General features: G+C 42.5%; 1 protein-coding gene across 1 annotated transcript in view; it reads right to left on the bottom strand.

Annotated features, from left to right (window-relative positions):
* Nucleotides 1–71987: 71987 nt before the first annotated feature.
* The window catches only part of LOC138671673 (general transcription factor II-I repeat domain-containing protein 2-like), a 1515-nt gene continuing 1413 nt past the window's right edge, over nt 71988–72089 (bottom strand). The window contains exon 1 of the mRNA XM_069759839.1: nt 71988–72089. This exon is cut by the window's right edge and continues 1413 nt beyond it. Coding sequence (XP_069615940.1) covers nt 71988–72089 — 102 coding nt within the window.

Raw genomic sequence — 72089 nt, 5'->3', positions numbered from 1 at the left:
TTGTAAAACCGCAGTGAAATGCGCAGAAAAACCGCGGTAAATCCACGATAAATCGGCAGCGGTTTAGCACTGTGGATTTTTCAAATCCGCTGCGGAAAAATCCGCATAGGACCAGAATATGTGTGCACATACCGAAACCCTAACCCTAACCCTACCCCTAACCCTACCCCTAACCCTACCCCTAACCCTACCCCTAACCCTAACCCTACCCCCAACCCTAACCCTACCCCTAACCCTAGTTCTTACCCCAACCTTAGTGAAAAAAAAAAAAATTCTTTATTTTTTTATTGTCCCTATCTATGGGGGTGACAAAGGGGGGGGTCATTTACTATTTTTTTTATTTTGATCACTGAGATAGGTTATATCTCAGTGATCAAAATTCACTCTGGAACGAATCTGCCGGCCGGCAGATTCGGCGGGCGCACTGCACATGTGCCCGCCATTTTGGAAGATGGCGGCGCCCAGGAAAGAAGACGGACGGACCTCGGGCGGCCAGGTAAGTATAAGGGGGGGGAGATCAGGGCACGGGGGGGGGGGCGTCGGAGCACGGGGGGGTGGATCGGAGCATGGGGGAGGGTGGATCGGAACACGGGAGGGAGGATTGGAGCACGGGGGAGGATTGGAGCACGGGGTGAGGGATCGCTGTGCGGGGGGGGTGGATCGGAGCACGGGGGGGGTCGCTGTGTGCGGGGGGGGATCGGAGTGCGGGGGGGTTTGATTGGAGCGCGGGGGGTGTGATTGGTGCACGGGGGAAGCGGACAGGAGGACGGGGGAGCGGAGCACAGGACGGAGGGGAGCGGACCACAGATCGGGGGGCTGGGGGGGCGATCGGAGGGGTGGGGTGGGTGCACATAAGTGTTTCCAGCCATGGCCGATGATATTGCAGCATCGGCCATGGCTGGATTGTAATATTTCACCAGTTTTTTAGGTGAAATATTACAAATCGCTCTGATTGGCAGTTTCACTTTCAACAGCCAATCAGAGCGATCGTAGCCACGAGGGGGTGAAGCCACCCCCCCTGGGCTAAACTACCACTCCCCCTGTCCCTGCAGATCGGGTGAAATGGGAGTTAACCCTTTCACCCGGCCTGCAGGGACGCGATCCTTCCATGACGCATATGCTGCGTCATGGGTCGGAATGGCACCGACTTTCATGACGCAGCGTATGCGTCAAAGGTCGGGAAGGGGTTAAGATGGTATTAGATGAGGCTTTTCTGTTGAAGCCAAACCTGCTTGGCACATACCTACAAAGGGGACTGAATGCCCGGCGGAGGGTTTTTAATTGTCAGCTGAGCCGTTCACATAGATTTGTGGAATGCACATTCGGAATCATGAGTGGTCAGTGGAGGGTCTTGCACACAGCCATTCAATTGGAAGTAAAAACAGTAGGTGCACTGATAAAGGCATGCTGTGTACGTCACAACTTTGCATGTGAGAACGCTCAGGCTATGTGCACACGTTCAGGTTTTTTCGCGGTAAAAATGCTATAAAAACTCATTAAAAACGCATACATTATGCATCCTATCATTTAGAATGCATTCTGCATGTTTTGTGCACACGCAAAAAAAAAACACATCGCGGTAATAAAAGCAGCATGTTCATTAATTTTGCGGATTTTCTGCATTTTTCCCGCTATTCTATGCATTTGTGAAAAAACGCACCAAAAACACATCAAAAACGCATGAATAAACGTGAAAAAAACGCGTGCGGATTTCTGGCAGAAATGTCCGGTTTTTGTCAGGAAAATTTCTGCAAGAAATCCTGACATGTGCACATACCCTGAAAAGCAGATGGATGAGTCACAGTTACCTTTGTTCAACACATCGATCAACTGGGTTTTAGGACGTCCTTCCAATTCTTGTCTGTGTGCGAGAAACTTTTGCAGACTATTTTATGAGTCCAGAAGGCGTCGTGTCATGGCAATACTCGTGTCCTGGATATGCAGCCTCCAACAGCGGACATCCTCCAACTAGAATCAATGAGTACTGCATGAGATCTTTTGTCTCTTTGTATTAAACATGTATAATGCCGTGTTATTTTTGTTTAAATATTAAAGAATCACATGTTACTACCTTACCTTATCGAGGTATGTGGCATTTAGTAAAGTTATTTAAAAAATGTATAAAGAAAATAATTTATTGTTTCTGTAATGTTCAACATGTACTCTTCCCAGACCAATTTTGTTGGTTTTAAATGTAGAAGCACAACACAATTCTAAAACGTAATATTTATTTAGTATATTACTTTGTTTAAACAAAAATAAAAAAAATAAACAATTCTAAACATTTGTTACAGATATGTAATTAACCCCTTAAAGGGACTCTGTCACCTGAATTTGGCGGGACTGGTTTTGGGTCATATGGGCGGAGTTTTTGGGTGTTTGATTCACCCTTTCCTTACCCGCTGGCTGCATGCTGGCTGCAATATTGGATTGAAGTTCATTCTCTGTCCTCCATAGTACACGCCTGCGTAAAGCAAACTTGCCTTGTGCAGGCGTGTACTATGGAGGACAGAGAATGAACTTCAATCCAATATTGCAGCCAGCATGCAGCCAGCGGGTAAGGAAAGGGTGAATCAAACACCCGAAAACTCCGCCCATATGACCAAAAACCAGTCCCGCCAAATTCAGATGACAGGTTCCCTTTAATCCCATATGACGTACTATCCTGTCCAGGTGAAGCCAACGAAGCTACCGCCTCACCAACACCGGAGCTACTGCCTCACCAACACCGGAGCTACCGCCTCACCAACACCGGAGCTCCTGCAACACTCAACCTACTGTCTCCTTCCCCATAATCCTGTAGAATGTAAGCCCGCAAGGGCAGGGTCCTCGCCCCTCTGTATCAGTCCGTCATTGTTAGTTTGTTTACTGTATGTGATATTTGTAACTTGTATGTAACCCCTTCTCATGTACAGCACCATGGAATCAATGGTGCTATATAAATAAATAATAATAATAATAAGAATAATAATTCCCAGTGACGGGATAGTACGTCATATGAGCGCGGCCAATCGCGGCCGGGTGTCAGCTGACTTTCGCAGCTGACATCCGGCACTATGTGCCAGGAGCGGTCACGGACCACTCCCGGCACATTAACCCCCGGCACACCGCGATCAAACATGATCGCGATGTGCCGGCGGTACAGGGAAGCATCGCGCAGGGAGGGGGCTCCCTGCGGGCTTCCCTGAGACGATCGGTACAAGGTGATGTGCTCACCTTGTACCGAACGTCTTCTCCCTGCAGGCCCCGGATCCAAAATGGCCGCGGGGCTGCATCCGGGTCCTGCAGGGAGTACTTCCGGGTCGCCTGCAGGTGCTGGTAAGCCTGCAGCGATGTCAGTGCTGTGCAAACTGTAAGATCGGCGATCTGTGATGTCCCCCCCTGGAACAAAGTAAAAAAGTAAAAAAAAAAATTTCCACATGTGTAAAAAAAAAAAAAAAAAATTACTAAATAAATAAATTTAAAAAAATATATTATTCCCATAAATACATTTCTTTATCTAAAAAAACAAACAAAAAAAAACAATAAAAGTACACATATTTAGTATCGCCGCGTCCGTAACGGCCCGACCTATAAAACTGGCCCACTAGTTAACCCCTTCAGTGAACACCATAAGAAAAAAAACAACGAGCCAAAAAACAACACTTTATTATCATAACCATGATACCGCTGAAAACGTCATCTTGTCCCACAAAAAACGAGCCGCCATACAGCAACATCAGCAAAAAACTAAAAAAGTTATAGTCCTGAGAATAAAGCGATGCCAAAATAATTATTTTTTCTATAAAATAGCTTTTATCGTATAAAAAGCGCCAAAACATAAAAAAATGATATAAATGAGGTATCGCTGTAATCGTACTGACCCAACGAATAAAACTGCTTCATCCACTTTACCAAACGCGGAACGGTATAAACGCCTCCCCCAAAAGAAATTCATGAATAGCTGGTTTTTGGTCATTATGCCTCACAAAAATCGGAATAAAAAGTGATCAAAAACTGTCACGTGTCCAAAAATGTTACCAATAAAAACGTCAACTCGTCCCGCAAACAACAAGACCTAACATGACTCTGTGGACCAAAATATGGAAAAATTATAGGTCTCAAAATGTGGAGACGCAAAACCTTTTTTGCTATAAAAAAAGCGTATTTTAGTGTGTGACGGCTGCCAATTATAAAAATCCGATATAAAAAATGCTATAAAAGTAAATCAAACCCCCCTTCATCACCCCCTTAGTTAGGGAAAAATAATAAAATTTAAAAAATGTATTTATTTCCATTTTCCCATCAGGGCTAGGGTTAGGGCTATGGTTAGGGTTGGGGCTAGGGTTAGGGCTAGGGTTAGGGCTAGGGTTAGGGCTAGGGTTGGGGCTAGGGTTGGGGCTAGGGTTGGGGTTAGGGTTGGAGCTAAAGTTAGGGTTAGGGTTGGGGCTAAAGTTAGGGTTAGGGTTGGGGCTAAAGTTAGGGTTAGGGTTTGGATTATATTTACGGTTGGGATTAGGGTTGGGATTAGAATTAGGGGTGTGTCAGGGTTAGGGGTGTGGTTAGGGTTACCGTTGGGATTAGGGTTAGGGGTGTGTTAGGGTTTCAGGTAGAATTGGGGAGTTTCCACTGTTCAGGCACATCAGGGGCTCTCCAAACACGACATGGTGTCCGATCTCAATTCCAGCCAATTCTGCGTTGAAAAAGTAAAACAGTGCTCCTTCCCTTCCGAGCTCTCCGGTGCGCCAAAACAGGGGTTTACCCCAACATATGGGGTATCAGCGTACTCAGGACAAATTGGACAACAACTTTTGGAGTCCAAGTTCTCTTGTTATCCTTGGGAACATAAAAATGTGGGGGGCTAAAAATCTTTTTTGTGGGAAAAATAAGATTTTTTTTATTTTCGCGGCTCTGCGTTGTAAACTGCAGTGAAACACTTGGGGGTTCAAAGTTCTCACAACACATCTAGATAAGTTCCTTGGGAGGTCTAGTTTTTAATATGGGGTCACTTGTGGGGGGTTTGTACTGTTTGGGTACATCAGGGGCTCTGCAAATGCAACGTGACGCCTGCAGACCAATCCATCTAAGTCTGTATTCCAAATGGCGCTCCTTCCCTTCCGAGCTCTGCCATGCGCCCAAACAGTGCTTCCCCCCCACATATTGGGTATCAGCGTACTCAGGACAAATTGGACAACAACTTTTTGGGTCCAATTTATCCTGTTACCCTTGTGAAAATACATAACTGGGGGCTAAAAAATCATTTTTGTGAAAAAAAAAAAGAATTTTTATTTTCACGGCTCTGCGTTATAAACTGTAGTGAAACACTTGGGGGCTCAAAGCTCTCAAAACACATCTAGATAAGTTCCTTAGGGGGTCTACTTTCCAAAATGGTGTCACTTTTGGGTGGTTTCAATGTTTAGGCACATCAGGGGCTCTCCAAACGCAACATGGCGTCCCATCTCAATTCCAGTCAATTTTGCATTGAAAAGTCAAATGGCGCTCCTTCCCTTCCGAGATCTGCCATGCGCCCAAACAATGGTTTACACCCACATATGGGGTATCAGCGTACTCAGGACAAATTGCACAACAACTTTTGTGGTCTAATTTCTTCTCTTACCCTTGGGAAAATAAAAAATTGGGGGCAAAAAGATCATTTTTGTGAAAAAATATGATTTTTTATTTTTACGGCTCTGCATTATAAACTTCTATGAAGCACTTGGTGGTTCAAAGTGTTCACCACACATCTAGATAAGTTCCTTAAGGGGTCTACTTTCCAAAATGGTGTCACTTGTGGGGGGTTTCAATGTTTAGGCACATCAGGGGCTCTCCAAACGCAACATGGCATCCCATCTCAATTCCAGTCAATTTTGCATTGAAAAGTCAAATGGCGCTCCTTTCCTTCCGAGCTCTGCCATGCGCCCAAACAGTGGTTTATCCCCACATATGGGGTATCAACGTACTCAGGACCTATTGTACAACAACTTTTGGGGTCCATTTTCTCCTGTTACCCTTGGTAAAATAAAACAAATTGGAGCTGAAATAAATTTTGTGTGAAAAAAAGTTAAATGTTCATTTTTATTTAAACATTCCAAAAATTTCTGTAAAACACCTGAAGGGTTAATAAACTTCTTGAATGTGGTTTTGAGCACCTTGAGGTGTGCAGTTTTTAGAATGGTGTCACACTTGGGTATTTTCTATCATATAAATCCCTCAAAATGACTTCAAATGGGATGTGGTCCCTAAAAAAAAAATGGTGTTGCAAAAATGAGAAATTGCTGGTCAACTTTTAACCCTTATAACTCCCTAACAAAAAAAAATGTTGGTTCCGAAATTGTGCTGATGTAAAGTAGACATGTGGGAAATGTTACTTATTAAGTATTTTGTGTGACATATCTCTGTGATTTAAGGGTATAAAAATTCAAATTTGGAAAATTGCAAAATTTTCAAAATTTTTGCCAAATTTCCATTTTTTTCACAAATAAACGCAAGTTATATCAAATAAATTTTACCACTAACATGAAGTACAATATGTCACGAGAAAACAATGTCAGAATCGCCAAGATCCGTTAAAGCGTTCCAGAGTTATAACCTCATAAAGGGACAGTGGTCAGAATTGTAAAAATTGGCCCGGTCATTAACGTGCAAACCACCCTCGGGGCTTAAGGGGTCAAAAATATGATATTTTGGGGGGTGGGGACAGTACATCCGATTCAACAACAGAAGTGGATTTGCTGGCAGTTTGGCTGGGGTACAAGGTTTGATGAATGTTTGGTAGGTTGGAACCAAAAGCTGTTGCATTAATTTGTGACATAAAGGAATGACGTGCTGGAAAAGTGGAAGGGGAATGCTGGTGAAAAGGTTGTGCACTGGGGTTGTACAATTGAGTCTGTTGGCCTTGTTGCAAAAGTGGAATGGAATTGGGCCGGAAGACTTTACATTATGTACCCCAGCAATTATTTGTGCAACATTTGAAATTGGGTTTTTGCGACTCGTACAGTTCCAGTAGTGCAAACATTACAGATATATAAGACGACTGTCTATCACGATGAATCTGCCAGAGGCAATTTGACATACTGAAGCCCACAAAGACCGTCTGAGCATGTCAAGGGCCTTCCTTGAAAAGTTCTGATTTGGAGACTGAATTTCTTTTCTTTCCTGGGCAAGGAGAGAGGCTCTGCGATTGGGATGAGCTGAAGCTCACACTATGCTCTCTCGCTGACAGCGGTGTCCTAACTTCCTCTTCTGGCTCCACGTCGCTTAAAATAGTAGGGAGAGCAGTGCTTTCCAGTTTCGGCAACGGTACAGTTTCATCAGTCTCTATTTCCGCAATGTTTCCTCCTAAAATAAAGTAAGCAAAAATTCATTAGTACAAAATGGCTATATATTTGCATTTTTTTAGCATAGACAAATGTCTGCTGTCACACATTGCTCCTGAACAAGATCCTGCTGCTTACGTTCACGTCACGTCTAACAACACCTTATGTTCCACTGTGCTGCGTTGATGTAGCGTGACTGCTAATGACATGCAGATTAGAAAATGACTGTTGGCTGGCCAATTTCTTAAGCAGACTGTCAATCATCATGAAGTCAGCTGTGTTGACCCTCTATTAAAATGACCATCAGTAGAGATAGCGGACAAAATTGGAGAGAATTCTTGCACACGTAGTCCTCTGCTTGTCAGAAGAAATTGTAGTTCATTATAGTGGGGGCTTTTTTTAGTCGCTGACGAACCACTTTTGTTTTCATTAGCAATGAATTTTACAAGTCTGTCTCTGATCGCCAACGTTTGTGCACATCCCGATCTACAATATAAAATAAGATATTGTATAAGAAATAAAGTAAAGAAATGCATTTTCTGTGAGAGGCACTGCTATTGGGACCTGTTGTGCCAGGCAACATTCTTCGCTCGCACAGAGGTGTGACATATGCTCCTAATGAAAATGAATCAACATGGCGTTGTCAGTTACACAGCGTAGACAATTCAGAGTATAAAATAAGCCGTCATTCGTTCGACATGACATTACACAGACAGCTTAATTGCCGGTAGGATCGGACTGTGATTCCTCTGTGCAAGTGATGCACGACCTTGCTAGGATAAGGTTTTATCTGAGCACCCTAGGGTACTAACCGAGTGACTTTGGCGTGCTTGAATAGTATGTTCGAGTAACCGCGCCTCTATGTTTCACGGCTGTTAGACAGCTGGAACACATGTAAGGATTGTCTGTTTGTTAGCCAATGCCTGCAGGTGTTGCGGCTGTAACAGCCGTGACACGTGCAGACGTGGCGACGCAAACATGTTTGTTGAGCACGCTGAAGACACTCGGTTAGTAGTCGAGCATGCCCAGATAACACCTTATGAGAGCACATTCACTTCACTAGTATTTAACAACGACCTGGTAATTTAAGTTTTTATAAAATCACTATATGTTCATGTAATGTAAAAAAAAAATACTTACCAATCTCCCACTGAAGCTTAGCATCGGCTTCATCCCAGCAGGGGTACAATGTACGGCATACCACTTGCCATGCATCTGCTTTTTTGGGATGATCATTGTAGCTTGGGCAAGCCACATCCCAAATTGTCATTCTTTCCACCTTGCCATCTTAAAAAAGGGGTTAGGTCACAAATGGAAGATGAAATAACTAGTGATGAGTGAATATACTCGTTACTCGAGATTTCTCGAGCATGCTCGGGGGTCCTCCGAGTATTTTTTAGTGCTCAGAGATTTAGTTTTCATTGCCGCAGCTGAATGATTTACATCTGCTAGCCAGCATAAGTACATGTGGGGGTTGTCTGGTTGCTAGGGAATCCCCACATGTAATCAAACTGGCTAAGAGATGTAAATCATTCAGCTGTGGTGAGGAAAACGAAATCTCCGAGCACTAAAAAATACTCGGACACCTGAGCGTGCTCGGGAAATCTCGAGTAACGAGTATATTCGCTCACCACTAGAAATAAACCATAATATTTTTCTTTTTGAAAACCTTAATTCACGGAAATACTTGCCATTGGTTTGCATGTCACCAATGATGCAAACATACACAACACAGGAACATGTACATAACATTACATGAACATCACAAAGTGTACAATTGCAAACAAGCGGGGGAGGGTGAAGTGGACATAAAGTGTTTAATTTAATTAGCTATGCAAGCAGGGGGAACAAAGTAAGGATTGTTTTAGAAAAAAAAAATGTATATAGCACAAGTTAAAAAAAAAATCTTATCTCCATGATTAGTTGTGGAACATTAATGCTCATCCTCCGATACCAAGACATGTTTTTCATAAAAATATGCTGCAGCCAAAGCTTCAAAGGGTATGTGTCCATGTTCAGAATTGCATCAGGATTTGGTCAGGATTTTACGCAGGTAAAATCTGCACCAAATCTGCACCTGAGGTCACTGGTAGGTCACCTGCATTTTTCATGCGTTGTTTGACGCGTCACCGCATTGTAAGGACATGCTGCGTTCTGAAAAGACGCGCCGCATGTCCGTTTACGTGGGTCTGCCGCCTGTGTCTTTAAACGCATAGTAGAGACGGGATTTCATGAAATCCCCTCCACTATGCTGTAACATCTGGACAATGCGTGTTTGACGCTGCAGCTCTACGCAGTGTCAAACACGCAGCGTTTCCTGAATGTGGAAACATACCGTAAGGCACCTCAGTACACCTCACTACCAAACAATACCTCATAATCACTAACCACACCCAAACCTCTCTGAAAATGTACTTTGGCTGTGACGTTACATCCTGCTGTCCTTGACTTTTCTCCCCCGCAAAAAAAATCAGCAAGACATGATACCTGTGTTTTTTCCGCTTTTTTTTCACCACCCATTCAAGTCAATGGGTGAAAAACACTGAAAACATGTTGAAAGAAGTGACCCAGATGTTGGCGCACATAGCAAGTGACTAATTCTACTACATAGAGGTGATTGGGTTGTGGCAGCTTCTAGTCTCTCATGGAGACTATTGAAGCATGCCAAAAGTAAAAAAAATGTTTTTAAAAATACTAAAAAAAATATAAAAGTTCAAATCAGCCCCCTTTCGCCCCATTAAAAATAAAACAATAAAAAAATCAAACATACACTTATTTGGTATCACCGTGTTCAGAATCGCCCGATCCATCAATAAAAAAAAAGGATTAGGCCTCTTTTCCACTTGCAAGAAAAACGGACGAGTGCAATCCGATAAAAAATCGGATTGCACTCGGACCAATGTTATTCAATAGGTGACATTCTATTTGCGATTTTTTTCTCAGCCGAAAACGGACTGAGAAAAAAATCGCAGCATGCTGCGTATTGCTGCGATTCTCGGACGAGACTCACCAATGCAAGTCAATAAGTGTGAGAAAAAAAGCGCACAGCACTCGCACCATGCGAGTGCTGTCCGATTTTTACGCACCGGTGTCCTTTGAAAAGCCGACAATTCAGCGCAGTGTACAGTAAAATCACACTGACAGGTTAGATTAGAGTAGATATATACACATAGAATAGGTATATATACATATGTACAGTATATATGTCGGGGAGACACCTATATATATATATTTATATTTAATGCAGCGCTAGATAGCTTAAAAGCCGATAATTCAATTGCCGGCTTTTGCTATCTCCTTCACAAACCCGACATGATATGAGGCATGGTTTACATACAGTAAACCACCTCATATCCCCTTTTTTTTTTGCATATTCCACACTACTAATGTTAGTAGTGTGTATGTGCAAAATTTGGGCGCTCTAGCTAATAAATTTAAAGGTTGAATCGCGGAAAAAATTGGCGTGGGCTCCCGCGCAATTTTCTCCGCCAGAATGGTAAAGCCAGTGACTGAGGGCAGATATTAATAGCCTGGAGAGGGTCCATGTTATTGCCCCCCCCCCTGGCTAAAAAGATCTGCCCCCAGCCACCCCAGAAAAGGCACATCTGGAAGATGCGCTTATTCTGGCACTTGGCCACTCTCTTCCCATTCCCGTGTAGCGGTGGGATATGGGGTAATGAAGGGTTAATGTCACCTTGCTATTGCAAGGTGATATTAAGCCATGTTAATAATGGAGAGGCATCAATTATGACACCTATCCATTATTAATCCAATTGTATGAAATGGTTAAAAAACACACACATTATTGCAAAGTATTTTAATTAAATAAATACACAGGTTGTTGTAATATTTTATTATCCTGGTAATCCACCTGAAGACCCTCGTTCTGTAAAAAAGGTAAAATAAAAAAACAACAATATCCCATACCTTCCGATGATCAGTCTCGTCCCACGATGTAAATCCATCTGAAGGGGTTAACTAATTTTATAAGCAGAAGCCTGCTAATGCAGCTGTGCTCCTGCCTGTAAAACCCAGTGGAATTAATGGAATGTAGGTCACTGACCTGCAGTTACCTTCAGTCGCGGTGATGCGCCCTCTGCTGGATGTCCTCATATGAACTCGAGCCTGGGAACTTTTCAGAATATTTTTGAGTTCATATGAGAACATCCAGCAGAGGGCGCATCACCGCGACTGAAGGTAACTACAGGTCATTGACCTACATTCCATTCATTCTCTGGGGTTTTACAGGCAGGAGCAGAGCTTCATTAGCAGGCTTCTGCTTGTAAAATTAGTTAACCCCTTCAGATGGATTTACATTGTGGGACGAGACTGATCATCGGAAGGTATGGGATATTGTTGTTTTTTTATTTTACCTTTTTTACAGAACGAGGGTCTTCAGGTGGATTACCAGTATAATAAAATATTACAACAACCTGTGTATTTATTTAATTAAAATACTTTGCAATAATGTGTGTGTGTGTTTTTTAACCATTTCATACAATTGGATTAATAATGGATAGGTGTCATAATTGACGCCTTTCCATTATTAACCTGGCTTAATGTCACCTTACAATAGCAAGGTGACATTAACCCTTCATTATCCCATATCCCACTGCTACATGGGAATGGGAAGAGAGTGGCCAAGTGCCAGAATAGGCACGTCTTCCATATGTGCCTTTTCTGGGGTGGCTGGGGGCAGATGTTTTTAGCCAGGGAGGGCCAATAACCATGGACCCTCTCCAGGCTATTAATATCTGCCCTCAGTCACTGGCTTTACCATTCTGGCGGAGAAAATTGCGCAGGAGTTCACGCCAATTTTTTCCGCAATTTAACCCTTAAATTTAATTGCTAGAGCGCGCAAATTTTGCACATACACACTACTAACATGAGTAGTGTGGAATATGCAAAAAAAGAGGATATGAGATGGTTTACTGTATGTAAACCATGTCTCATATCATGTCGGGTTTGGAAAGGAGATAGCAAAAGCCGGCAATTGAATTACCGGCTTTTAAGCTATCTAGAGCTGCATTAAATATAAATATATATATAGGTGTCTCCCTGACATATATATATATATATATATATATATATATATATATATATATATATATGTATATATACCTATTCTATGTGTATATATCTACTCTAATCTAACCTGTCAGTGTGATTTTAGTGTACACTGCGCTGAATTACCGTCTTTTCAAAGTACACCCGTGCGTAAAAATCGGACAGCAATACGGATGTCATACGGATGTTGCGATAAAAAAATCGCATGACACTCGCATGACAATCGGATACGTTACATCCGTTTTTTCGGTCCGTAATTCGGACCGTTTTTTTCTCGCAAGTGGAAAAGAGGCCTTAACCTGATTGCTAAACGGTGTAGCGAGAAAAAAAATCAAAATGCCAGAATTACATTTTTTTGGTCGCCTCAACATTGCATTAATCTGCAACAAAATGGTATCATTAAAAACATCAGCTTGGCATGCAAAAAATAAGCCCTCACCCAACCTGAGGTCATGAAAAATTTAGACGCTACCGGTATCGGAAAATGACATAATTTTTTTTTTTTTAACAAATTTTGGAATTTTTTTTCACCACTTAGATAAAAAAGAACCTAGACATGTTTGGTGTCTATGAACTCATAATGACCTGGAGAATCATAGTGGCAGGTCAGCTTTAGCATTTAGTGAACCTAGTAAAAAAAAAAATAAAAAAATAAGTGTGGGATTGCAAATTCTTTGCTATTTCACCACGCTTGGAATTTTTTTTCCGTTTTCTAGTACATAATATGGTAAAATTAGTCATGTCATTCAAAAGTACAACTTGTCCCGCAAAAAACAAGCCCTCACATGGCCATATTGACAGAAGAATAAAAAGTTATGGCTCTGGGAAGAAGGGGAGCAAAAAATGAAAATGCAAAAGCAAAAATACCTCAGGGATTTAAGGGGTTAAAATACTCAAATCTCAAAAAATTAAGGAAACTCTTAAGCACAGTATCACAGTATGGGTGTATGTGGCCAAAGCTCTGCCCACTGTGATGGGCAATTGCCAGGGGCGCCGCTATCATGGGGCAAGTTGAGCCCTTTGCTTCAGGTGGCAGTCGTCACTGAAAGACAGGGGGTGGCAGAACGGCAGACAGAACACCTGGTGCCAACTCTTCATAATCCCTGACATTTGCTGTCACTAGTGTGGTGTGCGCGCTCCTGCTCACAACCCATGGTGTGCAATATCAGCCAGTCATCCCAGCACCTGCAGAGCAGCACACCACATATTGGCTGCTGTGTGCAAACAGGACCTGTGATGAGGTCACAGGAGGGGAGGAGTCAGGGGGTCACATGATTGGGACCTCCATGGATTGCAGGACTCTGCTGTGCTGGTTGCCATGGTAAATGTGCGTATGAGGTGTATGGAGCGGAGCCGTGTGTATGAGGTGTATGGAGCGGAGCCATGTGTGTATGAAGTGTATGGAGCGGAGCTGTGTGTGTATGAGGTGTATGGAGCGGAGCCGTGTATGTATGAGGCGTATGGAGTGGAGCCGTGTGTGCATAAGGGGTATGGAGCGGAGCCGTGTATGTATGAGGTGTATGGAGCAGAGCTGAATGTGTACGAGGTGTATGGAGCGGAGCCGTGTGTGTATGAGGTGTATGGAGGGGAGCCATGTGTGTATGAGGTGTATGGAGCGGAGCCGTGTGTGTATGATGTGTATGGAGCAGAGCCGTGTGTGTATGAGGTGTATGGAGCGGAGCCGTGTGTGTATGAGGTGTATGGAGCGGTGCCGTGTATGAGGTGTATGGAGCGGAGCTGAATGTGTACGAAGTGTGCGGAGCCGTGTGTGTATGAGGTGTATGGAGCGGAGCCATGTGTGTATGAGGTGCATGGAGTGGAGCCGTGTGTGTATGAGGTGTATGGAGCGGAGCCGTGTGTGTATGAGGTGTATGGAGTGGAGCCGTGTATGTATGAGGTGTATGGAGTGGAGCCATGTGTGTACGAGGTGTATGGAGAGGAGCCGTGTATGTATGAGGTGTATGGAGTGGAGCTGAATGTGTACGAGGTGTACGGAGCAGAGCCGTGTGTGTATGAGGTGTATGGAGCGGATCCGTGTGTGTATGAGGTGTATGGAGCGGAGCTGAATGTGTACGAGGTGTACGGAGCGGAGCCGTGTATATATGAGGTGTATGGAGCGGAGCTGAATGTGTACGAAGTGTACGGAGCGGAGCCGTGTGTGTATGAGGTGTATGGAGCGGAGCCGTGTGTGTATGAGGTGTATGGAGGGGAGTCGTGTGTGTATGAGGTGTATGGAGCCGAGCCGTGTGTGTATGATGTGTATGGAGTGGAGCCGTGTGTGTATGAGGTGTATGGAGTGGAGCCATGTATGTTTGAGGTGTATGGAGTGGAGCCATGTGTGTATGAGGTGTATGGAGCGGAGCTGTGTATGGAGCGGAGCTGAATGTGTACGAAGTGTACAGAGCGGAGCCGTGTGTGTATGAGGTGTATGGAGCGGAGTTGTGTGTGTATGAGGTGTATGGAGCGGAGCCGTGTATGTATGAGGTGTATGGAGCGGAGCCAGGTGTATATGAGGTGTATGGAGCAGAGCCGGGTGTGTGCGAGGTGTATGGAGCGGAGCCATGTGACTACGGAGTGGAGCCGTGTGTGCAAGGTGTACGGAACGCAGCCACGTGTGTAGGAGTAACTATGTGTGGCCATTATACAGTATGGAGCTTCATGTGTGGCCATTATACAGTATGGAGCACTGTGTGGCCATTATACAGTATGGAGCACGGTGTGGTCATTATACAGTATGGAGCATCATATGGGGCCATTATACAGTATGGAGAATCATGTATGGCCATTATACAGTATGGATCATCATGTGTGGCCATTATACAGTGTGGAGCACTGTGTGGCCATTATATAGTATGGAGCATCATGGGTGGCCATTTTACAGTATGGAGCACTGTGTGGCCATTATACAGTATGGAGCATCATGTGTGGCCATTATACAGTATGGAGCACTGTGTGGCCATTATACAGTATGAAGCATCATGTGTGGCCATTATACAGTATGGAGCATCATGTGGGGCTCATTATACTGTTGGAGCAATATATGGGGCTCATTATACTGTATGGAGCAATATATGGGGCATGTTATTCTGTATGGGGTGCTGTGCAGTGCCCACAATACTGTATGGAGCAATATATGGGGCTCATTATACTATATGGAGCAATATATGGGGCTCATTATTCTGTAAGGAGCACTGTGGTGCCCAGAATACTGTATGGAGGACTATACTGTCTGATTTATGACCTATTGTAGAATGTACAATAGTTATCACTCATGTAATGTATGGGGGGACTGTATATGAGATGGGAGCCCTATAGGGGGGCTGTACTGTATATGTGTTTGGGGGGAGGGCGCCGTTTTGAGGTTCGCCTCAGGCAGCAGTGTGGCTAGGTTCACCCCTGGCAATTGCCTATGATTTGGTGGTGAGTCAGTGATGGTCTTCGGAAGCATAACCTTGGAGGGTCATACAAACCTTCATATGATAGCCAATGATACCCATACTGTTGTTAAGTACCAGAATGACATCTTCAGAGCCACTGTCAGATCTTACTCTGTTGCAGTGGGCCCTGAGTTCCTCCTGGTGGAGTACAATACAGGGCCCAAAGTGTACAGAGTGTGTAGGCAGTTGCCGTAAGATGAAAGTATTGATGCCATTCATTTGCCCTCTCCAGCAACTTCAAACTCACTTCATTTTTAAAAACGTGTCAATGTCTTGGACGACACTCAGAACATGCCCTATTCTGATCCGTTTTGTGGATCAGATTCTGCCATTAAGGGCTCGCTCACACTGTCAAGTAGCCAGAGTGTAACTTGAACGAGTTCTATCTGATGTTTCATCAGATACTATAGAGCAGTGCCGACTAATGTTTTCTTTTTCATGCTGGGTCTACAAATCTAAGGATGCGTGAAAAACATCGAACTGCACTCGGTTGTCATCCGAGTGCAGTCCAATATACGCCAACTCACAGAATGGAGAAGATGGAGAAATTAAGTTCTCCATCTTCTCAGCACCTGTGATCCGATTCTTGCATGCGGGAGAATCGGATCACTATAAAATGACACTCTGCTCACGCTCACAACCAAGTTTGAGCAGAAGGTCATTTACTTAAATATAGCATCCGATTCTCTCGTATGAGAGAATCATTGGATGCTACTCCCCATTGTGAGAGAACCCTTAAGTCTAGAGGCCTGAGGGCCCGCTCTCAGCCTTAGTAATGTCAGTGGGGGTGACACAGGATGGGAGTGGGCCCTCCGTAAGGAGTGTCTGAGGGCCCCTGTCACACCAATGCAAGGCTTATTTGGTGAAGCAATAGAAGGATTTTCTATGTAGCTCCACTAATCAGGAGCAGGAGTAAACTACCGAGGAAGAGACAGAGCCCAGCCAGTGTAACTTCAAAGACATACTGATAAGGAATTGTAGATTGTGATCCCCAATGGGGACAAGTGCAGATAATGTCTGTAAAATGCTGTGGAATTAATGGCGCTATATAGGGGAGTAAAATAAGTGAATAAAAATAAGTATTATAGCGGGACATAGGGTTCATACCCATCACGGTTAAAAAAAAACATCCCGCTATCGGCCCAGAAAAGTGGGATGAGTGTCATGCAAGTGTTGTTCGAATTTCTTGCAAGTACAATTCGATTTTTAGCACCTAGCATCCGAATTACATCTGATTTACATGCAAATGCGATCCGATTGTAATATGATTTTAACATGAGCTTTTACATAGAGTAATTATCATTTACACATCATTTACAAAGGAAATATTCTATATATGTAGATAGATAGATATATGTGATTGAAATATACAGTATAATGAGTGATTTGCCTGTGTAGCTTGCTGTACATGTATTTTATTATTAAATTAATTATTTTCTGAAAAAAATGGTGTGGTGTCACCAAAAATTGTACTAAACAGCAGAGAGAAAGTGGACAGCTGGGGGCCGATGTTTATAGCCTGGGAAGAGGGTAGTTAGCATGGAGCTTCCCAGGCAAGTAATATCAGCTCACAGCTGTATACTTAGCCTTTCGTGGTTATGAACATGGGGGAGCCCCCCAAAAAATTATTTAGGGTCCCCCTCTAATTAATAACCAGCAAAGGCTAGGCAGACAGCTGTGAGCTGATATTAATAGCCTAGGAAGGAGCCATGGATATTGGCCCCACCACAGACTAAAAACATCAGCTCTCAGCCGTCCCAGAAATGGCGCATCCATGAGAAGTGCCAAATCTGGCACTTAGCCTCGCTCTGCCCACTTGCTCTGGTGTGACCCTGAACTAACGCACGATTTTGTGAATCTAGCCTTAGTCAAGATGGGTAGCAGGGTAATACAAGACAAACAAACCAGAGTTAAGTCGGCTGCAGGCAAGCATCTGAGAATTCGTCCAAGTTTCATGAAGAAAACTTGGATGATTTTTTTCTCATTTACACATGATTTTCTTCCGTGGACACTTTTTGCGGCAATGTAACATCTGTGTAATGTTGGCGTGACTTACATGTGCAATCCGTTTTCATACAACTATATTAAAAAACGTACATATTCAATAACAGTTTCCTTGATTTATAACAGAAATGTATCTGTAACTGTTGGATGCCATTTGGATGTTCCGTGTGGGATCGTTTTGTGTTTATACACTCATAGATTTGAATGGGTGAGTCTCATCTGAGTCTCTGGAGAAAGTAGCGCATGCTGCAATTTTTTTTGTCATGGATAAGGTAGGTTCACATGACCATATAAAAAATCGTTCAGAGCCTCATCTAGAAAAGTGGAATGATTTTTTTCTCATTTGTCGCTCCTGTGCAGTTTGTATACAATCGTGTTTTTACAGCTGCAGCTATGAATCATAGTTTCCGATCTTACAGAATAGCATGTATCTGTGCTATACAGTGGCTCCGTATGACATCCAATTTTTTTCTCATACTGACGGTAACTCTTTAAGGTATTTGTTTCAATTTTAGAGGGGAAAAATGTGTAAAACATACAGCTGCAGGGGCTCAATCACATTATCGGAGAACGCCCAATATACACAGATAATACCCAAGCATGCTCGGATAGCACGTTATCCCATCACATTTGCTTATCACTTGTGCCCAATAGTGGTCAACTCCTTAAGTCATATTAATTGTACTTGTTTTTTACATTATGTTATATACAAGTGTATTTTTTATACATATGTTTTATACATATACATTAGTGTCAATCCTGTTTACACTTTTTTCATGTAATTTAAATCACATCTGAATGTGACTACGGTTCCTATAGGTTTTCAGCCTCCGTTTGTAAACAAGAATGTTCCCATTTACTGACAGCAAACAGAGACCTTGGAAATGGAAACTTATTGAAGCGCTCTGTATTTAAAATTTGCAGAATATTTAGTTAAATAATTATTAAGGATTATTTACTTTGAAGTAGAAAACTTTATTAATGTTACATTGATATACACCTTCCTAGCACATTTTTTAAACATTCTGCAATTTGTATTTCATAAAATAGCCACTAGAGGGCGATCATACACCTTGGCGCTGTTGAAATCCTCGCTGGACACAAAGCAGAGTCCCTCTCCCCATTACCTCATTTGATAAATACGATTTCAGCGCTGAGTTTCTTCACGTGCCAGATACGTGAAATGTGCACGTTGCTTTATTTGTTTATATTGAGCTTTCAGTTCAGCTACAAGTGAAATGCAGCTCAGGATATTCCACTCCCTGTAATTATTTCCTTACGCTAATGACATGCAAAGAATATAACAAGTCCAGAAAAGTATCACTTCTTTTAAAGAGGTTTTCCAATTTCAGAAAACCTTTGTCCACACTCTCAGTTTGTGTTAAAAAAAACAAAAAACAAATTTGACTTTACTCACCCTCCCCAGGTCCAGGACCGAGTGTCTGCCGCTGTGGAGTGAGCTCAGTCTGAGCTTCTCAGAGTTACTGTGCTCACTGATTAGTTGCAGCACTGTTGTAACACCCCAGGAAGCCGGCTGTTACAGTGGTGTCGCTTTCCTTTCGGGAAGGGTGATGCCATGCCTGGCAGTGAGGAGAATCCCTTTAACAGGTGGTACATACATGCAACATGTTCTGATTCCAGGCTAGAAGGGGGAGCGCTGAACCTGGTTTCAGGGGAGCTTCCCCAGATATATATATTCAGGCTTGGAGGAGGAGTTAGATGGTGTCAGTTGGAGGAGAGAGAGGTGAGCAGGAGAGCTGGGGCCGTGCAGCCACGTGGTGCTGCAGCTCCAGGCCAGAGAAGAGAAGCGGACAGTGTTGTATCTGTAGAACGTTCCAGAGGGGAGAAGCACAGGAGAGCTAAGGAGCTGGAAGGGAGTTGCGACTGAGCTCCTTCCATGCTGAAGCGCAAGAACCGTACAGAGAAAACAAGAAAACAGCAAAGGCCATAAAATGGGGATCACCAAACAGCAAGGATTTGTACAACAAACACAGCTTTATTAAGGTATAACACGGGACAAACACATTAAAAACATCTAAAAAACCATAAGGAACAATTGCCTAAGGTGAGGCATATGCCTGTATACAGATAAAAGGGGGAAGAAAATGCGTAAATACTCCTCAGACTCCTATATGGACAACATATTTATTAAAGAATACACTAAATGTACAGACACATATGAATCATATAAGACACAAATAGGACTGAGGTAAATGGATGCTTGCAAAAAAGCAACTCAGAGGAGGACCCATAATAAGGCCTTACCTACTGGGAACCAAAGATAAAATGCATAAAGTGGTAGCACTCAGGTAAATAGAAGCAAATAAAGCATGAGGCTACACATACTTAATACCCTTACTCCCTAAATAGTGCGATGGAATTAGCTCACATAAGGTGGTACCACTCAAATAAATAAAGTAATGCATAAGACTATATACATATGATAACAAAGCTCCCCAGGTAGTATGATGTATGGCAAACCAAATGGCCCTAAATGTCCCAATTCTGGAACATACCAAAGCAGGCACATATTATCATGCTCAAAAAGAGCCAACTACCTAGTTGCAGGGCATGCACACCAATCATTCCCTCCAAAAAGAGAGACCAAGTGGGTATAATAACCCAGTATAGGTAACAGGCACAGAGAAAAAGCGAGTACCCTACGCATGTCGCCACTACGGTGGCTTCATCAGGGGTGTAGTTATCGCTACCACAGCGCATGTATAAATACCTTTAATTATGATGTAGAAGTCAACACAGCTGTGTACCCTCTCCTGAGCATGGCGGAACTAAGTCAGACATGTGGAGTCGGTAAACCATGTGGAATCCCGTAGTATCCACTGCGCAGGCGCCGGTGTGCTGAGGCCGGAACCGTCCGGCGCCTAGCAACAGAAGGTGTAAACCAATATCGCCCGTATAGTAATACAGGCTGCATGTGATGGCGTCCCATTTACAGCAGCTACAGCGGCGCAGGCGCCGAGGTCCCCGGACCCGGAAGTGACCGGCTCCGGGCAACAGACACAAGCCACAGAGCGCCAGTCACAAAAAAGTGGAGTCCACCGCGCAGGCGCCGGCGTACCAGAGCCGGAAATAGCCGGCGCCTGGCAACAAAGGACGCACATGGGTAACACATGCTAGTATCCAGCTCATGGTAGCTGGGAACCCACCAACGCCAAGGACCTAGGTCCCGGAAATGACCGGTACTAGGCAACACTATGTAAATATAAATGCAGTGATTCAACGGCTGCACAGTGACAGCCCAAGAGCTGGAGACCAACGTATGAAGACACATAGATACACATAAATAGAACTCAGGTGCCAGATGACCACCCCACCACATATCTTAAACCCAATAAGAATACATGATGAAACCAGCACCTGAATAAGATGAAAACTCTGATGGACAACAAAATTTACAGTGGAAGGTAAACAATATATATACAAGCTAGCTTTAATATGGTCACACAGCTCTAATGTTGTACAAGATTATCCAATCATCATATGTAAAACTGTAAAGCTCACAGTAATGTACATAACATTGAAAGCAGATATATGTTTATTACAGGCATAGCAAGGTAAGTCTTTCAACATAGTAACCAAAAATTGTTCTGTGAAAATGGAACCCAGGCAGGATAACCTATCTAAACTAGTGAAAGAATAGGGCCTCAAGACTCCATATAGCAGAGTGTCGCAATTCAGCCCCACTATACATGTATCAAAATATCAAAGAAGTGCCAAAGAGGCAGAATACACATGCATCAGTGTAATCCCCACAGGTGGGCCAGACCCAGGGGAGACACTTGATGTAAAGTGCAAAGAAACCAGAATAACAAAAAATGAATGAAAGACCAGGGCTGAAATATAGCCTGCACAGTGTTAACGGTATTATAACCTGCAAAAAAGGTGCAAACATGCACTAAACAGGGATGACTATTAGAAACAATATGCCCGGGGCACTAGTCCCCATGATCGTATTACTTAACTGGTGAGTAATAGCAAACCATACACCTCCATACACCTCAAGACAAGAAAGAACCCATATCTCGCCATACCACACACCATACAAAAATCCTCAGCACAGAGGGAAGCAAACGCATGTTGCTAAATAACATAAACTCTAAAGGACCAATTGCTAAAATACGGTCCATTTGGTATGGGTAACCCCTCAACAATAAGTGGAGAACCCCAACCAAGAGATTACGTATATTATCCCTAGAATACTATTAAACCATAGGACATTTATCGGTACCAAGAAGTCCTCTTGCCGGGTACAGTTTCTTTTGACTCTGTAGAACTGACCCTTCGGTATCCCTTCTTTTAAGTGCTGTGGATGGAAGCTGTTGTGAATTCTGTTGTCGGGCTCCCTCCTGTGGTCATGAATGGTACTTCGGCTGGTTCTGTCCATGGACTTCCTCTGGTGGGTGTTTCTGAGTTTCCTTCCACAGGTGACGAGGTTAATTCGTTAGCTGCCGCTCTATTTAACTCCACTTAGATCTTTGCTCCACGCCACCTGTCAATGTTCCAGTATTGGTCTAGTTCACTCCTGGATCGTTCTTGTGACCTGTCTTCCCAGCAGAAGCTAAGTTCCAGCTTGTATTTCTTTGGTTTGCTATTTTTCTGTCCAGCTTGCTATTTTCATTGTTGTCTTGCTTGCTGGAAGCTCTGGGACGCAGAGGGAGCGCCTCCGCACCGTGAGTCAGTGCGGAGGGTCTTTTTGCGCTCTCTGGGTGGTCTTTTTGTAGGTTTTTGTGCTGACCGCAAAGTTACCTTTCCTATCCTCGGTCTGTTCAGTAAGTCGGGCCTCACTTTGCTAAATCTATTTCATCTCTGTGTTTGTATTTTCATCTTTACTCATAGTCATTATATGTGGGGGCTGCCTTTTCCTTTGGGAAATTTCTCTGAGGCAAGGTAGGCTTTATTTTTCTATCTTCAGGGCTAGCTAGTTCCTTAGGCTGTGCCGAGTTGCATAGGGAGCGTTAGGCGCAATCCACGGCTATTTCTAGTGTGTTTGATAGGATTAGGGATTGCGGTCAGTAGAGTTCCCACGTCCCAGAGCTCGTCCTTATTATCAGTAACTATCAGGTCATTCTGTGTGCTCTTAACCACCAGGTCCATGATTGTCCTGACCACCAGGTCATAACAGTACAGGTGGCCCAAAGTACTAATGCATCTCAATAGAGGGATAAGAGAAGTTCTGAGACCATTTTTGTTTTTTTGCAGTGTGTTTTGTCTCCCTTTTCCCCTTTACCTCTGGGTGGTTCAGGACACTGGTGTAAGCATGGACACTCAAGGTCTGTCCTCTTGGATTGATAATCTCACTACAAGGGTACAAAACATTCAAGATTTTGTGGTTCAGAATCCGATGTCAGAGCCTAGGATTCCAATTCCTGATTTGTTTTTTGGTGATAGATCTAAGTTCTCGAATTTCAAAAATAATTGTAAATTGTTTCTTGCCTTGAAACCTCGCTCCTCAGGTGACCCTGTTCAACAAGTAAAGATCATTGTTTCTTTGTTGCGTGGTGACCCTCAAGACTGGGCATTTTCCCTTGCGCCAGGAGATCCGGCATTGCGTGATGTTGATGCGTTTTTCCTGGCGCTTGGATTGCTTTATGACGAACCTAATTCAGTGGATCAGGCAGAGAAAATCTTGCTGGCTCTGTGTCAGGGTCAGGATGAAGCGGAGATATATTGTCAGAAGTTTAGAAAGTGGTCTGTGCTCACTCAGTGGAATGAATGTGCCCTGGCAACAATCTTCAGAAAGGGTCTCTCTGAAGCCCTTAAGGATGTCATGGTGGGGTTTCCCATGCCTGCTGGTCTGAATGAGTCTATGTCCTTGGCCATTCAGATCGGTCGACGTTTGCGTGAGCGTAAAGCTGTGCACCATTTGGCGGTACTATCTGAGCATGGGCCTGAGCCTATGCAACGTGATAGGACTTTGACCAGAGCTGAACGGCAAGAACACAGACGTCGGAATGGGCTACGTTTTTACTGTGGTGATTCCACTCATGCTATCTCTGATTGTCCTAAGCGCACTAAGCGGTTCGCTAGGTCTGCCACCATTGGTACGGTACAGTCTAAATTTCTATTGTCTGTTACTCTGATTTGCTCTTTGTCATCCTATTCTGTTATGGCATTTGTGGATTCAGGCGCTGCCCTGAATTTGATGGACTCTGAAGTTCCAGAGTTTTTGTCGGATTATCGGGATGTATTTGATGAGCCCAAAGCCAGTGCCCTACCTCCTCATAGGGATTGCGATTGTGCAATTAATTTGATTCCTGGTAGTAAGTTTCCTAAGGGCCGATTATTCAATTTATCTGTGCCAGAGCACGCCGCTATGTGCAGTTATATAAAGGAGTCCTTGGAGAAAGGCCATATTCACCCGTCGTCATCACCGTTAGGAGCAGGGTTCTTTTTTATGGCCAAAAAGGATGGTTCTTTGAGACCTTGTATTGATTACCGCCTTCTTAATAAAATTACAGTCAAATTTCAGTATCCTTTGCCGTTGCTGTCTGATTTGTTTGCTCGTATTAAAGGGGCTAGTTGGTTCACCAAGATAGAGCTTCGAGGGGCGTATAATCTTGTGCGTATTAAACAAGGCGATGAATGGAAAACAGCATTTAATACGCCCGAGGGCCATTTTGAGTACCTGGTTATGCCATTCGGGCTTTCCAATGCTCCATCAGTATTTCAGTCCTTTATGCATGACATCTTCCGAGAGTACCTGGATAAATTCCTGATTGTGTATTTGGATGATATTTTGGTCTTTTCGGATGATTGGGAGTCTCATGTGAAGCAGGTCAGAATGGTGTTCCAGGTCCTTCGTGCAAATTCCTTGTTTGTGAAGGGGTCAAAGTGTCTCTTTGGAGTTCAGAAGGTTTCATTTTTGGGGTTCATTTTTTCCCCTTCTACTATCGAGATGGACCCTGTTAAAGTCCAGGCCATTTACGATTGGACTCAGCCGACATCTGTGAAGAGCCTGCAAAAGTTCCTGGGCTTTGCTAATTTTTATCGGCGCTTCATCGCTAATTTTTCTACTGTTGCTAAACCGTTGACTGATTTGACCAAGAGGGGTGCTGATGTGGTCAATTGGTCTTCTGCAGCTGTAGAGGCTTTTCAGGAGTTGAAGCGTCGTTTTTCTTCTGCCCCTGTGTTGTGCCAGCCAGATGTTTTGCTCCCGTTTCAGGTTGAGGTTGATGCTTCTGAGATTGGAGCAGGGGCTGTTTTGTCGCAAAGAAGTTCTGATGGCTCGGTGATTAAGCCATGTGCTTTCTTTTCTAGAAAGTTTTCGCCTGCTGAGCGTAACTATGATGTTGGTAATCGTGAGTTGTTGGCCATGAAGTGGGCATTCGAGGAGTGGCATCATTGGCTGGAAGGAGCCAAGCATCGCGTGGTGGTCTTGACTGATCACAAGAATTTGACTTATCTTGAGTCTGCCAAACGGTTGAATCCGAGACAGGCTCGATGGTCGTTAATTTTCTCCCGTTTTGATTTTGTGGTTTCGTACCTTCCGGGCTCTAAGAATGTGAAGGCTGATGCCCTGTCAAGGAGTTTTGTGCCTGACTCTCCGGGTGTTCCTGAGCCGGCGGGTATTCTCAAAGAGGGGGTAATTTTGTCTGCCATCTCCCCTGATTTGCGGCGGGTGCTGCAAAAATTTCAGGCTGATAGACCTGACCGTTGCCCAGCGGAGAAACTGTTTGTCCCTGATAGATGGACTAGTAGAGTTATCTCTGAGATTCATTGTTCAGTGTTGGCTGGGCATCCTGGAATCTTTGGTACCAGAGATTTGGTGGCTAGATCCTTCTGGTGGCCGTCTTTGTCACGGGATGTGCGTTCTTTTGTGCAGTCCTGTGGGACTTGTGCTCGGGCTAAGCCCTGCTGTTCTCGTGCCAGTGGGTTGCTTTTGCCCTTGCCGGTCCCGAAGAGGCCCTGGACGCATATTTCTATGGATTTTATTTCGGATCTCCCCGTCTCTCAAAAGATGTCGGTCATTTGGGTGGTTTGTGATCGCTTTTCTAAGATGGTCCATTTGGTACCTTTGTCTAAATTGCCTTCCTCCTCTGATTTGGTGCCATTATTTTTCCAGCATGTGGTTCGTTTACATGGTATCCCGGAGAACATCGTTTCTGACAGAGGTTCCCAGTTTGTTTCGAGGTTTTGGCGATCCTTTTGTGCTAGGATGGGCATTGATTTGTCTTTTTCCTCGGCTTTCCATCCTCAGACAAATGGCCAAACCGAACGAACTAATCAAACTTTGGAAACATATCTGAGATGCTTTGTTTCTGCTGATCAGGATGATTGGGTGTCCTTTTTGCCGTTGGCTGAGTTCGCCCTTAATAATCGGGCCAGCTCGGCTATTTTGGTTTCGCCGTTTTTCTGCAATTCTGGTTTCCATCCTCGTTTCTCTTCAGGGCAGGTTGAGTCTTCGGACTGTCCTGGTGTAGATACTGTGGTGGATAGGTTGCAGCAGATTTGGACTCATGTGGTGGACAATTTGACATTGTCCCAGGAGAAGCCTCAACGTTTCGCTAACCGCCGGCGCTGTGTGGGTCCCCGACTTCGTGTTGGGGATTTGGTTTGGTTGTCATCTCGTTACGTTCCTATGAAGGTTTCTTCTCCTAAGTTTAAGCCTCGTTTCATTGGTCCGTATAAGATTTCTGAGGTTATCAATCCTGTGTCATTTCGTTTGGCCCTTCCTGCTTCTTTTGCCATCCATAATGTGTTCCATAGGTCGTTGTTGCGGAGATACGTGGCGCCTGTGGTTCCATCCGTTGATCCTCCTGCCCCGGTGTTGGTTGAGGGGGAGTTGGAGTATGTGGTGGAGAAGATTTTGGATTCTCGTGTTTCGAGACGGAAAATCCAGTACCTGGTCAAGTGGAAGGGTTATGGTCAAGAAGATAATTCCTGGATTTTTGCCTCTGATGTTCATGCTGCCGATCTGGTTCGTGCCTTTCATTTGGCTCATCCTGGTCGGCCTGGGGGCTCTGGTGAGGGTTCGGTGACCCCTCCTCAAGGGGGGGTACTGTTGTGAATTCTGTTGTCGGGCTCCCTCCTGTGGTCATGAATGGTACTTCGGCTGGTTCTGTCCATGGACTTCCTCTGGTGGGTGTTTCTGAGTTTCCTTCCACAGGTGACGAGGTTAATTCGTTAGCTGCCGCTCTATTTAACTCCACTTAGATCTTTGCTCCACGCCACCTGTCAATGTTCCAGTATTGGTCTAGTTCACTCCTGGATCGTTCTTGTGACCTGTCTTCCCAGCAGAAGCTAAGTTCCAGCTTGTATTTCTTTGGTTTGCTATTTTTCTGTCCAGCTTGCTATTTTCATTGTTGTCTTGCTTGCTGGAAGCTCTGGGACGCAGAGGGAGCGCCTCCGCACCGTGAGTCGGTGCGGAGGGTCTTTTTGCGCTCTCTGCGTGGTCTTTTTGTAGGTTTTTGTGCTGACCGCAAAGTTAACTTTCCTATCCTCGGTCTGTTCAGTAAGTCGGGCCTCACTTTGCTAAATCTATTTCATCTCTGTGTTTGTATTTTCATCTTTACTCACAGTCATTATATGTGGGGGGCTGCCTTTTCCTTTGGGGAATTTCTCTGAGGCAAGGTAGGCTTTATTTTTCTATCTTCAGGGCTAGCTAGTTCCTTAGGCTGTGCCGAGTTGCATAGGGAGCGTTAGGCGCAATCCACGGCTATTTCTAGTGTGTTTCATAGGATTAGGGATTGCGGTCAGCAGAGTTCCCACGTCCCAGAGCTCGTCCTTATTATCAGTAACTATCAGGTCATTCCGTGTGCTCTTAACCACCAGGTCCATGATTGTCCTGACCACCAGGTCATAACAGGAAGCTGGTAAAGTGCAACAGACTATTAGTTGCCGTAGGCTTACGGTATAGACTCGTAGTAATTTTGGAATCCCTCAGGCTAAGTTGCAAGTCAAGAAATTCAATCTCTTTGTGACATATGCAAAGTGCGGCGGATATTCCAGGGGTTATCATTCAGGGTCCCGATGAAGTGTTGACATTCCTTCAGGGTGCCTGTCCAGAGGAATAAAACTTCATCAATATAACGTAACCATTTGATAACATGTGTGGAGAATCCCTCCAGACAGAACACCCTGGTTTTCTCCCACCAGCCTAAAAATAAGTTGGCATACGATGGAGCACACCGGGCACCCATAGCTGTACCCCTCACTTGCCTGTAGTATGCTCGGTCAAAAATGAAGTAGTTTTGATCCAAAATAAACCAGAGAAGGTCCAATAGAAAGGAGTCGTGCTTTCTGTCCCCAGAAGTATTTTGGTCGAGAAAATAGGACACGGCTTGCGTCCCTAAGTCATGCCCTATACAGGTGTAAAGTGACTCTACATCTAGAGTCACTAACCAAGTTCCAATGGGGACCACCAAATCCTGGACCTGCTGTATCAAGAAGGTGGAGTCTCTAACAAAGGATTGAAGAGAGGCGACCAGAGGCTGTAGGAAAAAATCAACATAAATGCACGGTCTTTCCAATAACCCACCTATCCCGGATATTATAGGCCTACCTGGGGGAGCAGCAAGGGACTTATGCACCTTCGGGAGCATGTAGAAAGTAGGGATTTTAGGATGACAATTAAACATAAAATCCCTCTCCCGCTTGTTAATGATGTTACTCGTGAAGGCAGCCTCCAAAAGCCGAAATAATTTGGCCTGAAAAACATGAGAGGGGTCAGAGGGAAGAATCTGGTAGCACTCTTGGTCTAGTAGTTGACGTCTGGCTTCCTGCAGATATAGATCTATTGGCCAAATTACCAAGTTGCCCCCCCTTGTCTGCCTCGCGGATGACGAATTCTCGGTTGGAGCCCAAACTGGCAATAGCAGCCTGCTCAGCCTTACTAATATTTCTACCCTTATTTGGGTCCAGTTTTAACACACGGACGGTTGGTGGAATAACAATTTGAAGGTGAGTTGTCTGCAAAAAAGGTAGACATCTTTTATCACAGTAAATTTGTCAAGGCCACTGGTAGGGCAAAAAGACAAACCTTTTTCCAGGACTGAGATTTCAAATTCAGAAAGAACGTATTTGGACAAATTGAGGATTTGCAGCTTACCAGGATCCACTCCAGGCTCCACCGGAACATCCGGAACATCCGGAACTAATGCTTCTTGTTTGATCGAGTCTCCCGCCTGTAACGAGGGGACCAGGCTCTGTAATTCCGAGAGTGCTTTTATTGTTATTCCACCAACCGTGTTGGATGATCATCCTATGGCTGACAGATTGGTGTTGTGAATTCCGCTCTTGGGCTCCCTCTGGTGGTTGTAAGTGACACTTTTGTGAGTTCTGCTCTTGGGCTCCCTCTTGTGGTTTCAAGTGGTATGGCTGCTCCTTGGAGTTAGCTGTCAGCAGCTGCCTCCACTGATCATCTCTTCTGCTCGGCTATTTAGGCCTGGCTCTATCCTTTAGCCAGTGCCACTTGTAAATGGTTCCTGGTTGGATTCACATCTTTTTGGATTTCCCTGATATCCTGACCAGTTCAGCAAAGCTAAGTTTTTGCTTGCTCTTTTCTGTCCATAGATTGTGGACTTATCCGTTCTGTGCTTTCTATGTTTGTCCAGCTTATCAGTATGAATTAATTCTGTCTTGCTGGAAGCTCTGGGAAGCAGATTTACCCTCCACACCTTTAGTCAGGTGTGGAGATTTTTTGTAAACTCTGCGTGGATTCTTTGTAGTGTTTTATACTGACCGCACAGTATTCCATCCTGCCCTATCTATTTAGCTAGACTGGCCTCCTGTGCTCATCCTGGTTCTGTGTATGTCTTTTCCCTCTCCACTCACAGTCATTATTTGTGGGGGCTAATCTATCCTTTGGGGATTTTCTCTGAGGCAAGATAGCTTTCCTGCTTCTATCTTTAGGGGTAGTTAGCTCTTCGGCTCTGTCGAGGTGCCTATGGAGAGTTAGGAGCATCCCACGGCTACTTCTAGTGTTGTGTTGAGCTTAGGGACTGCGGTCAGTACAGTTACCACTTCCTTCAGAGCTCGTTCCATGTTGCTCCTAGACCACCGTATCATAACAGCACAAGTGGCCAAAAATGAATTAAATGCATCTCAAAAGAAGGAAAAGAAAGTTCTGAACCATTTTTTTTTCTGTGCTCTGGTTTGTCTTTTTTTTCTCTTGATATCTGGGTGGTTCAGGATATTGTTATGACCTGGTGGTCAGGACAATTATGGACCTGGTGGTTAAGAGCACACGGAATGACCTGATAGTTACTGAAAATAAGGACGAGCTCTGGGACGTGGGAACTCTGCTGACCGCAATCCCTAATCCTATCAAACACACTAGAAATAGCCGTGGATTGCGCCTAACGCTCCCTATGCAACTCGGCACAGCCTAAGGAACTAGCTAGCCCTGAAGAAGGAAAATAAAGCCTACCTTGCCTCAGAGAAATTCCCCAAAGGAATAGGCAGCCCCCCACATATAATGACTGTGAGTAAAGATGAAAATACAAACACAGAGATGAAATAGATTTAGCAAAGTGAGGCCCGACTTACTGAACAGACAGAGGAAAGGAAAGGTAACTTTGCGATCAGCACAAAAACCTACAAAAAGACCACGCAGAGGGCGCAAAAAGACCCTCCGCACCGACTCACGGTGCGGAGGCGCTCCCTCTGCGTCCCAGAGCTTCCAGCAAGCAAGACAACAATAAAAATAGCAAGCTGGACAGAAAAATAGCAAACCAAAGAAATACAAGCTGAAACTTAGCTTCTGCTGGGAAGACAGGTCACAAGAACGATCCAGGAGTGAACTAGACCAACACTGGAACATTGACAGGAGGCGTGGAGCAAAGATCTAAGTGGAGTTAAATAGAGCGGCAGCTAACGAATTAACATCGTCACCTGTGGAAGGAAACTCAGAAACACCCACCAGAGGAAGTCCATGGACAGAACCAGCCGAAGTACCATTCATGACCACAGGAGGGAGCCCGACAACAGAATTCACAACAGGATATATGCTTTGGCATGGATGTTCAGGGTTTGTTTTCTCGTGTGGATCAACTTGCTGCAAGAGTACAGAGTATCCAGGACTATGTTGTCCAGACTCCGGCTTTAGAGCCTAGAATTCCTACTCCTGATTTGTTTTTTGGGGACAGATCCAAGTTTTTGAACTTTAAAAATAACTGCAAATTGTTTTTTGCTTTGAAACCCCGTTCTTCTGGTGATCCCATTCAGCAAGTAAAAATCATCATATCCTTGCTGCGTGGTGACCCTCAAGACTGGGCTTTTTGTCTTGAAACAGGGGATCCGGCATTATTGAATGTAAATGCATTTTTTCAAGCGCTCGGATTATTGTATGACGAACCTAATTCTGTGGATCATGCAGAAAAAACCCTGTTGACCTTGTGTCAAGGTCAGGAAGCGGCAGAGTTATACTGCCAGAAATTTAGAAAATGGTCTGTGCTCACTAAATGGAATGAAGAGGCTCTGGCTGCTATTTTCAGAAAAGGTCTTTCTGAAGCCCTTAAAGATGTTATGATGGGCTTTCCTACGCCTGCCTGTTTGAGCGGATCTATGTCTCTAGCCATTCAGATTGATCGGCGGCTGCGCGAGCGCAAAGCTGTGCACCATATGGCAGTATCCTCTGAGCAGAGTCCTGAACCTATGCAATATGATAGGATTTTGACTAGAACAGAGCGGCAGGAATTCAGACGTCAGAATAGGCTATGTTTTTACTGTGGTGATTCTGCTCATGTTATCTCTGATTGCCCTAAGCGTACTAAGAGAGTCGCTAGGTCTGTTACCATTAGTACTATACAGCCTAAATTTCTCTTATCTGTGACTCTGATTTGCTCATTGTCGTCCTTTTCTGTCATGGCATTTGTGGATTCAGGCGCTGCCCTGAACTTAATGGACTTAGAATTCGCCAGGCGCTGTGGTTTTTCCTTGCAGCCTTTGCAGAGCCCTATTCCTTTGAGGGGTATTGATGCTACACCCTTGGCCAAGGATAAACCTCAGTACTGGACACAGATGACTATGTACATGGCTCCAGCACATCAGGAAGATTGCCGTTTTCTGGTGTTGCATAACCTGCATGATGTTGTTGTACTGGGTTTTCCATGGTTACAGGAACATAATCCGGTGCTGGATTGGAAAACTATATCGGTGACTAGTTGGGGTTGTCAAGGGGTACATAGTGACGTTCCTTTGATGTCAATTTCCTCTTCCCCCTCTTCTAAGGTCCCTGAGTTTTTGTCAGATTTCCAGGATGTATTTGATGAGACCAAGTCCAGTTCCCTTCCTCCGCACAGGGACTGTGATTGTGCTTTTAACTTGATTCCTGGTTGCAAGTTCCCTAAGGGACGACTTTTCAATCTGTCTGTGCCAGAGCATGCCGCCATGCGGAGTTATGTTAAGGAGTCTTTGGAGAAGGGGCATATTCGGCCCTCTTCGTCACCATTGGGAGCGGGTTTCTTTTTTGTTGCTAAGAAGGATGGCTCCTTGAGACCCTGTATTGATTATCGTCTTCTTAATAAGATCACGGTCAAATTCCAATACCCCTTGCCTTTGCTTACTGATTTGTTTGCTCAGATTAAGGGGGCTAGTTGGTTTACTAAGATTGACCTCCGAGGGGCATATAATCTTGTTCGTATTAAACAGGGTGACGAATGGAAAACTGCATTTAATACGCCCGAAGGCCATTTTGAATACCTTGTGATGCCATTTGGGCTCTCTAATGCTCCATCTGTGTTCCAGTCTTTCATGCATGATATTTTCCGCAATTATCTTGATAAATTCATGGTCGTATATTTGGATGATATTTTGATTTTTTCCGATGTTTGGGAGTCTCATGTGAAGCAGGTCAGGATGGTGTTCCAGATCCTTCGTGATAATGCTTTGTTTGTGAAGGGGTCTAAGTGCCTATTCGGAGTTCAGAAGGTCTCTTTTTTGGGTTTTATTTTTTCTCCCTCGTCTATAGAAATGGATCCTGTTAAGGTCCAAGCTATTCATGACTGGATCCAACCCACATCTGTGAAGGGCCTTCAAAAATTTTTGGGCTTTGCTAATTTCTATCGCCGTTTCATTGCCAACTTTTCCAGTGTGGTTAAGCCCCTTACTGATTTGACGAAGAAAGGCGCTGATGTGACGAATTGGTCCTCTGAGGCTGTTGAGGCCTTTCAGGAGCTTAAACGCCGATTTCCTTCTGCCCCTGTGTTGCGTCAGCCGGATGTTTCTCTTCCTTTTCAGGTTGAGGTTGACGCTTCTGAGATTGGGGCAGGGTCCGTTTTGTCTCAGAGGGAGTCTGATGGTTCTTTGATGAAACCGTGTGCTTTTTTTTCCAGATAGTTTTCGCCTGCGGAACGCAATTATGATGTCGGCAATCGGGAGTTGTTGGCTATGAAGTGGGCGTTTGCGGAGTGGCGACATTGGCTTGAGGGAGCTAAGCACCGCGTTGTGGTCCTGACCGATCATAAGAATCTGATTTACCTCGAGTCGGCCAAGCGGCTGAATCCTAGACAGGCTCGATGGTCCCTGTTTTTCTCCCGTTTTGATTTTGTGGTCTCGTATCTTCCGGGATCTAAGAATGTTAAGGCTGATGCCCTCTCTAGGAGTTTTTCGCCTGATTCTCCTGGAGTCCTTGGGCCGGTTGGCATTCTTAAGGAGGGGGTGATTCTTTCTGCTATCTCCCCTGATTTGCGGCGGGTGCTTCAGGAATTTCAGGCTGATAGGTCCAGTGGGGAAGCTGTTTGTTCCTGATAGATGGACGAGTAAGGTAATTTCTGAGGTTCATTGTTCAGTGTTGGCTGGTCATCCTGGGATTTTTGGTACCACAGATTTGGTTGCTAGGTCCTTTTGGTGGCCTTCCTTGTCGCGCGATGTGCGTGCTTTTGTGCAGTCCTGTGGGACTTGCGCCCGGGCCAAGCCTTGCTGTTCCCGCGCTAGTGGGTTGCTTTTGCCTTTGCCAGTCCCTGAGAGGCCCTGGACGCATATTTCCATGGATTTTATTTCGGATCTTCCTGTTTCCCAGAAGATATCTGTTATCTGGGTTGTTTGTGAACGGTTCTCTAAAATGGTCCATCTGGTACCTTTGCCTAAGTTGCCTTCCTCCTCAGATCTGGTTCCATTGTTTTTTCAGCATGTGGTTCGTTTGCATGACATTCTGGAGAATATTGTGTCTGACAGAGGTTCTCAGTTTGTCTCTAGATTTTGTCGGGCCTTTTGTGCTAGGATGGGCATTGATTTGTCTTTTTCTTTGGCGTTTCATCCTCAGACTAATGGCCAAACTGAGCGAACTAATCAGACCTTGAAGACCTATTTGAGATGCTTTGTGTCTGCTGATCAGGATGATTGGGTGCCTTTTTTGCCGTTGGCCGAGTTTGCCCTTAATAATCGGGCTAGTTCGGCTACTTTGGTTTCACCTTTCTTTTGTAATTTTGGTTTTCATCCTCGTTTTTCTTCTGGGCAGGTTGAGCCTTCTGATTGTCCTGGTGTTGATTCTGTGGTGGACAGGCTGCAGCAGATTTGGACTCATGTGGTGGACAATTTGACGTTGTCTCAGGAAAGGGCTCAATGTTTTGCTAACCGCTGTCGGTGTGTTGGTCCCCGGTGTCGTGTGGGGGATTTGGTTTGGTTGTCTTCTCGTCATGTTCCTATGAAGGTTTCTTCCCCTAAGTCTAAGCCTCGGTTTTTTGGTCCTTATAAAATTTCTGAAATTATTAATCCGGTGTCTTTTCGTTTGGCTCTTCCAGCCTCTTTTGCCATTCATAATGTTTTCCATAGATCTTTGTTGCGGAGATATGTGGTGCCCGTTGTTCCCTCGGTTGACCCTCCTGCCCCGGTGTTGGTTGAGGGAGAGTTGGAATATGAGGTTGAGAAGATTTTGAATTCTCGTTTTTCGAGGCGGAGGCTTCAGTATCTTGTCAAGTGGAAGGGTTATGGCCAGGAGGATAATTCTTGGGTTGTTGCCTGATTTGGTTCGTGCTATTCACTTGGCTCGTCCTGATCGGCCTGGGGGCTCTGGTGAGGGTTCGGTGACCCCTCCTCAAGGGGGGGTACTGTTGTGAATTCCGCTCTTGGGCTCCCTCCGGTGGTTGTAAGTGACACTTTTGTGATTTCTGCTCTTGGGCTCCCTCTTGTGGTTTCAAGTGGTATGGCTGCTCCTTGGAGTTAGCTGTCAGCAGCTGTCTCCACTGATCGTCTCTTCTGCTCGGCTATTTAGGCCTGGCTCTTTCCTTCAGCCAGTGCCACTTGTAAATGGTTCCTGGTTGGATTCACATCTCTTTGGATTTCCCTGTTATCCTGACCAGTTCAGCAAAGCTAATTTTTTGCTTGCTCTTTTCTGTCCATAGATTGTGGACTTATCTGTTCTGTGCTTTCTATGTTTGTCCAGCTTATCAGTATTAATTAATTCTGTCTTGCTGGAAGCTCTGGGAAGCAGATTTACCCTCCACACCTTTAGTCAGGTGTGGAGATTTTTTGTAAACTCTGCGTGGATTTTTTGTAGTGTTTTATACTGACCGCACAGTATTCCATCCTGTCCTATCTATTTAGCTAGACTGGTCCCCTGTGCTCATCCTGGTTTCATTCTGTGTATGTCTTTTCCCTCTCCACTCACAGTCATTATTTGTGGGGGGCTAATCTATCCTTTGGGGATTTTCTCTGAGGCAAGATAGCTTTCCTGCTTCTATCTTTAGGGGTAGTTAGCTCTTAGGCTGTGTCGAGGTGCCTAGGGAGAGTTAGGAGCATCCCACGGCTACTTCTAGTGTTGTGTTGAGCTTAGGGACTGCGGTCAGTACAGTTACCACTTCCTTCAGAGCTCGTTCCATGTTGCTCCTAGACCACCGTATCATAACAGATTGGTCCTCAGAGATCTTTTGGACCTGCTTGAGGAGGGGGATGAGAGTTGTCCAAACAGAAGGTTCACTGGTAGGTTGCCTTCACAAGCTACTCCGGCATTTTCACTTTTTCCAGTGGTACAACACTTTTTTAATGCTGTGGTCCGTGAGGTACAGCAATTAAAACTGGACCCAAAAAAGGGTAGAAATATTAGTAAGGCTGAGCAGGCTGCTATTGCCAGTTTGGGCTCCAACCGAGAATTCGTCATCCGCGAGGCAGACAAGGGGGGCAACTTGGTCATTTGGCCAATAGATCTACATCTGCAGGAAGCCAGAAGTCAACTACTAAACTGAGAGTGCTACCAGATTCTTCCCTCTGACCCCTCTCATGTTTTTCAGGCCAAATTATTTCGGCTTTTGGAGGCTGCCTTCACAAGTAACATCATTAACAAGCGGGAGAGGGATTTTATGTTTAATTGTCATCCTAAAATCCCTATTTTCGAAATGCTCCCGAAGGTGCATAAGTCCCTTGCTGCTCCCCCAGGTAGGGCTATAATATCCGTGATAGGTGGGTTATTGGAAAAACCATACATTTATGTCGATTTTTTCCTACAGCCTCTGGTCGTCTCTCATCAATCCTTTGTTAGAGACTCCACCTTCTTGATACAGCAGGTCCAGGATTTGGTGGTCCCCATTGGAACTTGGTTAGTGACTCTAGATGTAGAATCACTTTACACCTGTATAGGGCATGACTTAGGGACACAAGCCGTGTCCTATTTTCTCGACCAAAATACTTCTGGGGACAGAAAGGCACGACTCCTTTCTATTGGACCTTCTCTGGTTTATTTTGGAACAAAACTACCTCATTTTTGACCGAGCATACTACAGGCAAGTGAGGGGTACAGCTATGGGTGCCCAGTGTGCCCCATCGTATGCCAACTTATTTTTAGGCTGGTGGGAGAAAACCAGGGTGTTCTGTCTGGAGGGATTCTCCACACATGTTATCAAATGGTTACGTTATATTGATGAAGTTTTATTCCTCTGGACAGGCACCCTGGAGGAATGTCAACACTTCATCGGGACCCTGAATGATAACCCCTGGAACATCCGCCTCACTTCGCATATGTCACAAAGAGATTGAATTTCCTGACTTGCAACTTAGCCTGAGGGATTCCAAAATTACTACGAGTCTATACCGTAAGCCTACGGCGACTAATAGTCTGTTGCACTTTACCAGCTTCCATCCACAGCACTTAAAAGAAGGGATACGGAAGGGTCAGTTCTACAGAGTCAAAAGAAACTGTACCCGGCAAGAGGACTTCTTCAAACATTCTTGTGAATTGTCTTCGAGGTTTAAAGAAAGATGCTACCCAAAAAAGGTAATCTCGCGCGCTTTTGTTGCGGCTAGAGATCAGGACAGGGCCAATTTACTGTGTCCCCGGGCTAGAACCCCAGGTATGCCACTGGGCATAATTACATCTTTCAACAACCAGTGGCATGATATACGCAATATCTTGTCTAGATACTGGGGTTTGTTATTAAGTGAATCAAAGTTGGTACTGCACATCTCGCCCAGGCCCAATTTGATAGCCAGGAGGGCTAGGAACCTCAAAGATTGTCTCAGTCACAGTCATTTTCAACGTCCGACTTTGAGTACTAACAGTGGATTCCGCCTTCGTGGCACTTTCCCGTGTGGGAACTGTAACATCTGTCCTTTCACAGCCTGAGATATTAATGGTACGTCATCTTCTTTACCTTTTCAGATTGCCCCCAGAGCATATTTTAACTATAAGACCAAAAACCTTGTTTATGCCTTGGTATGCCCATGCCCAAAGGTCTACGTAAGGCAAACAACGCAAGAACTGAGGAAAAGAATCCAGCAACATTTTTCCAACATCACTATGGCAAAGAAAGACAAGATGAAAGGAAAGACCCTTACGTCTGTGGCTTCACACTATTTGATGGAGCACAACTCGCTTTGGAATGGAACTAGGATCTGTGGCCTGGAAAAAGTCCCTGTAAATATCAGAAGTGGTAACATCACTTCAGAACTGCTCAGACGTGAATCAAGATGGATTTTTTAGTTGAATTGTGTGGCCCCAATGGGCCTTAATGAGGACTTATTGTTCACTGGCTTTTACAAAAATATCTGACTTTGTGTGCTGCTGTTGGGTCCTTGTATTGTTTTTTTTTTTGTATTTTCTGTTCTTATCAGGAGCCTAAAAGTTTTTTTTATCTCTGTGATGCTTCTGTATATGACCCCTAATTCTAGCAAGAAAGTCCTCACTGTTTATTTGCACTATATGGACAGCATATTGAACTCCCTGTAGGCTTTGTTTGTATAAAATAACTCACGCCTGATCTATTTAGTCCTCTTTAGGTTTATTTGCACTATATGGACAGCATATCAAACTTCCTGTAGGTTCTGTTTGTATACAATAACCTATGCCTGATTTACTTTGTCCTGATTAATTTAGTCCTGATCTATTTAGACAAGCTCTACACCTGGTTGGTACCGATAAATGTCCTATGGTCTAATAGTATTCTAGTGATAATATACGTAATCTCTTGGTTGGGGTTCTTGTTATGGACCTGGTGGTTAGGAGCACCCGGAACGACCTGATGGTTAAACTCACACAGGACAAGCTCTGGGAAGTCGGAGCTCTGCTGACTGCAACCCCTAATCCTATCACACAACTAGAAATAGCCGTGGAGCGTACCTAACTCTGCCTAGACGCCTCTTCACAGCCTAAGAGCTAACTAGCCCTAGAGATAGAAAATAAAGCCTACCTTGCCTCAGAGAAATTCCCCAAAGGAAAAGACAGCCCCCCACATATATTGACTGTGAGTTAAGATGAAAGTCACAAACACAGAAATGAAACAGGTTTCAGCAAAGGGAGGCCAGACTTACTAGACAGACTGAGGATAGGAAAGGTATCTTTGCGGTCAGCACAAAAAACTACAAAAAGACTACGCAGAGTGTGCAAAAAGACCTCCGCACCAACACGGTGCGGAGGTGCCACTCTGCATCCCAGAGCTTCCAGCTAGCAAGGCAAAATCATGATAGCAAGCTGGACAAGAAAACAATGAACAAATAATTTTTTGTTTTAATAATTTTTATTTTGAGATATGTTCATATAACCTGCAGTAAGTGTGAACAAGATGGTATTACTGTCACCACTTCTCTCAGGGGGGTAGAAATCTAATAGTATTGACTTTCCTAGGAAAGCTCTGGTGTGCATTGTTCTACTCAAGTCAATGGTCAGCCACAATCAGTCTGGAGATGTAGCAGACACAGCTATATATAGCCACATGTGGCTATGCCAAATAGGACCCAATTTTATTAGTCATAAAACCAAGTGATAGTGATAGTATCATAAAATAGTCTGCTAATATAAATTATTAGTTTTATACTTCAGAAAATCTTTTGTTGTGAAAACTGCAGAGAACACAGATTTAGTGACAATTTAGCTAATCTCTATCTGTAATAGTGACTCATACACATACTCGTGGGCCCATCCCCCTTGAATGACATGCCACTTTATCTGCAACTACTCTAAGTATGAGATAGCAAACTGCTTATTATGTCACATAAGCTCCTTCACTACATTCCCTGCTGGAGAATTCTTTTTTTTATGTTAGGACACTATGGGATAACCAAACAAAGAACTGTTTGCATATCATCTGCTTCCACTTAAGGTACCGTCACACATAGCGACGCTGCAGCGATACCGACAACGATCCGGATCGCTGCAGCGTCGCTGTTTGGTCGCTGGAGAGCTGTCACACAGACCGCTCCCCAGCGACCAACGATCCCGAGGTCCCCGGTAACCAGGGTAAACATCGGGTAACTAAGCGCAGGGCCGCGCTTAGTAACCCGATGTTTACCCTGGTTACCATCCTAAAAAGTAAAAAAAAACAAACGCTACATACTTACCTACCACTGTCTGTCCTCGGCGCTCTGCTTCTCTGGTCTGGCTGTGAGCGCCGGGCAGCCAGAAAGCAGAGCGGTGACGTCACCGCTCTGCTTTCCGGCTGACCGACGCTCACAGCCAGAGCAGGAGGAGAGCAGAGCACAGCGCTGGAGGACAGACGGCTGTAGGTAAGTATGTAGTGTTTGTTTTTTTACTTTTAGGATGGTAACCAGGGTAAACATCGGGTTACTAAGCGCGGCTCTGCGCTTAGTTACCCGATGTTTACCCTGGTTACCAGCGAAGACATCGCTGAATCGGTGTCACACACGCCGATTCAGCGATGTCTACGGGGAGTCCAGCGACTAAATAAAGTTCTGGACTTTCTTCCCCGACCAGCGATCTCCCAGCAGGGGCCTGATCGCTGCTGCCTGTCACACTGGACGATATTGCTAGCGAGGACGCTGCAACGTCACGGATCGCTAGCGATATCGTCTAGTGTGACAGTACCTTTAATTGCTCCCAAATCTCAGAATTCAGGAGTTAAGCCCCCTTATACATAGATAACTGTTGGGTGAACCATAATTCAGCAGGTAGCTATCTCAATCGACTCCATGCACACATGCGCTTAGCTCATACGTTCTCTATGAGAAGCTTAGCATGCCAAGAGAAATTAAATTGAACATTCTGAATCCTTATATCTCCCTACATTATCTATTGGGAGAGAGTCAAGAGGCCACCATACAGATTTAACTAGCAATATTGGCGGGTTCTGATAACATTATGGAACTCTCTAGCCCAACATATCAGACTCTGAACATGAAGAACTACCGCTTCCGACAACCATACAACCTACAGTAACCCTCCTTCCACCAAACTTCTGCACTACCAGCTCTACCCTCACCTGCTGTATCATACCCATCCTTTGTGAACTGTGAGTACTCGCGGGCAGGGTCCTCTCTGCTCCAGTACCAGTCAGTGACTTGTATTGTTTATGATTATTCTACTTTATTTTATTATTATTATTATTATTATTATTATTGTTTACTATGTATACCCCTTTTCACATGTAAAGTGCCACGGAATAAATAATGCTATAATAATAAATAATAATAATAAGGTAATAATAATAATAATATTTATGGGGGTCTTAATTTTTTTTTATCAATGAAAAGTAAGATGCCTTCTCTTTTCAGTATCAATTACTAATGTTTCTTATCTTATAGAATCCTGTCTAATGATTAAATTAGTTTCCCCTATTTAAAGAGATTTTCCACATTTAGAAAAAATTGATGTGCACAGTGGATAAAATAAAATAATAAAAGACCCATCACTCACCTGAAATATCTTGCACTGGTGTTTCACTGACTGGTCTTTGTTAATTGTACAGCTGTGATGGTAACCCACAAGACCGCTTATTTATTTATTTTACTCCCTTATATAGCGCCAATCAGCTCTACAACACTGAGGCTAGTGATTGACTATAATGATCATGATGCTGGTGAGACATCATCCTTGTAGCACAGTAAACAAAGACATTTAGGGAGAACTGGAGAAATATGGCGCTAAAATGGAGAGGGTTGTATTATTTTGTTAATATTTTTGGTATTCCAACCAAATTATTTTTTATATCACATGTGTGTATGTATGTGTATATATATATACTGTACATACAGTGAAGAGCAAAAGGGTAACAATGTTTTGAACGTTTGACTTTCAGGCTCCATATCTCACCATCCACTACAGCTTTGAATGTGATCCTACCATCATTTCAAAGAAAATCATCTTGGATATCTCATACGTAAATTTGACTTGCAACAATTTAGCATATGATTAGTTATGCAGATTCTCCGCATGTCACTTCATTGTTACTGTTGTACGACTGGTGGTGGAAACATATTTTTCATTCTGAATACTTCAAAATACAACCTATTCTCAGATTATCATTAGAGTGCCGTGACAGTTGGAAAAATATGAAATGAAGTTGGTCCATCCTTTCAGAAGCCAATTGGTAGACATCCAGGCAAAATATTAAAGTCAACAAGTCTGGTCATCCCAAGGCCTATCAGTTCTGGCGCGACAAACACGGCAGTGGAGGTGGCCTATATACTTCATAAGAGTGAGATCACAGACATCGATGCAAGCACTGTGTGATGCACATTACACAAGTCTGTAATGCTGGCCCAAAAAATGATGAAGAAGCCTCAACTTCAATATTGTCATAAAAAGAGTTGGTTCGAGTTTGCAAACAAGTACTAAAAGTGAACATTTAAAAATTTGAAACAGGTGATTTGGAGCAATGACAAGAAAGTCAATAGACTATGCTCTGATAGGTGCAAATGAGTCTGAAAAAAACAAGGGAAAAAGAGGCTAACGGATTGTGAAATTGAAGGAAATGTCAAGTTCAGTGGAGGAAGCCTGAAGATGTGGGGTTGTTCCACTGCCAAAGGCATTGAATACTTGACCAGGATTGATGGTGGTCTCAATGCTGAGCTAGATGTGAGTATTCTACAAGATGAGCTACTTTGTACACTTCAAGTACTATGGTTATGAAGAGGACGACATAGTGTTCCAACAGGACAACAACACGAGATTGGCAAAGAAATGGTCCAAGGGCAATTAAGTAGAGGTGCTGGAATGGCTTCCACAGCCACCAGACCTTAAATCAATCAAACACTTGTGGGTAGAATTGAAGAAAAAACTGTATACATACACAAGTGAGTCGACCAGTATGCATCAAATTTGGGAACGTGTAGAAGAGACATGAGATTAAATTTCGGTTGACACATGTTTGAATCTGATCGAGAGCATGCCCAGAAGGATTCAGGCAGTGTTCAAATCCAAAGGTGGATTTACAAAATACTAACAAAATAATAAATATTAAAATGTAGATCTTTAGGAGCAAAACAGTATCAATAACAGTGACGTAACAAGAATCTGCATAACTAATCATATGCTAAATAGTTGCGATGTCCAAGTATGAAATATCCAAGATGACTGTCTATAAAAAGATGGAAGTCTCAAGTTCAAAGCAGAAGTAGATAATGATATGTGTAGCCTGAAAGTCAAAAATTCAAAACATTGTTACCCTTTTTCTCTTCACAATATCTAATATACAGTATTTACGGTGCAAGTTGGAAGCGGTATGTGGAGAGGGCTCACACAGCATGCCCGCCCCATACTAGGCAGGTGATGGCTGTGTATTACTGCCAGGACCTGATCCTAACAATCGTGGGTGGAGCAGATGTTAACCTGTTAAATGCTGCTGTCAATCTCTGCTCTGTTTATGTAAGTAATAATGGGAAATTAAAGTTTTGAACACTCCTACAGAAATTTAATTAATACTTCGTACAAAAGCCTTTGGTGATGACAGCTTCACTATGCCTACTGTATGGAGAAACTAGTCACATACATTGCTCATGTGTGATTTTGGACCATTCTTCCAAACAAACACTCTTCAAATGAAGATTCCGTGGGCCCCTTCTATGAACTCTGAGCTTTAGTTCCTTCCATAAATTTTCTACTGGATTCAGGTCAGGTGATTGGATGAGCCATTCAAGCAGATTTATTTTCTTTCTTTGAAACCAATTAAGAGTTTATTTGGCTGTGTGCTTGGGATTATTTTCTTGCTGAAATGTCCACCCTAGTTTCATCTTCATCATCCTGGTAGAAGTCAGCAGATTTTTATGAAGAATATCTCAGAAAATTTGTCCATTCATCTTTCCTTCAGTTATATGAAGTTTGCCAGTGCTGTATGCTGAAAACAGCCCCACACCATGATGTTCCCACCTCCTGGTGTTTTTGAGGTGATATGCAGTGCTTTTTCGTCTCCAAACATGATGTGTATTCTGGCATCCAAAGAGTTAAATTTTGGTCTGAGCAGGCTATATTCTCCCAGTATTTCATAAGCTTGTCTAAATGTTGTTGAGGAAAATTTAAACGCACTTGAACATGCTATTTGCTCATAAAATGAAGTTTTCATGGTGAGTGTGCATACAGGCCATGGATGTTGTGTGCTAATTATTGTTTTCTTTGAAACAATTGTACCTGCTGATTCCGGGTCTTTCTGTAGCTCTCCATATTTGGTCCTTGTCTCTTGGACAGCTCTTCTGATAATTAATTTCACTCTTCTGTTTGAAATTTTGCAGGAAGCATCTGGCCATGGCTGGTTTATGGTGAAATTATGTTCTTTCCACTTCCAGATTATGGCCCTATCAGTGCTCAATGGGACCTTCAGTAGTTTAACAATTCTTCTATAAACAATGCCATCAGCATGTTTTGCAACAATAAGGTTGCAAAGGTCTTGACATAGCTCACTGGTTTAACCAATCATGAAATGTTTCTTGTGTGGCACCTTGGTAATAAGACACCTATTTATAGGCTGTCAATTAAACCAGCTGATATTATTTTTCACTATGTGGCAGGATTGCTCTCTAATTACTAATAGATTTCAGCTGGTGTCATGACTTCCCATGATTTTTTTGCACCTTTGTTCTTGATATGTTCAATACTTTTTCCCTGGGTCATTTCTAATTAGTATGTATAACTTAAAGGGATTGTGCCACAAGCAAAAGTATATTTTAATCAAAAAATCTTGGAATAAAAATACACTCCACAATTAGATGCGTTTTAAAAAAATGTTCCTGTGCTCAGATAATCTTACAAATGGGCCTCTGCTGTGTACTGTGTAATGGCTGTGTCTTACCATGCAGGGACATGGTCTGATCATATAACAGCTCCTGGGCAGGGGAGGAAGGGAAAGAGATTTACAGACATTACAGCATGAAATCACAGCTGCATCTTTTTGTGAGTAAAACATTTTCCCTTATGTTTTTAAACAAAGTTTTACCTCAAAGAGAGAATCGTCTGCGATCACATGCTGTCTTGTCTGTATAGTTTTTTGCTTCCTCCCCTGGCCAGTAGCTGTGGTATATCTGATCATGTTCCTGCACAGTCAGGCACAGCTGTTACACAGGGGCACATTCATACACACAGCATCTATCTATCTATCTATCTATCTCTATCTATCTATCTAGAAAAAGAAAACAAAAAGCAGCACCAAAAGAAGACAGAGGGTACAAAAAATCCTTCCAGGTATATACCAAACCTCATGCTATTGTCCAGAAAGATGAAGGCAGCACTCTAGTAGAAAAAAATAAGAGTATTTTATTGGCCCATGTGCGACGTTTCAGTCCAAAGTGGCTTGAGAAAGGTCCACACTTTGGACTGAAACGTCGCACATGGGCCAATAAAATACTCATATTTTTTCTACTAGAGTGCTGCCTTCATCTTGCTGGACAATATCTATCTATCTATCTATCTATCTATCTATCTATCTATCTATCTATCTATCTATATATCTATCTATCCTACAGCAAATCAGCAATTTTTTTTTAAACGCATCCAATTGTGGAATTTATATTTATTCTAAGACCAATTTATTAACATTTACTTTTGTTTGTGGCACAACCAATTTAATTTATGGACATCTATGGTTTGATTTCTTTGCCTGTGTGGATTGGATGGATTGCTACGTCATCTGCTGAGAATTTCATGTCAACATCATCTTTAGAAATATACTTAGAAAATTTGTAACGTGTTCAATACTTATTTCACCCACTGTATATACAGTTCATGTTCATATATTACAATATCTGTGATCTGGTATGTGCATTATTTTTTTATTACCTTATCCAATTCCTGACATAATAGTATGTCTTATGTTGGGTCCTTGAATCTAAAAATTTAAATACCCTATGTTTTCTCCAGTAAAAATAAGAAATTAAACAAATAAATGGTTGCTATCAGCACATTTGTTAAAGTCCTATAAAAATCTGTAATTAATTACCGTTATCAATAAACAATTAAAGTTGAAAAAAATGAGAAATTATGAAATTGTGTTTTCTGGTGCCAAAGCACAGCAAAAAACTTAAGAAGTGATCAAATAATCATATCTACCTCAAACAAGAACATCAGTTTGCAATGCAAAAAATCAAGCCATAACACATCTCGGTTATGTGAAGGCTTGACTTTTAAAGGGCCTCTGTCAGCTCAGAATGACTGTTCAAACCAAGTACCGCCGCTTAGTGTATTATGGTCAGACATTTATATACACCTTCTCACCTGCTTGGTTTCCATCTATCGCCACCCTTCTCTGGTCCTATGAAGACAGAGCTGTCAATCAAAGAAGAGGACTGAAGGGTTGAAAATTGAGAAAAAATAAGTAGATGGAAAGGTATAGGAGAATGGTGCATAAACGAAATCGCCCAGAAATTACAGAATTGAATTTGTTTGCGTCATTTCACTGTATTTGGATTTTTTTTCTTGTTTTCAATTGAGCAGAAAAAATGGAAGGTGTCATTCAAAACTACAACTTGTTACGCAAAAAAGAAACTCACTTCCGTCTCTGTGAATGGAAAAATAAAAACTATAGTTCTTGGAAGAAGGGGAGGGAAAAATGCAAGTACGAAAAAATGGAAGATCGCCATGTCGGGAAGCAAGTAAAGAAGATTTTTTACATGCTACTGGGATTAAGAGTTTCACAATGTAATGGGGTATTTTGCTACTAATCCACTGTAGTGCAAACGTGGTAGATTTCTGCTATGATAGACAGCCACTATGGAATATAGCATAAAGGAGCTGACACACAGGTAACTGAGGAGAGGTCATGGCACAGCTGACTGCTGGAGTAATGCTGGGAGGAGTGACTGGAGAGCCAGGACACAGAATCCCAGCTCCTTTCTGTCCTTCCCTCCCCTTCTTATCCTTAGTAAACGAGCTCTCGGAAGGATTCTTACACTGAGGCTTATAAAAATGAATGAAGGAATGTGACTGAGGATTTCCAAACAGGGGAAAAACAGAACAGTCCTGTGCTGCTTCTGTATTCATATTCGTAGTTGTTCATTAGATGTAGACTTTATGGAAAGCATGCTGCTCTGGGAGGACACGATGGAATAATCTCACTTGAAGCCTGCTGGCATTGCTCTCATCTGACGGAACATCTGCGGAGACTGCAGTTCCCCAGAGTGGAGTGTGAAAGCTTTACTTCTCAGAAAGACGAGGAAGAAGAGCAAAACAAACAAAAAACAAGATGTCAGCACAAAACTTGTTGAACAGCGTATTCTCATGTTCATCCCCAACAGCGAAAACCCTCTCTAAAAGCCGACTACGCCAAACCCGCAGCTTGGATCCGGCAATTATTCGGAATTACCACAGCGAAGGAGATGAACAAGCACCTGTATTGCAGGAAAACTCCAGTAATGGTACACCACTGCATGCAGGCAAATGGGGAGAGGCAGAAAGTTATCTTATGTCGGGAAGTATGGCTATAACTTCAGCTGATTACCTATCCGCATCAAGGTCTATGCGACTCAAACAAAAAAACGTCCCACATAGTTCTTTTTCCACCCCGACGACACCACTCGAAAAATCTCCGTCTACCAACTTCCACTTCGACTACGATATTAAGGGAATCAAGAGGAATACTGCCTGGGACCTGCCCTTCCTGGCTCGTAGCCCTCTGGCTCTAACCCCTAGTGGTAGTACCAACAGCATCTTCTCACCTAGAAAGTGGCTACAGCAGAAGAAAGTGCAGAACCAAATAAGTCAGTCATATATCGTCTGGAAATGTGAGGTAAGAGTGCTTTAACATTACTACACTATCAATAATTTATGGACAGCACAACAGTATGTAAAGGAGCCAACTCTTATTTATTGTGATCATGAATGTAATTTCTGATTTTCGATTGCCAATATTTATGGTTTTCTTATATATTTAGGCAAACACATGCATGCTATGATAGATATAGAAATTTGATTTTCCACATGAAAAGGGTGGAACCTTTTGTCTAAGTGGATGTACATTGTCCTGGATGACCTTATGTTTTGGATTCCTTAAGGTTTGGATTGGGAAAAGATTGAAGGTGCAATACATTACATCCTAGTGCAAACCTATGCAAAATATCCCAGTATGTGGAAGAATGCCAAGCAGGAAATTCTGAGGTTCATACCAGTTGATAGCATATGGGCGAGATATATCTGTCTACTGTGAGTGAGTGAAATGTGTTTCTTATCATCCCCTCAAAGGCAGACTGTCAGCAGACTCAACGTTAGGCATAAACAATATGGGCGTGCAACTTTTGTTGGAAACATTTCTTTGCTTTTTATTTATTCAGTTAAAGGGATATTCCCACTTCAGACACTTATGATATATCCACAAAAGATGCTATAAATGTCTAATAGATGCACCTATCCCCAGAACCCATGTTCCCCGCCTTATCGGAGGCAAGAAATGAATTGAGAAGTGGCTGTGTATTTCTATGTCTCTCTCCATTCACTTTTATGGGCGTTTTAGCAGCAGTTATGGATATCCTGTAAATGTCTAAGATGGAATTTCCCTTTTAAGTGTACTGTAGACTGGTCAAGAATAACAGGTTTTCATCCTATACTCTGAGATTTAGGTATTGCTAACTGAACCAGCTTATAGCCGCACAGTTCTCTTCTTGTAGTGCTGCAGTTTGTCTTCTTTTGTTTGATCATGTGTTGCATGTTTTGAATTATTAGCAATGCATTTTACAGTTTTAATGGTTTTCCTAGTTATAATAAATTATTACGTTATTATTAAATCAGTAGACATTTGACCACTGTGTTCCTCTTCGATTTCCAGAACCCAATGTACCTGTGTTTCATGTTTGAATGGAGTGGTGGTTGTGAGTGTGCTTTGCCACTCTATTCAGAGTCATAAGGCCACATTGGACTAAAATGTAGCTATCCCACTGATATTGATTGTCAATTTCATGTCTATGGGTGCCTACCAACACTTTCCTGACAGTTGATGTTGACGGAGAAAAAGATTGAGCTCATCAAATGTTCGATGGCTGATCCTCTTGTTTTCCAGGAGATAAGCCACCATCAGATCAGCCAAGCATTTCTGTACATGGGGAACAATCAACAACTGACAGCTATCTGTTGTGCATGGGGGTCTTTAGCAACCTCAAGAGATGGCCAAGTACAATGCTAAGCTATATGTGATGGTCCTATAATGATTCAATGGCCTATCCTACTGCCTACCCTGAGGATCTCTAAATGAACTCTAAACATACAGATAGGAGAATATGCAAAAGAAACCCCTCAAAGAAAATTGCATTTGTTTTCAGCTGATGGTAAAACATCCCAAGCGTTCTTCAAAGATTGTTAAAGTAGCATAAATAAAAGCTTGTGATTATGCCATGCAGATAAAACAGTTGTTCTGAAGTGGCCACTACGTATTACTACATGAGCATATAATGCATGAAACAGTGACTCTGAGACATTATACGGATTTAGTGTGAGATAAAGTATGTAATATTTTTATGGCTTATTTATGTGAGTATATAAAATGGAATAAAGCATAGACTGCTGGAATTATGAACATGTTACATAACTGTCATAAACAGTAACTGAAAAATACCTCCATACTGTTTGACTATATAACTTGAATTGGTTACTACTAATCAAATAGCTTCTATCTCTCATTTTTACAATTCTGGGAATTCTTTTCCTAATATAGCTGTATTTGTAGACAGTTTATATGTTTGGTTATGATTTTGTAATATTACTTGAAATGTTTTGGCCTGATCAATAAAAAATGGTAAAATACATACCACCATAATAGGCCTTGCAGAATACATTATGAAGCTAGTCATTCAATGTGAAGCTAGTCCTGTGATGTTATAAGTTTCATGACTCTGGTTTGCCGGAGCGCTTAAAGACTACACAATAGACCTCATGTGCAAAACTGTATGCTGGCCTGGAAGCTTAACTAAAGTTCATAATTTTTTCGCTGCAGGTTAAAAAAAAATGAAAGATTTAGCGTTTGACGGCAAAACAACATCTTGCCATGCGAAGTTCTCAGTTAACACTCCAGTATTGGTTAAAATAACTTGTTCGCTATGCAGGTGGCCCATGTGTTTTTGGTTTTATGTTTGGTTAAAATAATATATAACAAAATACACTTGATTGTCTTCAGTCTCTAACAAATATTGGCTTGTTTTTCTTCCCTTTACTAACCTTCCAAAACCTGATATTTCCATCTCAGTATGTGGTACCACCATAAGTCTCAGGCAGCACGCCTGCTTGTGATGATATTTGATCTTTCATACAATATATCCAATCACTCACACACTAATGTTACCTGGATCTCAAAAATATCTCCAGGTTCTGCTCTTTTTACCAGGAAAATTGTAGAAATTCTCACAGTCACTTTGACTCATTGTTATCTTCACTACTCTTGTAATGAGTCCTTCTCCTGATAAAAGCTTCTCTCCACAACCTACTCCAAATACTATGACTAGGCTCATACTTCTGTACAATTAGTACACCAATAGCTTCACCCTGGGCCATTCACTTCCCTAACTGCCCATCCATTTTAGAATGCAACATAAATTCAACTAGAAAGCTCTCCATAGTGCTGCACCTTCCCATATCTCCTCCCTCATCTCTGTCTAATGTCTTTGTTCTGCCAATATTTTGAGACAAACATCCTCTATATTCCGAACCTCCCACTCCTATGTTCAAGACTTCTCTAGTTTTGCATCAGTCCTTCTGAAATGCACTACCCTAGACAATTTTAGTGGGCCCCAAAAACACTTCTATTTTGATAGGCCTATCACATCAGCACACTGATCTAACTTTTTTTAAGTTCCTACTTTCTCACATTTCTCTTCAGAGCCTTGTCCTTTTTTTCAGCAGTTTGCCGCATGCTTTATGCACTCAATAGCATTTGTATCTGGAAGTATACAGATATTGTCTGATGACCAGTATATACGACTTTACATGAATACCTTTATTTATTATAAAAGATAGTTGAACCATACTAAATAAAAACTTTTTACATTTGATGTCATCCCTATTTTCTCATAGATTTTAAGCTTGTGAGCAGGGCCCTCATTCATCTTGTGTAAATTGGGGAACTATATGTTACTCTGCATTATCTGCTCTTATTTGTACATGCACCTTCTGAATTGTAAATTCATGCTATTTATTTATGAATCTGAGCAGGCCTAGTATTCACAAGTAGAGTTGAGCGAATTTGTTCAGGTTCCTGCTTATTCGGCAAGCTATAGCGCTTGCCGAATGAGGTGCAGAGGGAACCCGGATACATGGAGCACGCCAACTGATCAGCTGTTCGGCGCCGCAGCTGCATGTGTCACAGTTGTGTCATATTAACAGCACATGCGTGGGGAGCCCTACAAATAGGCTGTCCATGCATGCGCTGTGACAAATCTGCAACACATGCTGCAGCGGTGCCGAACAGCTGATGCAGCCGGCGCACTCCAGGAAGCCGGGTTCCCGCTGCAGCTTATTCGGTAAGTGCTATAGCTTGCCGAATAAGCAGGGACCTGAACAAATTTGCTGAACTCTAATCACAAGAGATGATCAGATGCCGAATTTGAGTGCCTTCCAAGGAAGTTCGAATTGCCCTTGTCCAGCTGCAACAGATGTTCGACATGGATGCCAAACCAGGGTCCTGCCAATCTTTTTGCTGAGCCTAATAAACAGTCCATCCACACTGACTAAGGAATGACTGTAGAACATCAATCACCTGTACTTTGTTTTTATTTGTTTACCTCATATGTATGTAAAGCTTGGGAGTTTCAGCTTGAAAAGTCTGTAAGGCTTCATTGGTCTGTGTCATTTTGACCTCCTTCTGGCCAATATGCATCAATGTACTACAAAAAAATATGAAGTAGCAAAGTATTCTATTCCATCCCTAAGAGTATATTGTGTTGTATTATATATATATACAGTTAGGGCCAGAAATATTTGAACAGTGACACAAGTTTTGTTATTTTAGCTGTTTACAAAAACATGTTCAGAAATACAATTATATATATAATAGGGGCTGAAAGTGCACACTCCCAGCTGCAATATGATAGTTTCCACATCCAAATCGGAGAAAGGGTTTAGGAATCATAGCTCTGTAATGCATAGCGTCCTCTTTTTCAAGGGACCAAAAGTAATTGGACAATGGACTCTAAGGGCTGCAATTAACTCTGAAGGCGTCTCCCTCGTTAACCTGTAATCAATGAAGTAGTTAAAAGGTCAGGGGTGGATTCCAGGTGTGTGGTTTTGCATTTGGAAGCTGTTGCTGTGAGCAGACAACATGCGGTCAAAGGAACTCTCAATTGAGGTGAAGCAGAACATCCTGAGGCTGAAAAAAAAAGAAAAAATCCATCAGAGAGATAGCAGACATGCTTAGAGTAGCAAAAATCAACAGTTGGGTACATTCTGAGAAAAAAGGAATTGACTGGTGAGCTTGGGAACTCAAAAAGGCCTGGGCGTCCACGGATGACAACAGTGGTGGATGATCGCCGCATACTTAATTTGGTGAAGAAGAACCCGTTCACAACATCAACTGAAGTCCAGAACACTCTCAGTGAAGTAGGTGTATCTGTCTCTAAGTCAACAGTAAAGAGAAGACTCCATGACAGTAAATACAAAGGGTTCACATCTAGATGCAAACCATTCATCAATACCAAAAATAGACAGGCCAGAGTTAAATTTGCAGAAAAACACCTCAAGAAGCCAGCTCAGTTCTGGAAAAGTATTCTATGGACAGATGAGACAAAGATCAACCTGTACCAGAATGATGGGAAGAAAAAAGTTTGGAGAAGAAAGGGAACAGCACATGATCCAAGGCACACCACATCCTCTGTAAAACATGGTGGAGGCAACGTGATGGCATGGGCATGCATGGCTTTCAATGGCACTGGGTCACTTGTGTTTATTGATGACATAAGAGCAGACAAGAGTAGCCGGATGAATTCTGAAGTGTACCGGGATATACTTTCAGCCCAGATTCAGCCAAATGCTGCAAAGTTGATTGGACGGCGCTTCATAGTACAGATGGACAATGACCCCAAGCATACATCCAATGCTACCCAGGAGTTCATGAGTGCCAAAAAGTGGAACATTCTGCAATGGCCAAGTCAATCTCCAGATCTAAACCCAATTGAGCATGCATTTCACTTGCTCAAATCCAGACTTAAGACGGAAAGACCCACAAACAAGCAAGACCTGAAGGCTGCGGCTGTAAAGGCCTGGCAAAGCATTAAGAAGGAGGAAACCCAGCGTTTGGTGATGTCCATGGGTTCCAGACTTAAGGCAGTGATTGCCTCCAAAGCATTTGCAACAAAATATTGAAAATAAACATATTTTGTTTGGGTTATGTTTATTTGTCCAATTACTTTTGACCTCCTAAAATGTGGAGTGTTTGTAAAGAAATGTGTACAATTCCTACATTTTCTATCAGATATTTTTGTTCAACCCTTCAAATTAAACGTTACAATCTGCACTTGAATTCTGTTGTAGAGGTTTCATTTCAAATCCAATGTGGTGGCATGCAGAGCCCAACTCGCGAAAATTGTGTCACTGTCCAAATATTTCTGGCCCTAACTATATATACAGTGGGGCAAAAAAGTATTTAGTCAGTCAGCAATAGTGCAAGTTCCACCACTTAAAAAGATGAGAGGCATCTGTAATTTACATCATAGGTAGACCTCAACTATGGGAGACAAACTGAGAAAAAAAAATCCAGAAAATCACATTGTCTGTTTTTTTAACATTTTATTTGCATATTATGGTGGAAAATAAGTATTTGGTCAGAAACAAAATTTCATCTCAATACTTTGTAATATATCCTTTGTTGGCAATGACAGAGGTCAAACATTTTCTGTAAGTCTTCACAAGGTTGCCACACACTGTTGTTGGTATGTTGGCCCATTCCTCCATGCAGATCTCCTCTAGAGCAGTGATGTTTTGGCTTTTCGCTTGGCAACACGGACTTTCAACTCCTTCCAAAGGTTTTCTATAGGGTTGAGATCTGGAGACTGGCTAGGCCACTCCAGGACCTTGAAATGCTTCTTACGAAGCCACTCCTTCGTTGCCCTGGCGGTGTGCTTTGGATCATTGTCATGTTGAAAGACCCAGCCACGTTTCATCTTCAATGCCCTTGCTGATGGAAGGAGATTTGCACTCAAAATCTCACGATACATGGCCCCATTCATTCTTTCATGTACCCGGATCAGTCGTCCTGGCCCCTTTGCATAGAAACAGCCCCAAAGCATGATGTTTCCACCACCATGCTTTACAGTAGGTATGGTGTTTGATGGATGCAACTCAGTATTCTTTTTCCTCCAAACACGACAAGTTGTGTTTCTACCAAACAGTTCCAGTTTGGTTTCATCAGACCATAGGACATTCTCCCCAAATTCCTCTGGATCATCCAAATGCTCTCTAGCACACTTCAGACGGGCCCGGACATGTACTGGCTTAAGCAGTGGGACATGTCTGGCACTGCAGGATCTGAGTCCATGGTGGCGTAGTGTGTTACTTATGGTAGGCCTTGTTACATTGGTCCCAGCTCTCTGCAGTTCATTCACTAGGTCCCCCCGCGTGGTTCTGGGATTTTTGCTCACCGTTCTTGTGATCATTCTGACCCCACGGGGTGGGATTTTGCGTGGAGCCCCAGAAAGAGGGAGATTATCAGTGGTCTTGTATGTCTTCCATTTTCTAATTATTGCTCCCACTGTTGATTTCTTCACTCCAAGCTGGTTGGCTATTGCAGATTCAGTCTTCCCAGCCTGGTGCAGGGCTACAATTTTGTTTCTGGTGTCCTTTCACAGCTCTTTGGTCTTCACCATAGTGGAGTTTGGAGTCAGACTGTTTGAGGGTGTGCACAGGTGTCTTTTTATACTGATAACAAGTTTAAACAGGTGCCATTACTACAGGTAATGAGTGGAGAAAAGAGGAGACTCTTAAAGAAGAAGTTACAGGTCTGTGAGAGCCAGAAATCTTGATTGTTTGTTTCTGACCAAATACTTATTTTCCACCATAAAATGCAAATAAAATGTTAAAAAAACAGACAATGTGATTTTCTGGATTTTTTTTTCTCAGTTTGTCTCCCATAGTTGAGGTCTACCTATGATGTAAATTACAGACGCCTCTCATCTTTTTAAGTGGTGGAACTTGCACTATTGCTGACTGACTAAATACTTTTTTGCCCCACTGTATATATATATATATATTGTGATGCAGTGACCCCTGTAACAGGTAGGGGGCGCTGCATGGTCTCCCCAGTATGCACACAGAGGTGTATTGAAATTGATCAGATTAATCTGACAGGAACGGTCCCTAGTAAACCCGTGCTGATACTGGGTCATGAGGTTATTCCTCTTCAGATACTCCAGTATAGCATCCCTTAGAATGCCCTCCAGGATTTTACCCACAGTAGAGGTTAAGCTTACTGGCCTATAATTACCGAGTTCAGTTTTTGTCCCCTTTTTGAATATTGGCACCACATTTGCTATATGCCAGTCCTGTGGTACAGACCCTGTTATTATGGAGTCTTTAAAGATTAAATATAATGGTCTATCAATGACTGTACTTAATTCCTGCAGTACTCGGGGGTGTATCCCATCCGGGCCAGGAGATTTGTCAATTTTAGGGATTTTTAGACACCGCCGTACTTCCTGCTGAGTTAAGCAGGTGACACTTAATGTGGAATTTTTGTTATCACTGATCATATTGTCTGCTATGGGATTTTCTTGTGTAAATACTGATGAAAAAAAGTAATTTAGCATATTGGCTTTTTCCTCATCCTCATCCACCATTTCACCCAGACTATTTTTAAGGTGGCCAAAGATGTCTGTAAAGTCGATAGGTGACAAGCGCCATTGTTACACATTCATCACAGCCTACTTTTAAGGTACATGTCGTGAGCTTTTCTTTAGGTGTATGTTAAATATCTGCCAAATACACAATGGGAACATAGCCTAACTCTTGAAAAGAAGAAACCCTAATAATGCAAGACTAAGGGAAGAAAAGATAGCTTGTTAAACTTACCCAAACTTAGTATTTAGATTTGAGAATTAATGGGCTGTGGGGGTACAGAGACCTCTACGACTTACGGTATATTGTTTACAGGCCTTAACCCATACATTTAGGTGTGTATTGCTGTGCCTGGTACTCTAGCGAGGACAATAATTTTATATCACTATCCTTAATAATTGTAGTAAATGCAAACATGCAACCTTCAGACTAAATTGTAGAAAATATAATGTATGACCCCCTGCTTCTTTTTGATAGTTGCTGTGGAACCTTATTAAAGTAGTTGACCAGGTCTACAGTCACTCTATGTGACTGCATACTGTGAATCCTCACAGTGAGGATATTGTGTGGTGTCAGGATTCTCCGGTGCTAGGAGTGGGTGAGCCCGTGACCGCAAATATGCAATTTGAATACATGCAATCTTGTGCCGACTAGAGATGTGTGAACTCGCTTAATACAAGTGAATTAAGAGAGGCTGGACACGTCTAGTAGAAATGTGGCCGGAAGTCTGCAAATAAGATACTTGCGGTCACAAGACCACTTGGTCCCAGTACCGGAACTGGCAAATCCTGACCGCATACACTGTGCGCTTTGAGGAGTCACAAGTCTGTAATTACATAAAATAACTACAGACATGAATTCCAAGCCTGGACAACTACTTCAATGCCCATGGAATGTTGGTAAAATATTTAGAGATATCTGTTTGAAAAAACGCTAGAAAGATATAATTTGAAAACAGTGTTAATACAACTTGGGATATATTTGTGTAAAAATACATTGATAATTATACTTTAAATTCATGGGCCAAATATTTTAGAAAATAATTTTGCATCTCGATTCTATAACCTCCGATGTAATGTATTAGGCACGAAATACAGCCTGGAGGAAAATGTATCAACCACCCAGCTCACTTTATTATTGCTCTACAAGTTATGGAAAAGATAAGAGATCGCTGTGGCTGAATTACCTAAACCTACAAGGACAAGAGGAATTCTGTAGCATTTCCAGGGACGTAAACACCACCTATTCTGTTTTACGCATGTAATGTGTGTAGGTTGTGAAAAAAACAAGGGCACGCTCTTAATAGCAACCCTGACTATGCCACCCCTTCGCAGCAGCATTTGTCTTTTGAAGAGATACAAAAACCATCTTTTGCTCAGAATGGCTCTCCAAGAATGAACATGAAGCATGCCGCCAATCCAAGAAGCTGCTGGCAGAAATATGTCTTCTCTCATGAATATTGAGCAATAACAGATTTTCCTTACAACATAGGGCAGATTTGTAGTTTTTCAGAATGGGATCCCTTTAATTTGCGATATATATTAATTTATGAATACTTGCATTTTTCTTGATTTAGTAAGGTAGATTCTGATTATATTTTTATAGTAAACTTTTTACTTATTAAAGTCAGCCAAACTCACTTTTTTTGGTGCGTCAGGCCAACCATCTCATGTGTATAGGGACCTTCCCCAACAGATGATATTGGAGTGATAAGGATTGGGCTTTAGATTTTAAAACCATGATCATTTTTTGCTCTCCCTGGAGCAGAGTCGCCACCAGAAGTTTCTCTCTAAAGTCGAGCATACATGTGGAGTCAGAATAATAGCTATTTAATGTGATAAAGCTCCGTTAAAGCAATATCATTTGGCTCTAATGTCGCTGTATGTTACAGTCTGTACTTGCTGAGATCCTCAGATTCTACTTGGCTTAACTTGAATCACCATAGAGCTTTTCGGTGATGTCACTTCTGTTCAATAAAGTCACAGGAGATCTGGATGTTAAAAAAGTAGTACAAAACATCATATGCTGTGTAATGGTTGCACACAATTGGCCACGTTTAGGCAGTTTCATTTTGGTGTAGTTTTAAAAAGGCAACTTTTAAAAAGGAAATATGTAAAATCATTCTCCTAAATTGTTACAACATGAATCTTGACACAAATGTAGTGGAAGGGGGGAATCTGTGAACACAATCCATGTTTTTTCCCCATATTTTAATTTTGAAACTCCAAAATAGCCGCATGCTTAAAGGGCTTGTCCACTGCTATGATATGAATGACCTCAGCACTTCAGCCAATCAGCTGTAACTAACTGGGTGTCTGACCCTTAATAACCTGATATTGAACTGGTGGAAAATTCCTTTTAAAGGAAGCTATCACTTGATTCATGCTGTTCAAATCTTACAATTGCAGTCTGGTATATTTTTTTTCTGAAATACTTCACCTGGAGACAAGAGTAGTCCGGTGCTACCCTCATCTGGCTTCTCCCAGCGCCCCAGCAGATAATTGATGAGTCTTTTCCATAGCGAGCGACTTGTCAATCACTCAGAAGGGTGCTGGGAAAAGCCCTCCAGGCTATAATTCATGCTGCCCTTCTTTGGGCACCATAAACCAAGTGAGAGGTTCCCATTAAGAATATTGCATGCACGACAAAATTGCTAGATGTAACCAGGATCTTTTTTAATTTTGTATAATGTTATAATGGAAGGTCATTTGGGGCCAAACAGCAACATTCATTCAAAATTACACATCAATTGCAAATTCTTGGTGCAGTTCTTTTTTCAGTAAGAAAATGGAAGACTATACCATGCAGAGATCTTGGGCAATAAGAGTCTCTGCGCTTAAAAATTGAGTGATTAGCCAGAAATATTGAACTATGTGGACAGATTATTTCCAGTTTTTAGAATTTCTGCAACCTACAACCTGTAGTAACCACCGAAAACCACTGCATGACCAGCTCTACTCTCATCTACTGTATCCTCACCCATCCCTTGTAGATTGTGAGCCCTCGCGGGCAAGGACCTCTCTCCTCATTACCACTCGTGACTTGTATTTTTTAAGATTATTGTACTTGCTTTTATTATGTATACCCCTCCTCACATGTAAAGCGCCATGGAATAAATGGTGCTATAATAATAAATAATAATAATGGAATAAAGTAGCATCCTTGTTGAGGATTTATGGTTTTTGGCAGTCAAATTGTAGTTTTATTGCTTTGATAAGCAGCAGGTAAAAATGTGTGGGATGAAATCTGTCTAGTAACTCACTAAGAAACATTGTAGAGATGCTCTTTAATTTCAGGGTTGATATATTATTAATGAACACTGCTTCCACCAATGATTGGATTACGTAACTGTGCCCAGGGCTTTCAGTAACTTGTTTGTTTGCTTAGCTTCCACCAATGTTTTACCTTAATAACTTTTCTATGAATTCTGTAACAATGCATGGTTCCTAAAGGTACCGTCACACATAACGATATTGTTAACGATATCGTTGCTTTTTGTGACGTAGCAACGATATCGTTAACGAAATCGTTATGTGTGACAGCGACCAACGATCAGGCCCCTGCTGGGAGATCGTTGGTTGCTGGGGAAAGTCCAGGACTTTATTTCGTCGCTGGATCTCCCGCTGACATCACTGAATCGGCGTGTGTGATGCCAATTCCGCGATGTCTTCACTGGTAACCAGGGTAAACATCGGGTTACTAAGCACAGGGCCGCGCTTACTAACCCGATGTTTACCCTGGTTACCATTGTAAAAGTAAAAAAAAAACACTACATACTTACATTCCTGTCACGTTCCTCAGCGTCAGCTTCCCTGTGTCCCCCAGTGTCAGCGCCGGCCGTAAAGCAAAGCACAGCGGTGACGTCACCGCTCTGCTTTCTGGCCAGCGCGCTTACACAGTGCAGTGAAGCTGAGGTCGGGGGACGCGACAGGAATGTAAGTATGTAGTGTTTTTTTTTTTACTTTTACAATGGTAACCAGGGTAAACATCGGGTTACTAAGCGCGGCCCTGCGCTTAGTAACCCGATGTTTACCCTGGCTACCCGGGGACTTCGGGATCGTTGGTCGCTGGAGAGCTGTCTGTGTGACAGCTCTCAAGTGACTAAACAGCGACGCTGCTGCGATCGGCATCGTTGTCTAGATCGCTGCAGCGTCGCTTAATGTGACGGTACCTTAAATCATCCTTATCAGTGTAAACTGACTGCCGATCACCCAATTAACGAGCAAAACACTCATTCATGTTGTGAAATGATCTTTTGCGCAAAAGATCAACCTTCCATGGTGCATCATCCTGTGTAAACAGGACTCTCACTGCCGAGAACAAGGGCAGCCTGTGGGCAATGAGGGACGTATTGCAGATCACTCATTGTGCATCATTTACTGTGGTCTGTCTGTGTAAATAGGCTGTTAAACAACCACCAGTCGGTCAAGGATGGATAACCAAACAGTGGTCGTTTGGTGCCACTGACGGGTCCATATATACAGACCCTTAGACTATACAGTCTGGCAGCAAGTAAACCGTAAGGAAAATGGGAAATTATCTAAATTGAATGCGATCAAACTGTAATGACTAGACTAAGAGTTCAAATGAAAAAAACAAAGAATGACCTGGCAAATAGGAAGGGAAAGATAGCCTGTCTTTTACAATAGTTATAAAATTAGGGACAAAGCCAGCTCACCAATGCAGCAAGACCTCCTCCGGAACCTGGAACATAGCTACTGCTATGGACATCAAACGGTTAAGAATATTGAGGAGATCTAGCTCTCTCAGTTATCGATGCATAAAGTGCACAATTCATTGTCGTATTAAAGGTCTATAACTAATGGAGTCATATTACCCATGGTAAGCCTGTGTGGATCTGCTACACCAGCAGTCCCAACACGCATTTCTCATGGGCTTCCTCAGGGGGCTGTAACTTACTGTGTGTTCTGTCCATGGTGTCTTGCAGCATGGCACGTATTCTTCATTTATTGATTGATATGCATTTGTATGCCCAGTTTTATGGGTCATATGCTATATTACTTGGAATTGTGCACTTTATGCATTGATTACTTACTCTTATATATACCACATTGGATCAATATAACCTTGATTTAGGCATTTATTACTTGACTGCCATTTCTGGGAGGTTCCAATTGTAGGCACAAATGTGAAATACTTTCACTGGCACTTTATATTCTCCCTGATTTATGAATAGCTTAGATAGTCTGTATCATATGAGTAGGTGATTTTTGACCTGATTCAATATTTTTCTTGTGTTGTAGATTTGAATTTCACTTGCCTTAGCTTGTCACTGATTATGGATTTGCAGCCTTTAAACACCTATGATTATCGCTATATGACCGATTTTATTCCATGTTATGTTTGTCAGCCTGTTCAATCTGAATAAATAAAATATATTTTTGTATGACACTTCCATTCTCTTAATGACTTTAACTTCATGTTCATTGTAGGGTTTATGCTATATATACTATAACATTTGGACAGCACAGTAAAGATTTGTGATGTCTTGCGATTTCTTATTTTGCATTTTAAAAGATTCCATAATCCCATATGAAGCAATGTAGACTTTGCTCAAGAGCACAGCATTAGATCCCTAAGGTCTCAAATGAAGCTTTAGATTTCAAAAGGAGACATCTTAAGACATATGTTTTGCCACTGATAAAAAAGCATGTATGTTTCAAACAGCAAATGAATTAAAGTGATTGTCCCATGTAGACAACCCATATATATCCATGTGTCCTAAGGCATTTGGTTATCATGGAAATAAATAGCTTATAAAGGAAAGAGTTTGTATTATGGAAGACTCAAGCCACGCATACATTATAGATGCTGCTTTCTACAATGCCACTCTTGCATCAGCTATTGACATGGTCGCCCCTGTCATGCATAGCAGAGTGCGACGAACCAATAGACAACCCTGGCACAATAGCATCATTAAAAAGCTTTGGCAAGTATCCAGAATTGCAGAACGGCGGTGGAAGAAAACACATTTCACTGCACTCAAACAAGCAACACTCGCATTCAAATCAACTCTCACCTCTGCTATACACAACTCTCGTATCTTACCTTATCCCACAACCCCAAACACTTTTAACTCCCTCCTCCACCCACCACTGCCCCCTCCGAGTTCCCTAATCGTTGCCGAGGACTTTACCACGCACTTCAAAAATAAGATCGACCAAACAAGGCAAATCTTTGTTGTCAAACCACCACAACCCCTTTGTATACCAGACCAATGCCGAAACCTCATAACTTCCCTTTCCAAAATCACTGAAGGGTAGCTTGCTCATCTCACCAAATCACAGCTCACCACTTGTGCACTTGACCCCATCCCATCCCACCTTCTCCCAACCTCACCACCACACTAAACCCATCCCTAACCCATCTCTTCAACCTATCACTAACTTCTGTTACCTTCCCCACTGCTTTCAAACATGCCACAATCACACCTATCCTCAAAAAGCCATCACTTGACCCAAGCGCTATGTCCAGCTATTGCCCCATATCTTTGCTCCCATTTGCATCCAAACTCCTTGAGCAGCATGTCCATGCTGAACTTTCCTCTCACTTTGCATCTAACGCTCTCTTCAACAACCTACAATCTGGCTTCCGTCCCCACCATTCCACTGAGACTGCCCTGATCAAAATTACTAATGACCTACTTACAGACAAAGCTAACAGACAATTCTCTATACTCCTCCTTCTAGACCTGTCCTCTGCCTTCGACACAGTTGACCACTGCCTCCTACTACAGATCCTCTCTTCCTTTGGGGTCAAAGACCTCACCCTATCTTGGATCTCCTCATACCTTACCAACCGCACATTTAGTGTTTCCTACTACCATACTACCTCTTCATCTCGCCCCCTCTCTGTTGGTGTCCCTCAAGGCTCTGTCCTAGGACCCTTACTCTTCTCAATCTATACACTCGGCCTGGGACAACTCATAAGGTCCTATGGCTTCCAGTACCATCTATATGCTGATGACACTCAGATCTACCTTTCTGGCCCAGATGTCACCTCTCTACTCTCCAGAATCCCACAGTGTCTATCAGCCATATCCTCCTTCTTCTCCTCTCGCTTCCTCAAGCTCAATGTGGACAAATCTGAACTAATTATCTTTCCTCCATCTCGCATATGTTCCCTACCTGATCTATCTATCAAAATAAATGAAATCACACTTTCCCCTGTCCCAAAAATCTGCTGCCTCGGAGTAACCCTGGATTCTTCCCTGTCATTCAAACCACACATCCAAGCTCTCCCCACCTCCTGTCACCTCCAGCTCAAAAATATTTCCAGAATCCGTTCTTTCCTCAACCCTCACTCTACCAAAATGCTTGTGCATGCCCTAAACATCTCCCGCCTCGACTACTGCAACATCCTTCTCTGTGGCCTACCTTCTAACACTCTCGCACCCCTCCAGTCCGTCCTTACCTATGCTGCCCAACTAATTAATCTCTCTCCTGGCTACACTCCTGCTTCCCCTCTTTGCAAATCCCTTCACTGGCTCCCAATTTCCAAGCGTATCCAGTTTAAACTACTAATACTGACCTACAAAGCCATCCATAACCTTTCTCCTCCATATATTTCCAAACTAATTTCTCAATATCTTCCCTCACGTAATCTCCGGTCCTCCCAAGACCTCCTTCTCTCCTCCACGCTTATTCGCTCTTCACCCAATCGCCTCCAAGACTTCTCCCGAATATCCCCCATACTCTGGAATTCAGTGCCCCAACACGCCCGGTTATCCACCCATTTTGGATCCTTCAAAAGAAACCTGAAAACTCACCTCTTCAAAGAAGCTTACAACCTGTAATGACCACACGGCCACCTCAACACCATCGGTGCTACTGCAACCCTCAACCTACTGTCTCCTTCCCCATAATCCTATAGAATGTAAGCCCGCAAGGGCAGGGTCCTTTTCCTTCTGTATCAGTCTGTTATCGTTAGTTTTGTTTACGGTAAGTGATATTTGTATTTTGATGTAACCCCCCCATCTCATGTACAGCACCATGGAATTAATGGTGCAATATAAATAAATAATAATAATAATGCTGTTACAGGACAAATGTCTTGCTTGCCTTAGGGTAGATTTACATTAAATTTTTGCCAAAATCTGGGAAATAACAAAACAAAAGGAGCAACGGTTCTTTTGGGAATGGCTGTAGTAAACAAGGATCAAACCTCTAACAATCATAATATTTTAGTATATCTTTGTGATGCAATGTTTAAATTATTGATTTTTCAAAATACTGATTTTAAAACATTTATGTGATGTTTGTTTACCAGTTGAGGAAACTATATGAAGATTTGCAATTTGTGACACCCATGGTGTCTAAACAGTGGCCAAAGTTTTGCCATTGTTAAAGGCTCACCTGGTGAAATGGAGTTTCTAAATTATAGGGTGAGCAGCATGCAGTGGAGACGATGGTGCTTAGGAGTGAATCTTGACAGATGGCACCCAGATCAGTGAGGACGAGGACTGCAACATATGCAGGGTAGCATACAGGTGAACAGAGCAGGAAGCACCAAATTATGTAAAACCAAGATGTGCACATATCACACAGGAAAAGTACATATATAAACAATCCAGAACTACAGCAGAGATTTGATTAATGGCAGAGATGCATGCATTCTGGAGCTTGCAGCAGAAATATGGTAAACTGCATGTCACAGCTCTGTTGCAGGATATCCCGGGGTTAGGGGTTCCTTCCCTATCCTTAAAACTAAGGGCGCCTTAGCTATCCATACTTCCCAGATTACTTCTGTTTCACCTTACTTCTGACACTGGGGCCATGTGCCGTGCTGAGCTCCTGAATCAGCCCTTATCTGTTCATTCCCCCACTCAGGAAACTGGGGAGTTGTAGTATATAATAATACACAAACCAGATTAACAAGGGAAAATGCACAGGGATAAATGAAAATTCCAATCAGGCAGTATGAAACTAACACTGGCAATCCATGATTGCAAGTGGTGAGTATATATTGCAGAGTGGAGTGGTCAACATTGAACAGCTGAGACCATCAAATCATGAAAGCTCCAGGAGCTCTCAACTGAACAGATTAACCTCTGCACTGCTAACAGAAACCTGCACTGTGTTGTGAACAGAGTTGTGTGAACAGCACCATTATTAGAAGAGATAAGTTTGTTAGTAATGTACCTTACTTGCAAAAACAAGGGTGTAAACAACACCAGTATAAACAGAGTTGAATTCCTTACAAGGTTACTTGCCTTGCTCCCAAATGGAGTGGTCTCTCCATTTTGGAGGTTATGCACCCCTTCTGAGGAAGATATACATAAAAACACACGTCAAGGGATACACAAGATCTTCTTTGAATTCTGGGTATTTATGACTGTCCCTGGCTCCTTATACAGTATATACATTTCTATATTAATATACATAGAGCTATGGTGTGCATTATTTGTCTCTGATCTCCCCTTTCTGAGGTATGTTTACATAAATTTACTTAAATCTTATTGGTGATTACTTGTTTCATTAAGAGTCTATAGCCAAAACAGAAGAAGGCGGGCACCGCACACAATATAAGAGAAAGGATCAGCCACGTGCATATAAAAGGTACCAGAAAATAACAGAGAAAAAGATATGCACACAATGGGATCAACCATACATAATAAATTTTATTTTAACATATCGATCCCATTGTGTGCATATCTTTTTCTCTTTTTTTTTTTTTTTTGTTTCATTAAGAGGTGATTAGAGACAAACCCCAGCAATGTCCGGTTCTATGATTGACCTATATGTTCTAAATCCTCCTGTATAGCATAGATTTTGCACTATGCACTTTATTTGGCAGAATTAGTGCTATCTATTTTGATATTCTTCTTATGGTATTGTCATTTTAGAGTTATGTGCAGTGTTGGATTTGATTTATTCTGCATTTATTTTTCAGACATTGATTCAATTTATTTCTTTTGTCCAGTGTTTTGCTGTTTCCTTTTTTCTGTATGGTCTTGCTCTCATTTCCAACTTTCCTTTAAAGGAAACCTGTTACCCCGAAAATCACGGGTGAGGTAAGCCCACCGGCATCAGGGGCTTATCTACAGCATTCTGTAATGCAGTAGATAAGCCCCCGATGTTACCTGAAAGAGGAGAAAAAGACGTTAGATTATACTCACCAAGGGGCGGTCCCGCTGCTGGTCCGGTCGGATGGGTGTCTCTGGTCCGCTGCGGCGCCTCCCATCTTCATTCCAAGACGTCCTCTTCTGATCTTCAGCCACGGCTCCGGCGCAGGCGTACTTTGTCTGCAGAAAAAAGAAAAACCAGCTCACCTGTCGGCATGTGTTGTGGGGAAGCACGGATAACGTGTAGTCATCACGTGAGCAAGCAATCCAAAAAAGAGAAAAAATCCAGCTTCCAAAAACTTACAAATTTATTACGGGTAAAAAGCAAAGTCCAGTCCAAAGCTTTGAGAAAGAACATACCATTGTTCAAAACGCGTTGCTTGCTACTCTTCACTATGTAATTTATTGGATTGGACTGGACTTTGCTTTTTACCCGTAATAAATTTGTAAGTTTTTGGAAGCTGGATTTTTTTCTCTTTTTTGGAGTACTTTGTCTGCCCTATTGCGGGCAGAGCAAAGTACTGCAGTGCGCATGCGCCGGGCTTCTCTGACCTTTCCGGCGCCTGCGCACTGCAGTGCTTTGTTCTGCCCTCAACAGGGCAGACAAAGTACGCCTGCGCTGGAGCCGTGGCTGAAGATCAGAAGAGGACGTCTTGGAATGAAGATGGGAGGCGCCGCAGCGGACCAGAGACGCCCATCCGACCGGACCAGCAGCGGGACCGCCCCTGGGTGAGTATAATCTAACGTCTTTTTCTCCTGTTTCAGGAAACATGGGGGCTTATCTACAGCATTACAGAATGCTGTAGATAAGCCCCTGATGCCGGTGGGCTTTTCGGGGTGACAGGTCCCCTTTAATAGATTTTTTTTTAAATGGTTTGATTCAATAAAAATTATATTGTTTTGCAATCAATGTTTGGAGGACCTTTGTCTCTTTACATAGTTTTCGGTTTCCCTCATGGTCCTCCGTGTTTAGGTTATTAGTGCTATTTTTGCGGTCTGAATGTTCCCTGCTTGCAGAGACAAATGTGTGAACAGCATGAATAATAGCATAAATTGCCGTAGTTAATTATAAGGCACCTTGCTTGCAGAGAAAAATTTGTGAAGAACACCGGTATAAAAAGAGATGAGTTAATTATAAGGTGCTGTACCTTCATTAAAGATACTAAGGTGTGAGCAGCAACAGTATTTGCAGCACTGAGACAGGAAATACAAGTTAGATGCTGGAAAGCAGGCAGTTCCTAGAAAGATAATTTGCCAGCTTGCTAGAGCAGAGTCTTCAGGTGGATGAAGTAAATTCTAACATAAGAATATGGAAGCTGAATGCCATATTTTCTCAATTCTCAAGCAGCTGGCATTTGCCTAAGCCAGACTTAAAAGGCTATTTGTAATTATATCAGAGGTGTTTACTTGGTTATCAAAATAACCTGGCATGCATTGGTGCAGAGAGCCGTTCATAGGAAAAGGAAGTAAGTCCTGATGCTAAAGCCAGGAGAGCTGGGTAACAGACATGTTTGATTTGATTGGCAGCAGGTTGACAAACTGTATAGTTCATGACATATTTGTCATATTGCTTGGTCTTGATTGGTTTTCATTGACGCATGAGAATTTTACCACTTTGGGGACAAGAGAGTTATGGCATTGATAAATAGAGAAATTCTATATTGTCTGTATAAGCTAAACAATAATATTAGTTACCTTATGAAGAAGACCCTTGTCCACATGATCTAAAAGGACATATGATGTCATATAGGGTGATACTGAGCCCAATATAACAATGGCTTCTACTCTAGATGTCTACAGACAGTCTTCTATTTCATAGGACATTCATCTAAAAGATACCATATAGTACTACATTTTCACAGTGGTTGTAAATGCAGGATAATCGTCTGGTGGGCCATAGCTTCCCTAGGCATAATTGCTTGCGCACGACATGCTAAAACCAAATGCACACTGATAATGTGAATAAATGGCACATAAAAATGTAAATGTTTGATGATATATATGTCCATTACGAGCAAGTGCTAGTTTGTGTTCTAAGTTGGATAGATACATAATTCTGAAGTTGTGTGGTCTGCAACTGTACGTTCAAGAACAGTGGTAGGAGACCTGCTCATATAGACAGCCAATTTCCTATCACAACTGCCAAGTTTGCAAATAACGGTTTAGATTTGACACTTATATGACAGGGTTAACATCAACCACAGCATCTAGGCGGGCTCCCAGTGCAATCACAGGGTGCTGATGGGTAGTCATAGCATCCAGAGGCTCAATGAAAGCTCCTCAGGTCTACTATCTTGGTGAACCTATTAGGTGCTGCAAGCATTAGGCCTTTATGTTTCATACAATTTTTTCGAAAATTACACATTGCTTTTCCATGTAAAAATAGAGAAATAAAAAAACTACCATATAATTGATATTGATGTGCTCATGATGGCCCAAACAATAATTACCCTGTTTACAATGCACAATAATCACCATATAAATTAACATACATTAAGGCTATGTGCACACGTTGTAGATTTGGGTGCAGAATTTTCTGCACAAAATCTGCATCTCCTGGCAGAAAACACAGGTGCATATTTGATGCGTTTTTTATGCGGATTTTGTGCATTTTTGTTGCGGATTTGCTGCGGATTTTGTGCGGATTTCATTCGTTTTTTACCCCTTCGGATTTCTATTATGGAATGGGTGCAGAAACGCTGCAGATCCGCACAAAAGAAGTGACATGCTCCCTCTTTTGATCCGCAGCGGTTTTCATGCAGATTTTTCCGCACCATTAGCACAGCGGTTTTTTCTCTCCTATTGATTTACATTGTACTGTAAATCACTTTGTGGATCTGCAGCGTTTTTGATGCGGGAAAAAAACGCTGCGGATCCGCAGTAAATCCGCAACATGTGCACATAGCCTTATAGTAAAGCAATGCCTGAATTGCTGTTTTTAGTTCAACACAACAAAAGCTATTGCTCTCAGAATATGGTGAGACAAAATGAACTTATTCCTTCTTTTTACTAATAGTATATCAAAAAGCTATATAATACTATAGAATATAAACATGAAAAATACAAAAATAAATATAAAAAACCCTATATAAAATTGAACTATATTAATAGTGAAACACACAAAATAATATGTTTGGTATCACTATAATTGTACTTCAGTGGATCTTAATGTTAATAATATTTTTAATTGTTATTATTATGTTGCTATTTCTGAGTATCTAATGTCTTTGCCTGGGATTACAAATTCTTGGTGTATCTCAGAGTATATGTTAGCAGTTAGACACGACTACTCTACATAATTGGCAGGATGTGCTTCGATTATGACTTGCATTGTGTTCTATCATGTTCTGCCGGTATATTTAATTACTCAGATGGCAAGACTGCAACACTACAGGAAGGCATTATATCTCCATATTTATGTTTATAGCTAGGAACACTTAAATGTGAGGACATATTTAGTACAGAGAACATTTTAAAATAGTTTTCTACCATTATTCAATTCTTATTTTATCGTCTGTTTTTATGGCATTTTGTGATGGCAAATGCGAAAAAAATGTTCTGAAAGCTGTTCTATTTTACATTTACTTTTCATGTGACCAGTAAATACTTTTGTTCCATTTGGCAATATATTTTCTGTTCCTAAAAAGTTTTGCTTTTAAAACTTTTTTTTTATAGGTTTCCCTTTAGGAAATGGATTGTTTATGAGCATTCCATATTGTTATCGAGACATGTGTAATTTTCCTGTAGTTCAGTTAATCAAAATTCAGAATAATGAATTCAAAATAATAACATTTTTATTATTGGATGTCATTGGAGTTAACAGAGTGAGAGTGAATGTAAAGAAAACACAACTGGAGAGAATTTGATTCATCCGAACACCAGTCATTACACAGCAAAGTAGCTCCATAGTTTATGTTGCTGCTTGGCAGTGTTGGGGTCCTCAGTTGGATTCCAATCAAGTACAACATTTGCATGGATGTTGTACATTCTTTCTTTTAAAAAAAAAGTCAAGACAATAAACGGGTAAATTCAATGTGTATTTGATTTACACTACAAGTAAAGTGCTCTTTAGACTACATCTTAGAGCAGGGGTGGGGAATCTTTTTTTATGCCAAAAGCTATTTTAATATTTATACCATCCTTCGGGGGCCGTACAAACTCCACCCACAAAGTGCATTATGACTGTGGCACTGGTTTCAGGACGTAATCTTTCATCGCATGCCCTTCAGTGTTCAGTAGTGAACACTGTGTGTGTGTGTGCTAACAGAGCAAGAAGAAATTAATGAGCTGGTTGTAATCAAAATACACCTCCCTGCCCAAGAATGCAGTCCCTGAGAATTTGCTCGGGGGCCTGACAAAAGCTCATCAAGGGCCGTAAATGGCCCTGGGGCCTGAGGTTCCCCACCCCTGTCTTAGAGCAACAGTGCAAACAAAGTTCCTTCATTTCTGATGTTTCTGGTTCAAAGTAATTGATCTTTTTGTCCATAGTATTTAAAAGTTCAGGTTCATTTAACCTTCTATACAAAAGTAGTGTAAGTTTTCCAATGGACAACTAGTTTTCTAAATGTTCCCATTTACATTAGATGGATCACTCCCTCCATTCCCCATCCACATGAAGGATTGGGAGAGGGGAGGAAGTCACTTTCCCTATGTCATCTGATTGGGGATAGTCGGGACATCCCCACCCACTCACATCAAATGATTGGTTGACCCTGGTGAAATAAGAAGGATCCAATAGCCTCAATGCAATGTGTATGGGGATACGTTGGTGTGCAAGAGCCTAGCTCCTCAATTAGCAAGTGACGCAATGTACTTTCTAATGACATGCACATCACAATGCTTGACAATTAAAAGGACGGAGTTCCCAACCTTCAGCAAAGTCTGTATGCAGCAAATATCAGCAAGCTAAGAAGACACAATTCTCTGTCCTCTGTGCTGACCCATACCGATGCTTCAGATCGCAGGTTTTGGACCTTTCAAATAACAAACACATCACAGAGTTTGTAAATTAAAGGGGCTGGCATTTCAAAATATAGGCAGGATCAGTGTAGAGGACAGTGAAGTTTGTCATATTAGCTTGCATGCTCCAACAAACAATTATTTCAATGCAGTTTCTCCACCATCAGGAACAGATTGATATACTCCTCTTATTATGTCTGATTCATGTGTCCAAAAGATAGGTGGATGGGACTTAAAGTGGATAGTAGTGCCTGGAAGTCAACAAAATATCTCCCAATGAGCTCAGAGAAGAAGCACAGGTAATGAAAGTATATTAAAAAATGTATAGTTATAAAGAGTTAGCACATATGAAAGGGCGTCATATAGTTATAAAGGGGCAGATAGAGAGTGAATGTACTCCATGGAGGATGAAAAAGCAAGGCCCTGATTAGAGGTGGGTGAACCCGAGCAGTAAAGTTCAGCATCTGTACCGAACACCTACTGTTCGGGCATGGACACCGAACAGGGGCTTCACCAGAAAGTCCATGTTACTGTTCGGGTTTGGCTGCCCTAACACCAGGTGTTTGTCACGCTGTCATGTGCATGACAGTGTGGCAAATACTGCTTCTGATCGATGGTTAGATCATCTCTGCCGTTCCATGAGCCGCTGTTCCCACTCTGTCAAAAGACAGCATGAGCATGCAGCTGTAATCGGAGGTATAATGTTTACCTCCACTCACTGGCATCTGCTGATGGGACGACAGCTCCCATCATCTGACGCCTGCTGTCGCTAATAACACCGAGAACAGGAGCGGCTGATGGGTGTATTGATTAGTCGGCTCCTGCACTGTAAACCAATAATAAAAAGAAAACTGGAGTGGGTTCCCCTGTATTTTTGATAACCAGCCCGGCAAAACTCTCTGACCTGGATGATTTCATCGCCGATCAGAAGCAGTGTTTGCCACTCTGTCATGCACATTCAAGTGCATGGGGTCCAGGTTTAGGTCCAGGTACTGTTCTGGTACCCGAACTTTTTGCAACTGTTCGGACAGACCCGCCGGACCTGAACATACAGGTGTCTGCCCATCTCTAGCCCTGATTCATTAAATCTTTCCTGACAGAATTCTAGCCGAAAAGCTTTGAAAAGTTGCAAAATTTAGGCACAAATCAGAATTGCACTAAAATTTTGTGACTTTTGGAATTTCTCTATCTCCCCCAGCACCCAGAAATTGAGCAGAGCTGGAGGGATGGGGCGCGACACGATGCCACAACTTGTCTAATTCATGACGAGCTGTGACGTTCCTGGATATTTCCAGCTGGATATTGCACTTCAGCACCTGACTTTATTAAAATTTCTGACATAGTGCAGGCACTCCAGATTCACGAAGAGCCGTGCACATCTTCATGAATCATGAACTTCTGACTCAACCACGCACACTCATCAAGACTGTGGAGAAAATTGCTGGTGTTGATGAATCAGGCCCCAAGTGTTTGGTCAATGGTTGTGTGACATATGGGTAGATTACCAAAAGAGCCCAATGTTTGGAAACTGAAGCTGATTGCATATTGCAGGCAGGTTAGCACAGCTCACTTTCTCATTCTATAGTTACATCAGACCAGGGGTCCCCAAACTTTTTACACAGGGGGCCAGTTCACTGTCCCTCAGACCGTTGGAGGGCCGGACTATAAAAAAAAACTGTGAAAATCCCTATGTACACTACACATATCTCATTTTAAAGTAAAAAAACATACAGGGAACAAATACAGTATTCAAAATAAAGAACTAGTAAATTTAAATCAACAAACTCACCATTATTTCAATGGGAACTATGGGCCTGCTTTTGACTGATGAGGTTGTCAATGTCCGGTTCCATATTTGTCACTGCTAGCCGTAACAAGTGATGCAAGTGCACATCAGT

The sequence above is a fragment of the Ranitomeya imitator genome, chromosome 3, assembly GCF_032444005.1.
Source record: "Ranitomeya imitator isolate aRanImi1 chromosome 3, aRanImi1.pri, whole genome shotgun sequence".
Lineage (NCBI taxonomy): Eukaryota > Metazoa > Chordata > Amphibia > Anura > Dendrobatidae > Ranitomeya > Ranitomeya imitator.
The sequence above is the reverse complement of the archived record's forward strand: the minus strand, read 5'-3'. Positions and strand labels throughout refer to the sequence as shown.